Genomic DNA, 72089 nt, shown 5'->3' with positions numbered 1-72089 from the left:
ACAAGAAAAAGGATCCGCACATACAGACACACGGACGTCCAAGACAGAACTTTTTTAAACTGTTTTTTAACTAGTTTAAATAACAAAAATGACATCAAAAATATCATGAACGTTAAAAATAGTGTTTTTTCTTAATATGTGTGTGTATGTATTATCTTACAAGTGCAATGTATGATACATAAAGACATTTTAAGTTTGAAAAATCAGATGTTTTGCGCGAAGTGACAGTAGTACCCACCTCAACGCCGCTTCGCTTATGAGGCGTGCAAAAGCTTCAAACATTTTATCAACCTTTTTTATAACACAAACTGTAAGCTGAACATTTCATTGATAACCGTATTAATAAAGCTTAATTAAGAGCCTAGGTAGCCCAGGCAATTTAACGACTGACTATGCCAGTTGACCACTACATAATATTATTTAAGATAATTTGTTTGTATGGATATATTATAAATGTTAGTGACTTTTCACAAAAACACTATATATATTAAACGGATATCGATGAAATTTGACATTATAATAGATAATGGTACAAGATTACTTTCATCCAAGTAATGGTGCAAGCTGCATGCTTAAACTAGTGTTTTTCAACTAATTAGTTAAAAGCTTTTTCAGTGCACTCGTAGAAAACTAATATAAATTAAAATAGATGCTTTTGTTAATCCAAAGTTAGGACAAGAAGGGATTATTACAGTTTATAATTTGTTTTTTTCATGTAAGAAAACATGTTTAAATATAAAATATTACCAGCAATCTATCTTAGATCAGTAGATAGTCTACAGAAGCTTAATAATATAAGATATTAATATTTGTTAATGATGATGATGATGATAATATGGTCACAATAAATAAAAATATTCTTAAACAAGTTAGAGTTAGATACAAACTAATTATTAATAATCTTATCACATATACGATAGATTACGTCTTATCCTAGATATATATATCATAACTAGCGGCCCGCCCCGGCTTCGCCCGTGGTACATATGAAAAATAGATGTTGGCCGATTCTCAGACTTACCCGATATGCACAGAAAATTTCATGAGAATCGGTCCACCCGTTTCGGAGGAGTATGCAGACTAACATTGTGACACGAGAATTTTATATATAAGATATACTCACATACATTTATATAGCATACATTTTTACACGAAAATTAAACAAAAGCCTGGCTAATTAATTACTCATAAAACGTGGCAAAATCAAACCGGAATTACCAAACAAAAACTTCAAATACACTTAACAAAACCTCTCGTTAAGAAAAGTTCCATTAAAATTTCCCGAGAATCGAGTTACAAGTTCAGTCGATTAGCATATAGTCAAGTTTTAATACTTTTCTACCCACATTAGCAAAGTCGAAGACTTCGTAATTACGGCTCTGACTCTGTACGTCTTTGCTTTGACGGTTATGTTGTATGGTCCAAGTGTAAGCGGTTAGAGATATTATGAATAATCTATTCTTAATATTATAAAACTGAAGAGTTTGTTAATTTGTTTGTTTGAACGCGCTAATCTCAGGAACTACTCAGGTCCGATTTGGAAAATTCTTTCGGTGTTAGATAGCCCATTTATCGAGGAAGGCTATAGGCTATATATCATCGTATTAAGACTAACAGGAGCAGAGCAATGCGGGTAAAACCGCGGGGCACAGCTAATAAGTAAATTGAAATATCCTACAATTTAAAAATGCGCAATTTTACAAGGTCACATAATCGACTCTACATTCTTTATCCGAACCATTAGGGACTGGTACTTGCTGCAGTTTTCGTCGCGGTCTCTCGTCTTCAAGAGTAGAGTGAACGGGTACCTTTTGGGGAGTACGTACCATCGTAGACCACATCTTAGCATCAGGCGAGATAGTCACACACACATTTTGGCGCGTCCCTATTGTCAATAAAAAATATTATAAACTGTAAATAGCTGAATTCACACAGAGCGAGCAGCCTCAACTCAAGACGGCAAGAGTATTATTTTTAACAAAATTTAATTACTATATTTTTGATAGCCATATCACTTCTAACTCACATATTGTATCCCCATACAGCCATTGTATTTTCAAATGTAATTGTTCACACTTAAACAAACAACATAAACATTATGCCATCCCGCTCTTACCTTGCACCATACCCAATGTGTAAATGAGAGAGAGATAAGCCCGCTTCCGTCGTCTTCCGGCGTCACTTCCTTGATACGTTACGTGATTGTATCAAACATTTTTACACCATAATGTATGTATGGATGTTACCTATGTATGGGGTTGAATTTTGTATTGAATGTTATCTATTTGTATGTATGTTTGTTATAATATAAATTTACTAACGTGAATAATTTAAGTGTTTTATTTGTCCGCGTATAAAGTATAGGCTATTAAACTAGCTGATTTGTTTTTTGTTTGTTTGCTTGAACGTGCAAATCTCAGGAACCACGGATTTGGTTTGAAAAATGGTCACCTACAGGCAAAATAATATTATTAATATACATATTATCATCACGCTTAGACCATTATGAGCGGAGTAATGCGGGTAAAACCGCGGGGCGCAGCTAGTAATCCATACTAATATAAATACGATAGCCTTTCTGTCTGTCTCTTACTCTTTCAAGATAACAACGGGATTAATTCAATTTTTTTTTTTTTTAAATAACAGCTGGTGCAACTCGTTTGTCAATTTATTTTTATTTTATTTTAATCCTGTATGGAATTGTTTGAAAAATCATCAAGAGGGTAGTTATTAACGCCAGAATTGTTTTTAAAAAGTCGTTGAACGCGTCTTTGATATTGAGTGTACCAAACTAATACAATTAATACACTTTTATTTAATACTAGCGGTCCGCCCCGGCTTCGCCCGTGGTACATAATATTTACGTTTTTTCTACATATTTAAGAACCATCCTCGTACTTCAAGGAATATAATAAAAAAAGAATTATCGAAATCGGTTCAGCCGTTCTCGAGTTATGCGCTTACCAACACATTTTGCGATTCATTTTTATATATATAGATATTTCTACGATTATTTTGGTACCCGTGAATTTTTGTATCATTCGAAAGTTTAATATAGTGTTCAATGAAATAAAAGTTAATGCTTAAATTTCTTTGTGAATGAATATTATAACGACGTCCACCGTTATTTATGATAAAAGTTTCTCAAGAATCATTACAACGATCAAATTATATTGAATTGGAAACGATTCTATTTCAGAGTTATTTAAAACTTTTCCTTAACCCTTTCTATACACGTGTTACTAAATTAATTACAAAACAAGTCAATAACTGCGTTAAAAACAACCGACTTCAAACTTGCACTTGCAACATTTACAAATACAGACAAAAATGCTCATAAAATAAAAAGTACTGGGCCTATCCGAATAAAATTTTTATTGGACCAATTCGACACCATCCCGCATCGAACAAAAAAAAGAATCACGTAAATCGGTTCAGAAACCACGGAGTAATCGGTGTACATACATAAAAAAAAAAAAAAACATACCGGCCGAATTGATAACCTCCTCCTTTTTTTTGAAGTCGGTTAATAAAATACCCTTAATTACTTCCAAAGTACATAATTACCCATGAAAAGCGAAATTCCCTTCCTTAAGGGAATTCTAACAACTTTATCAACCAATATAACCTGATTTTAAAGATTTTTATTTTTTCAAAACAATTTGTAGCCCATGGGAAATCGGACGAGTCTTTTTATAAATAATGTGTGCCATTTGAAACTCTAAGTGAAGGATATTAGGTATAAAATAAGTTTAATTTGCATTTTGTATTGATAAAATAATAGAAGTGTTCATTCAACATGATTGTATATACATAATATTCAATAAGTACAAAATTAAAATATTTGTAAGTGGGTAGAGTGGAGTTCAAATATTTTGTAAATACATTCATCAAATAAATTATTGGCATAAAACTACCCCTCGTAGACCATAATACGCGAACACAAAACACAAAATGAAACAATAAGTAGATTTATTTCTATTTATTTTTAATCTTGAGTAGTAATTTGTTAAATATTTCGAAGTTTAATCCCTCAGCCCCCGGAATCACAGACACAATAGAAAATCTATTGTGTCGCGGTCTCATTGGGCTGCTCGGTGGTCAAGGGGTTAAAGTATTGCAAAAACCATTAAACCACACGCAAAACCACACAGCAAGCATAGTATAATTATATCCCTAATTTATTCCACTAAAACCATCCAAAGGCAGAAGAACGTTTGAACTCAAAGAGTTAAAGTTATTTTTTTTACTTCAATAAAACCGCCACGTCTTAATTTATATGGTAATTCCCACGCTTTTAGACCAGATATATGACTTTTGAACTAACCTGGCAATGTGGCTTCGTCCATTTTAGTGCACACCTCAGAGAGATGGTGCTCTATTGTCTCCAATTCAATAAGATCTTACATAATTTGGAGCGCGGACAGCGTATACCTATAAAAATGTCGTCTTAGATATTATCTGTACCCAATTTTATTCATTCATTCATATTTGGTATAGATTATACTAGCAACTATGCAGTTTCTTGCCGATTCTTTTCCATAGATACTGCTTTCCAAATCGGTGGTAAATGTTAAAATATGTAATAATGGTTCAAAAGTGAAGAGCAGTCTAATTGAATAAATAAATGTTTGAGTTTGATGTTGATTAGCAGTTGGCTGAAAGGCTGAAAGACACATCCATCCATATATTTTCAAATCTATACTTAATATTATAAAGCTTAAGAGTTCGTTTGTTTGAACGCGCTAATCTCAGGAACTACTGGTCCGATTTGAAAAATTATTTCGGTGTTAGATGGGCTACCATTTATCGAGGAAGGTTGTAGGCTATATATCATCACCCTAAGACTGACAGGAGCGGAGCAATGCGGGTGAAACCATGGGGCAGAGTTAATATATAATAAACTTTTACATGTATATTATAAGTAGGAACCTTGACTAACCTCTTAAGCCCATTTTACATTACGAAATTAATGACTCATATGATTTTGGGCCATTAGTTGTTAACAAATGTGTCAATGTACGTTTTACAAAACATGCATTTCATGATAAATACAGTTTCGTGTTATGTGCAATTTTTTGAACACTTATGTTGCAAAATTAAACTATTTTTAGAAGTCTATTTGCTTAAGTGTTATCTTAACTACATAGTATAAAACAAAGTCGCTTTTTGCAGTCTGTGTGTCTGTATGCATAGATATTTATAATCACGCTACAGATTTTGATGGGGTTTTTTATAGAAATAGTGACTTAACAGAACATAATCAAAAGCAATATTGTTAATATAATGCTTTTGATTTCACCACACTATCATTTTAATAATTTTCAGAATGCAAAAACTTTTATGAAGTTTATTTTTAAATTCGGAAACTCATCATGCTTTCCAAGCCCCATTCTAAAAAAATTGGCACATTAAAAGTAACTCACTTCTTTGAGTACTATTTTAAATTACATTTTTAGCAATACCTTGTATGTTGTTCTTTTTTGTTTACTTTTATTAATTCGTAGTTAATACAATCGTAGTACAGTTTCAAACAAACACTCCAATTGTGTTTATGTTTCTATTATACAACTATAGATAACAAACAAGTGAACTCTAAGTAAAGATAAATAATTAAAATAAATAGTAGTATCCCTGTAGTTTTGTTTTGCTTATGGAGAAAATTAGTTGAAAGGCAAAATCAATATGAATACAGATGTTTTATATTTACGTAGGTTTCTAAACTTTACTGCTTCGTAACAAAATGTTAGAACACAAATATAGTAGTAATATTGAATAAATATTTGCAAGAATAAATATTTATTAGCTTTTCAAATTGGCGTAGAAATAAAGTATATCTACTTTTTAAAGATAAACTTTTTTGACTTTAATTAAAGTACCTACTACTACATTTTTAAATTTTTATCTCGGAGCTTTCATAAAAAACGAATTTTAGAATCCCAAACTCACTTAAATTTTATTAATTCTACACACGATCTATTGCTTTCTAAACCACACATTTTTAACTTCATTTAGACGGACCAAAAGTGAACCAATTGAGATAAAAATTTATTCGAATTTTGGTCTCGAATTCCATTGGTAATTCTCGATAGTTACCGAAAAAACTCACAAATTTCTCTAGAGAACAATTAGTAGGAGCAGTTCAACGTGACAGTGACACTAGCTAAGTTAGTAATGAACATTTAATTTCTTGAAATTCAAGTTATTTTACGGATTTTATTTTTTACTAGCTGTTGCCCGCGACTTCGTCCGCGATTAGGTCGTTTTTCGTCATTCGTCGTTTAAAAAAAATACGTGACACTTTATTTTTGTATGTTCTTAATTATTTTCTCTTATAAAATTTAACTACTTACATTAAAATTGAACACTCTGATAAGAAAATCTTAAAATCTGAAGAAAACATGAATGAATGTGATTTAAATTCTACATTACTTAGTATCAAAATATAATAATCTAAATTAAATGTAGATTAACAGTTTGAGCACACCATTATAGAATATGTACTTAAGTATTAAATTACGTTAGTTAACATAGTAACTTTACTAAAAACACGATGACTTTCTTTCGCGCTCGGTACCACAAACTAAGCATGTTTGTGGTAAGTGGCCCGCGTGACGCGTCACTTGACCCCCCGCGAGTTCCCCTCCGTTGCTATGCGAAAATACATTCGTTGCTCTATTTTAGGAAAAATTTGTAATACTGTGGCCTGGGCGTTATAACACGTCCAGGGAGTTCCTGAGTGCCGATATCACCATCTTGAGGAAAAGCTTCTAATGTCGATTTAAAACTGCATACATACGAATTAACCTGTTCTAAAATTGTGAAATGAGTTCAGTTTTAAATTTGAGAAATACTGATTTCTTGTATTCCACTATTCGTTGTAGTCGAATACAAAATATAGGTATTTAAACAGACTTAGGTTGGCCTACAGGCAAAAGGGATCCTATCAAATGGTAAACTTGACCTTGTATCTTAAAAGTAAGCATGAATGGACCTTCTGATAATTATTGAGCACCAAAGGATCATTTGAAACGCGCTACTATAAGAGCGAATATTGTCTAATAACAGTTTACATTGCACAGTATGTTCCTCTAAAAGTAGTGATTTCAAAGGTTCCGGTGTATCTTCAAATGAAAGCCGACTCCTTACTACACTTTAAAGCATTACAAAAAGAACATACTACGCCTTTACAGAAGATGATCTGTAATCAATTGTGAGGTTATAAGCAAACCCACTTTTATATTTGTCAGACCACACCACCGAATTCGTAGATTGTTTACCTCAAGTCATTAAGACTATGACGAAATCTGTCTGCAGTAAGACCTCTCGCTATTCGTCCGTTTCCAGAGACCGAATAGTTTCAATTCTTAATCTTTCATTAAACAAACTTATTAATCGTTCTTGTCTCATATAATTGTAGAGGTAATATTCGCGTCCCTACTCTAGTCATTGCTTATACTCATGTTCATCTTCAAGAGATCGAATAATATTATGATGCACCCTATCATTTGTCAAACGGTCTTCATATTGAGTAAAGTTTCAGATTCTCGAGATAAAATATGACTGTCGTGCTCAGTAGTGAGACGTAATTCCCTCTCAGTGAGGGTTTCGGTCTCACGGGATAGTACAATATGCCGTTTGCGATCAGCTGTGAGACGTCATACCCTCTCAGTGAAGGTCTCGGTCTCACGGGATAGTAGGGGAGACCGGGTTTGGTTGTCTCACGGGTTGGTTGTCACAGCGGTCTTAACACAAAACTGAACTATCGAATAAGTCTGTTGAACAGCGTGGCAAGAGCGATACAATGACAACGCTGTCCCCACTTCGCGTCAGACCGCCCCGATCTGCCGTGAGGGCCTCACACGTGTTTATTATTGTTTTCGCACAGATTTTTTATGATATGAGGATCGAATATGCTCCTCATAACATCACTTTTTGTGAACGAAACGACAGCGCGGTTTAATTGAATGCCAACACCATTAGAAAAAAGGATTATTATTAATTGTGAAAAAATATCATGATTTACACTATTAACACTCTTTTAACATAAAATATAAGTCTGTGAGTGTGTAAAAATAAATCCAGCTAATTACACATCAAACTTATGTTTATAATTAGGTATACGACATGAAAATATATTAATTACCAAGCAATAATAATACAGATAAGCAGTGGTGGCTCAGTGGTGAGACCTCGGACTTCGAATCGATAAGTCCGGGGTTCGAGACCAGGCGAGCGCGCAGGAAATAAATTGATTTTTCAATTTATCTGCGCATGTTGTAACATCACCACTGCTCGAACGGTGAAGGAAAACATCGTGAGGAAACCGACATGTCGAAGAATTAAAAAGTTCGATGACATGTGTCATCCGCCAACACGCACTTGGTCAGCGTGGTGGATTATGGCCTGTACCCTCATAGGAGGCCCGTGTCCCAGCACGTATATGCTACTACAGCAACGTATATGGGCTGATGATGATGAATAATACAGATAAATACTGAACATAAGTAGGTATAATAGATATTAAGTAGTATTAGTTAAAATATACTTTGACTGTTAGTCAAAGTTTATTTTTACTAACAACATGTAAATGAAGAAGAAATAATAATTACCAACGAACTAACCTTTTCTATAATACTTAACACGGCACATTTTTCAAATTATCTTGCTCAACCCTACTCAAAAATTTGAGGGTTTTGTTGGAACTTTAATATGTCAAAACTATGATATATCTAAACTACGATACAACTTGCTTGCGGAAATGCTCATTACAATTGTGAATCTAAAGAATAACTAACAACATACTATTCAATTTTATTGAGCTGATGAATATCTTTTGCCTGGAAGAAATCACCGTCGCCTAATAAATATACTGTGTTTTCTTATAAAACCGTTACATAATTTATTTTATCTAACTACTTAAATAATGAAAATGATATTATATTTATAAAATATAAAACATATATAAAACATATTATGTAAAATGATTAAAAATAAATAAATAAAGCAACTACGATTCAAAGAAAACATCTTTTTCAGTGTTAAAATGCTCTTAGCAATCCTGGATGATGAACTGTATCATGTACTCTGATCCCAGTACGGTCGGTACCTCGATAGCCATAACGATAAATATTATAATCAGATAACCGCAAAGTCAAAATAAAAACATTACTTGTACAGTTGTGAGTGCAAAATTTACGTTTCATTTGGAATAACATTTTTTTCGGTACTAAAACGTAGTCGTTTGATATGTGGTTGGCTGCCCCTCCTCTCCTTCCTGAAAAATATCCTCCAAAATTTCCCGAGATACTTCCATTGGACGTTGGACATTAACTTCAGTCAAAAATTGACGAAGCGGATGATTACTAATTTCCACTTAATCCTCGCTGCTACTATCTTTACCATCAAATCATCAATTTTCTAGTGGTGTTGTAAAAATATCAGCAGAAATCGTCTTCCAAAGGCGATATAATTTTATGAGCATTGAATCAGTAAATAACAAAATCAAAAGTTAACTGTAAATCTATAAAAAAAGCCACTTACAAATAAAATTTTATCAAAAACTACTGTTCCCAATGCACCTCAAAATAATAAAAGAATTCATCATTTTATTATTTCATTCTAAAAGTGTAATATAATACCTACCAACAAAAAACATGAATTGATAGCAATTCATGTTTTATAATGATAGCATTATAAACAATAAATACCTATAAGTAACAACTTACTTTTTGTGGGAACGCATGATGGTGAAAATTCACAAAACACGAAGATTGCATTTGATATTTTTGGTTTTATGGCATTCAATTGCTTTATAAACATCACTACATAGTATAAAAAAAGTCGATTTCTCTGTCCCTATGTCCCTTTGTATGCTTAAATCTTTAAAACTTCGCAACGGATTTTGATGCGGTTTTTTTAATAGATAGACTGATTCAAGAGGAAGGTTTTAGTATATAATTTATTAGGTTTTAGACAAAGCGGACGAACCCGCGGGCGGTAAGCTAGTAAATTTATAAAATACGAAGATTTTTAAAATTGTAACTAATGAACGCAATCAATATTAGATTAACTGTAGATAATGGTGTCTAGTCATGGTTTTACTTAAAATAATAAACATCTACCCTCACTTTAAAAAAATGTAGTATATTTATTATTTACACGAAATATACCTTATAGGGAAGGGAAGATATGGGCTAAAGAGTTAAATAAATAATATAATTATATTTAAATTATTAATTTCCAACTGTGTATTCAGTAGTGTTAACATCTAAATTGATTTGATTTTTACGAAATCTCATAGATGGCGCTGTTACAAAATTAACATTATACAACTTACATTCTTTAAACTATGTTTCTCTTCCCAAGTTACTTAAATGGCATAATTTTTATAGTGTCAATCTAGATATTGTCAAACAACATTTATATATGCGTCATTTGATTATTAATTTCCAATAGTTAACGTGTGTTTGATTTTTCTAACACTTCATAGATGGCGCTGTTTCAAATTTGTCTTTATACTGCTAAGATTCATTTAACTGTTTCTCTGCCCAAATTACGTAAATGACATAGTTTTTATTTTGTAAAGCTAGATAATAGCATGGCTTACTCGAAACCAACATTTAAACATGAGTCTTTAGATTGTACGCTGTCGTAGTACACGGAATATGTAAAAAAAAATAAAGGTTCACAGCTCCTCCCCCGAAGGTGATATCATGATAATATGTTTAAACTATCCTCACCCGACCTCTTAGGAATATTCATGCAAAATTTGAAGTAAATCTATGCAGTACTTTTCGAGATTAGCTCGGTCAAACATACAGACAAACAGACAAACAGACAAACAGACAAACAGACAAACAGACAAAAATTCTAAAAACTATATTTTTGGCTTCTATATCGATTATAGATCATGGATTATGTATTCTTTTAAAAAAATATTCAATGTACAGTTTTGACTTTCCTACGATTTTATTATATGTATAGATGTTAACTAGATATCTAGTAGCGTTTGATATAAGATACATCTTATATATATAAAAAGCTTCCTGTTGAATAACTCTATCTATTAAAAAACCGTATCAAAATCCGTAGCGTAGTTTTATTTTATTTTATTTATTCAAAGGTTTACCAGTAATTGTTACACAAAATAAACAAGTATACATAAAATTAATCTTAAAACTAAGTGTACAATTTTAGGTAGGTAAACACCACATGCATACATTTATACTTTAAAAGGTTTAATACAATAGCCGAAAACAAAGTGTTTTATAGTCCGGGATACATCGCCCATTTTTGCAAGTGATTACTATCAAGCTAATTTTTCGTGAGTAGCTTTATTTTGATGAGATGCCCAATAATTTCATGTATGAAACTCTCGATTGTGGTAGCTACCAGAGGAAACAAGGATAAAATATTTTGATTTGATGGTTCTCAAATATTAATTACTAACTGAATGTTTTTTTTTGTTCAATCTCAAGATAATTATCTAAATTATTCGAAAAAATATTTGTCCTACAAAATCTATGGTTTAATCAAAGAGTCCCCCTTTCCAATGTGTATCGATAACGAAGTCATCATAAATGATTACTAACAAGCTGATTTTTTTATTTTCACTTATTTAATACTTATATAATTCAACAGACATATTGTCCTACAAATTGCGTAATAAATATTTGAGAACCGTCAAATCAAAAATTTTTATCCTTGTTACCTCTGTTAGCTACCACAATCGAGAGTTTCGTACATGAAATTATTGGGCATCTCATCAAAATAAAGCTACTCACGAAAAGTTAGCTTGATAGTAATCACTTGCAAAAATGGGCGATGTATCCCGGACTATTATATACGTAGTAACTATTTAGTATCACAGATTACTAAATACTTACTACTAGTAGTATACGCACATATATTGTCAATACACAAATACCAACAAAAGGTCATTTTACAATTTGTAACACAAACAGACAGTCCAATAATTAGCTATATATATTTGCAATGATATCTTGATCTTGATTATTAGTCAATGCCTGGTGATGCGTAATGGTTCACTCCACTAACCTAATTAGATTAATCCTTAACAAATTATTAGTAATACATGACATTCGCCACGCTTCGCTCGCGTTTATTTCGCTTTATAGTTTACCATACAAACTGTTTTTAGGACAATATTAAGTAAAAATAGTAATACAAATTCTTTATATAATATACTAGCTGTTGGTCTTAGCGTGATGATATATAGCCTATAATATAGCCTTCCTCGATAAATTAGCTGTCTTACACGGAAATAATATGTCGAATCGGAACAGCAGTTCCTGAGATTAGCACGTTCAAACGAACAAACTCTTCAGCTTTATAATATAAGTATACAGTATAGATATAAAACTAGCTTTCCGCCAGCGGCTTTGCCCGCGTCAATAAAAACCCGAATAGTTCACGTTCCCGTGGGATTCCGGTATAAAAAGTAATCTGTACGTTATTCTGGTTCTTCAGCTACATACGAAATTTCATTGTAATCGGTCCATTAGTATTTGCGTGAAAGAGTAACATCCATCTATCCTCACAAACTTTCGCATTTATAAAATTAGTAGGATATATATGAAGAAAAGAATTAAACACTAACAAAAAGGACCAAGCCCTAAGGACATCTTGAATCCAGATTATAATTGGTTTCCCTTAACCCTCCAATGGTCACGTTCTGAATTACAAGTACGCGTGCCGGCCTTTTGGACCAATGTAAAAAGTTTCGGGTTAAATTATTTTAACGTTCGAAAACATGAATATGAAGTTCTTGTATTGTACGTATTTTTAATGCATTATGAAAGAATTATACTTGAAGTACTAAAGTTCTCAAATTCAAATTCAAATTCAAAATGATTTATTGTGAGTTCTTAACTTTAGAATCTCAATAAGAGGCAGTTTTAAACAAAAAATAAATCATATTTATCATGTTTTACGTATTAAGTACTTACCTACTAATATTTTAATTTTGAAACTTGCTCGTAAGTTATTTCTGCTAAATTGCAAGCTCCGTACATTTACTTTATTTAGCTTAGGTATTTTCTATTACGGCTGTCCTTCAAAAGAATAGACTTAAACATTGTTAATATAACATTAATATTTTAATGTCATTAATATCTTAAACTGACTGACCGGTTGGCTTGGTTGGTAGTGGCCCTGCCTTCCAAGCCAGAGGTCGTGGGTTCGATTCCCACCCGGGGCAAATATTTGTGTGATGAACATAGATGTTTGCTCTGTGTCTGGGTGTTAATCGCTACATAGTATAAAACAAAGTCGCTTTCTCTGTCCCTATGTCCCTATGTATGCTTAAGTCTTTAAAACTACGCAACGGATTTTGATGCGGTTTTTTTTAATAGATAGAGGGATTCAAGAGGAAGGTTTTAGTATATAATTTATTATGTTTTAGACAAAGCGGGCGAAGCCGCGGGCGGAAAGCTAGTTATCTATATAAGTATTTATTTAAAAATTATATATGTATGTTTATGTTTACTACATACTGAAAACACATACATTGAAAATCATACTGTTTAATACTGAAAGAAAGACAGAAAAAAAAGCTTTATATTGCCAACAAAAACTTAGACTATCTTAACTTATGAGGCAATCGGAACAGACTCAGCCATGCTGTGGGCTAACACCCGAACAGCGCTGATTTTCAGTCTGCCCGCGTATTTCCGAGGTCCTACATTTATATAAATACTAATAATAAAATATTGATATCAATAATTATTATTAACAAATATTGCAATACTTTACAATGTCAAATCGAAGTGCTTTATTACATTAACGGTTACGAAAGAATTCCATATCGAAAAAATAAAAGCACAGTAATTGCCTAAGTAAACTAAGTTATAAATATGCCTTGCAGCTATAAGTTTAAGTAAAAGATTTGGAAATCATTATTATGAACAAAGAAATAATGCATGTACCTACTCAAGAAAACATGATTGAAGAAACTAGTAACTTGAAAAATGTGACGTCATGATAAAATTTACTATTTCACTTTATTTATTTATAATGATTAAAAAATTGTGATTAATCAATTATAATACTAATTTGGAACATCTGTACGAATATTATAAAGCAGAAGAGTTTGTTTGTTTGAAAGCGCTAATCTCGGGAACTACTGGTTCGATTTGAAAAATTCTTTCGGTGTTAGATAGCCCATTCATCGAGGAAGGCTATAGGCCTATATTATCATCACGCTAAGACCAACAGGAGTGGAGGCACGCGGGTGACACCGCGGAGCCCAGCTAGTTCTAAATATATCCGTGAAAATCGCATGAAAATCTGTTCTCTAGTTTTTAGTTTTTTCAAAAATACAGAAGTACTACTAATATTATGAATGCTAAAGTTTGTGCGTATGTATGGATGTTAGTATATTACCTATATAATATTAATGTTAGCTTTTCGCCTGCAGCTTCGCCCGCGTAACCAAATAAAACCCGCATATTACCCGATCTGTAGGATTTTCGGGATAAAAAGTATCCTATGTGTTAATCCAAGTTACCCTCTATGTGTGTGCCAATATAATAAAAATCGGTTCAGCAGTTTTTGCGTGAAGGAGTAACAAACAAACTAAAACTTTCGCATTTATAATAGTAGGATTATTATAGGAAAAGTTATCCTCATATACACAGGCTTTATATGTAAGAATTCTTTGACTTAGAATAAACGGCTAAATTACAAGTTTTAATGCAGTTCGCAAGTTATATCCAAGTTGGATAAGTTGTAATCCGGATTACACTTGTCACGAGATGCTCGCATGATAAAAAAACTTAGTTTTACTTAGCACTTTCAAGTTAAGCTTGTGAATATATAACGTGCGTTTAACTATTAAAGTTTGATTCTAGACTAGTATTAAAGTCTAGTTAGGCGTTGCTCGGCACCTGTTTTTTGAAGCTAGTGTTTTTTTTTATATTTGTAAAAAATAGCGATTTAATAAAGTGACTTTTTTGGGTATTGGAGAAAGCATTTCATATCTTATAATGATCGATTTTCTTTACGTTCAAAGTTACTTTTCTCAATATGTTTCGTATTTTTCCAGAAAAAGCAATGATTATTATTTTAAGGTACATATAGGATTATGATATTTTCAAGATATTTTTAAGGACAGTAAGGAGGCTGTTAAAGTGTAGATCTTATATCATAGCGTTGCTTTTTTTTTCAATGATGTTCTATATCACATAGTCAAGCAACAAACAGCCTTAAAAAATAGTTGACCACCTATTCTCAAACCTAAACACAAAAAAGTTTCATTATATTCGGTCAAGCCGTTTCGGAGAAGTTTAGTTACACATAACATACATACATAACCCAATACAGATTAAACATAAGGATGTATTAATCAACATGTCACATTGGGCAATGCGAAATTTTCACATTTATAATGTAGGTTAAAATTATAAAAACTCGTTATGTTACGCTGTGTACACACTAGCGCGCTACCGGAAAATTGGCGCGAATAACATTAGTATGAATGTTGAATATTTTCTGAGTATTCCTCTGTTTCTGGAGACTGCATTAGGTTAAAATGTGTTTTTATAATTGTATTCAAGCGCAAAATTAAAATGGTTTCAGTAAAATAGGTAAATTGTACGTACGAATGTTGTTAGTGACCGGCACAAAAAAGCGGTTTTGTGTTGACACATAGACAATTGACATCTGGATGCGTTTTTAAAGATGTTCGTATAAAATTACACTATTCAAGAATAGCTGTTTTTTTACAATAAGGAATAAACAATTTTGAATCAGCATGTATATGATGACAAAAAATCATTAGCATTTTTTTCCCCCGCACCCGCACACGTTTTCCCGCGCAAGTGTGTTCACACGCTGCAGCTCAATGAAGCAACGGACGTCGACACGCACCAATGCGTTTGTTTGCACTCGTATCGATGACATGCGTTTTTATTACACTCTTCGATAAATAACTTTATTTTTGTGAAGAATAAAGAATAAATAAATTGAAGTCAACATAAAATATTCATGATTACAAGAAAATTGTAAAAATAAAACTTTTTGCAGTAAAACTTCTTTAGGCGTGTTGAGAGTAAAATTTCAAGGTCTTGTCATGACAATACCATCACGTCATGGAGTAAGGCGACGATTTTGGTATATTTTTTTCACTTCTGACACGTGTGCTCACACACGCTCTTTTTTGACAATTAGAATAAATGAATAGAAGTCAGCATTTTATATTAATCATGCCTAAAAATCATTAACACCTTTGCTATTTTTTTACTAAAATTATCGCAAAACACGTTTTCCCGCGCAAGTGTGTTCACACATCGCAGCTCAATGAAGCAACGGACGCGACACGCACCAATGCGTTTGTTTGCACTCGTACCAATGACACGAAACTCTTCGTCGAATTGCTCTTAATTATAATCATTCGTGTATGTGACAATTATTTTGCATACAAAACATTTCATCGTTTATTTATAATGTTCATTTATGTTAACACATAAATTAATCTATCTTCTTTATTATATTATAAAGATTGTTTAAACCTAACCTACTGACTAAAGGATTACTTACCTACATATAATTATCCAACGGTGAAATAATTAAGGTAGAATAGTTCCCGAGATCAGTGCGTTCCAACAAACTAACCAAAAAAACTTCATCTTTATATTAGTACCTATATTGATACCTATAAATAATTAAAAAAATTGGTTGTCTGTAAAGTCGGTTTACCGACGATAGTTGAACGTGACAACGTCCGATTGTGCTTCTTTGTCGCTCGTTCCGCGCTCTCGCTTGCACTTCAAGCCATACATGGAACGCCTCAGAGCGAGGTAACGCCGCATGAGTCATGTTTTTTCGTGCGTGCAGCCGGCGCTATCGAATTATAAGATGTTGTCACGTCAAAAAAATCACATTATACAGGTAAGGAAATAAAAATATGTATACACAATATAATATAATTATAATAGCAACAGTTCAATTTCGGCAGTACTAGAATGAAAACTAAAAAAACTACCTCTATTTTTTTCACCTCGGAATTTCATATAAAAACTACTGGACGCATTTTGATGAAACGTGAAATAAAAGACAAACAATCACGCTTTCACATTTACAATGCATAAAATAATACTAAATCTAGATACTAACCAGTCATTTCAAACAAGAATGTGCAATATGATTACGTTCTTGCGTAGTTGCGATTTATCAATGAACACCGTGACAAATTGATTGGTTTATTTATTAGAGTATGGTGACAGAAGTTACTTAGTATTATAAAATTTAAACTTTTTTAAAATGTCTGTTAAAGCTGTTTTGAAAGAAACAAGTCAATTGCGCATCTTATGGCCGTTCCCAATATTCATACTACGGTTATAGATAGACAGCAGCTATTTTCGATAGCTAGTAAGGTTCTATCTATCGTAAGATAGATACGATATTGGGAACGGCCACTTCACTTTTGTTAATGATAATTCAATGTTAGTCATCTTCTAGATATTATGTTCCGTTTAGCTTATCTGTTAGTAAAGTGGCAAATGTATGAAAATTTTGGTAAAAAAGTGTTAAATAGGCTATCAGCGACACCATCAGTGGTGGAACCGGTCCTTAATCTTAAGCTATAGTTATATTTAAGATAGTGAAATTACTTTCAGTAAGAAAGAAGAAAAAGCCTATACCTCATGTTATTTCAAAAAAATATCGTAGTAGAGTTGCAAGAAAATCCGCCTCTGAAATCAAAGTTAACTTTAAAATATTCGCACACATATAGGCACTGAGCGGTTTCTTATTATTTTTAATGGATCTATCGATGGTTAAGAATGCCGTACAAAAATATATGACCAAAATTTACCGAGTCTACCTGTACTTTTCAATTCTCATCTGCACTCAGTTGGACAGCTTACAAGTGACGGCATAGTGATGAATCTTATTATTTTTTGCTCTTCTTTCGTACTAGATATGTCCCGTGGTGGTTCATTTGACCCATATTTTTTTCATATGCGGGCTTGTAGTCTATTAATTTTTTTAGCTTAGGTATTTTTTATTACGGCTATCCTTCAAAAGAATAGACTTTAAACATTGTTAAATTTTATAACATTAATATTTTAAACTGACTGACCGGTTGGCTTGGTTGGTAGTGGCCCTGCCTTCCAAGCCAGAGGTCGTTGGTTCGATTCCCACCCGGGGCAAATATTTGTGTGATGAACATAGATGTTTGCTCTGTGTCTGGGTGTTAATTAATCTTATATATAAAATTCTCGTGTCACAATGTTAGTCTGCATACTCCTCCGAAACGGGTGGACCGATTCTCATGAAATTTTCTGTGCATATCGGGTAAGTCTGAGAATCGGCCAACATCTATTTTTCATATGTACCACGGGCGAAGCCGGGGCGGACCGCTAGTTATCTATATAAGTATTTATTTAAAAATTATATATGTATGTTTATCAGCTATCTGGTTTCCATAATACAAGCGAAAGCTTAGTATGGGATCAGATTGTGCCGTGTGTGAAAATTGTCCTGAAATATTTATTTATTTAAGAAAACATTTAAAAATATTTTAATACCTAGAAAATCTTAGAAACTTAAATAAAATACGTAGAAATACTTTAATGTACAGATTGCAATTAAAATAGTGTTGGTAGCGCGAAAACTAATTAAAAACTAAAAAGTACTGGAAGATGCCTTTCTGTGTACCTTAGATCGGAATGTAGGAATCTAGTTTCTTTCTCCTACTAGAAGCATTTGAAGAATTTACATCATAGATATATAAAGTTTTTAGAAATTGTATGTGTGTTCTTACCTATATTTGTATAGAATTACTAGCTGTGCTCCGCGGTTTTACCCGCAGTGCTCCGCTCCTGTTGGTCTCAGCGAGATGATATAATTATAGCCTTCCTCAATAAATAGGCTATCTAACACCGAAATAATTTTTTAAATCGGACCAGTAGGTAGTTCCTGAGATTAGCTCGTTCAAACAAACAAAGTCTTCAGCTTCATAATATTAGTATAGATATATACAGTTTTGAAAAATTGTATGTGTATTTGTATAGAATTGTTAAGTAAATAAAATAATAAACATTTGTTATCACAGACTTTACTATTAAAATATGTAGACTAATTGTTCCCAGTAATAAGATGTTTTCACATGAAAAACAATCATATTTTATGTACCTACCTGTGTATAATAATAAATTAAATTAAAAATTAAATAAAATTTCCAATTCATGAGTCAAAATACTGTTACTGTAAACTTCAATTTCAGTTTTACTGTAAGTTTTTTTTAATTAAGTAAACATACTGAAAACACATACATTGAAAATCATACTGTTTAATACTGAAAGAAAGACAGAAACAAAAGCTTTATATTGCCAACAAAAACTTAGACTATCTTAACTTATTAGGCAATCGGAACAGACTCAGCCATGCTGTGGGCTAACACCCGAACAGCGCTGATTTTCAGTCTGCCCGCGTATTTTCCGAAGTCCTACATTTATATAAATACTAATAATAAAATACTGATATCAATTATTATTAACAAATATTACAATACTTTACAATGTCAAATCGAAGTGCTTTATTACATGAACGGATACGAAATAATTCCATATCGAAAAAATAAAAGCACAGTAATTGCCTAAGTAAACTAAGTTATAAATATGCCTTGCAGCTATAAGATTAAGTATCTATTAGATTTGGAAATTATTATTATTAAGGCGTTACCCGGCAATTTCGACTATGTTCAACCTCTATAAAGTCTGGTACAACATAAAGCACAATACCGAAAAAAATATATAAAATAGGATGGTCTTTGATCTTTAATTGCTCGCGAGGACTTTTTTCCAAAGTTAATAGATTTCTAGAAAAAAAATGTGCCGTGGTCATCGATTTTTCCGCAAATACTCTATAAACTTCGTAACCTGCTGACTTAGAGCTCTGAAAATTTTATGTTTAATAAATTATCAGTTACACAACAGTCCCTGACGAGGATTTTTTGTTTCACTGATTAGTATCTTTTTAAATACAAAATGCGAGGAAAAAAGAAGGTGCAGCGGGAGAGGTTTGAGATCCGTCAAGTATGGTCAAGGTTATTAGCGCATGTAAAAGCCTTAACGTAACTAAAAAAGAAAAAATGCATGTACTCAAGAAAACCTTGGTATTTAATTTAACCAAATAATTAATACTGGAATCTTTATAAAATGAGGGATTTAAAAAACAAGTAACTATTTTTCAAGTTAAAAAATCCTGATCAATCAACTAGAAAACTAATTTGCAATATTCTAAATATCGAGGAAAACCGCATGAAAATATTATGTTCCCTAGTTTTTAGTTATTTTTTTCAAAAATACAGACATAATATTATATAATATTAATACTAGCTTTTCGCCCGCAACTTCGCCCGCGTAGCAAAATAAAACACGCATAGTTCCCGATCTGTAGGATTTTCGGGATAAAAAGTATCCTATGTGTTAAACCAAGTTACCCTCTATGTGTGTGCCAATATAATAAAAATCGGTTCAGCAGTTTTTGCGTGAAGGAGTAACAAACAAACTAAAATTTTCGCATTTATAATAGTAGGATTATTATAGGAAAATTTATCCTCATATACACAGGCTTTATAAGTAAGAATTCTTTGACTTAGAATAAACGGTTAAATTACAAGTTTTAATGCAGTTCGCAAGTTATATCCAAGTTGGATAAGTTGTAATCCGGATTACACTTGTCACGAGATGCTCGCATGATAAAAAAACTTAGTTTTACTTAGCACTTTCAAGTTAAGCTTGTAAATATAAAGCGTGCGTTTAACTATTAAAGTTTGATTCTAGACTAGTTTTAAAGTCTAGTTAGGCGTTGCTCGGCACCTGTTTTTTGAAGTTTGGTGTTTTTATTGATATTTGTAGGAAATAGCGATATAATAAAGTGACTTTTTTGAGTATTGGAGAAAGCATTTCATATATTATAATGATCGAATTTCTTTACGTTCAAAGTTACTTTTCTCAATATGTTTAGTATTTTTCCAGAACAAGCAATGATTATTATTTTAAGGTATATAGGATTATGATATTTTTAAGGACAGTAGGGAGGCTGTTAAAGTGTAGATCTTATATCATAGCGTAGCTTTTTTTTCAATGATGTTCTATATCACATAGTCAAGCAACAAACAGCCTTAAAAAATAGTTGACCACCTATTCTCAAACCTAAACACAAAAAAGTTTCATTATATTCGGTCAAGCCGTTTCGGAGAAGTTTAGTTACACATAACATACATACATAACCCAATACAGATTAAACATAAGGATGTATTAATCAACATGTCACATTGGGCAATGCGAAATTTTCACATTTATAATGTAGGTTAAAATTATAAAAACTCGTTATGTTACGCTGTGTACACACTAGCGCGCTACCGGAAAATTGGCGCGAATAACATTAGTATGAATGTTGAATATTTTTCGAGTATTCCTCTGTTTCTGGAGACTGCACTAGGTTAAAATGTGTTTTTATAATTGTATTCAAGCGCAAAATTAAAATGGTTTCAGTAAAATAGGTAAATTGTACGTACGAATGTTGTTAGTGACCGGCATAAAAAAGCGGTTTTGGTAAAAAAGAGAATTGACGTCTCGATACGCACCAATGCGTATTTAAAGATGTTCGTATAAAATTACACTATTCAAGAATAGCTGTTTTTTGTTTGTTACAATAAGGAATAAACAAATTTAAATCAGCATGTATATGATGACAAAATAATCATTAGCATTTTTTAACAACACGTTTTCCCGCGCAAGTGTGTTCACACGCTGCAGCTCAATGAAGCAACGGACGTCGACACGCACCAATGCGTATGTTTGCACTCGTATTAATGACATGCGTTTTTATTACACTCTTCAAAAAATAACTTTATTTTTGTGAAGAATAAAGAATAAATAAATTGAAGTAAGCATTAAATATTAATGATTACAGGAAAATTGTAAAAATAAAACTTTTTGCAGTAAAACTTCTTTAGGCGTGTTGAGAGTAAAATTTTATAGTCTTGTCATGACAATACCATCACGTCATGGAGTAAGGCGACGATTTTGGTATATTTTTTTCACTTCTGACACGTGTGCTCACACACGCTCTTTTTTGACAATTAGAATAAATGAATAGAAGTCATCATTTTATGTCAAAAAATCATTAATACCTTTGCTATTTTTTTACTAAAATTATCGCAAAATACGTTTTCCCGCGCAAGTGTGTTCACACATCGCAGCTCAATGAAGCAACGGACGCGGCACGCACCAATGCGTTTGTTTGCACTCGTACCAATGACACGAAACTCTTCGTCGAATTGCTCTTAATTATAATCATTCGTGTATATGACAATTATTTTGCATACAAAACATTTCATCGTTTATTTATAATGTTCATTTATATTTACACATAAATTAATCTATCTTCTTTTTTATATTATAGATATTGTTTAAACCTAACCTACTGACTAAAGGATTACTTACATATTATCCAACGGTGAAATAATTAAGGTAGAATAGTTCCCGAGATCAGTGCGTTCCAACAAACTAACCAAAATAACTTCATCTTTATATTAGTACCTACATTGATACCTATAGATAATTAAAAAAATTGGTTGTCTGTAAAGTCGGTTTACCGACGCGCGACGATGCGCCTTAATCTTAAGCTATAGTTATATTTAAGACAGTGAAATTACTTTCACTAAGAAAGAAGAAAAAGCCTATACCTCATGTTATTTCAAAAAAATTTAGTAGTAGAGTTGCAAAAAAATCCGCCTCTGAGGTCAAAGTAAACTTAAAAATATTTATTTTTACTTTTTTCACACTGTTTTATGTGCTGCGTCAATCAATTTAAAGGACCATAATGTAAAAAAATCTAGAGAAGATTTTAATTTCAGGCCGTTCTATTAGTAAATGAATTTACAAAAAAAGTCTTTATTTAATCCCCAATTTATTTATATTGCAGCATAATATACTTATAAATTTAAACAATAAACTAGAGAATAACCCTTACTCATTTGAACATTCGTAAAAGTACATAGCTAAAATAGATTGCATAATTCACTCACATCACTATAACCTTAATTTCATAACCATAGACCTTACTTTATTTGTCTAATAAAAATTGCATTTATTTGTCTCTGGTTTCGTAAAATTTTTACTATGATCCTATCCCCGTTTGAATTGCTAGGTTCGCTAGCTTAGTCGTTAGTTCGTGGCAAAATGTGGTGGCTGGCCCTATGTGCTGTGAGTGTTCTCGCCCAAAATGGGACTTATAATATTGGTATGTATTTTATTAATTATCTATACAATATACATAATTATAGTAATATTATAAAATCGTAGTAAAGTGAAAACTGTACATTGATTATTTTTTGTACATTAAATATTTTTTAAAACTTGGGACGTGATCTACAATCGATATCGAAGCCAAAAATATAACGATAGAATTTTTGTCTGTTTGCCTATATGTATGTCGATTGTCGGGGCTAAACTGAAAAAGTACTGCATCATTTAAAATTTTTAATAAATTATAACATGACCTAGTTTTAATAGAATTTAGGAGACAGTAAAATTAATAACTGGATATAATAGTAAAGTCAGTTAAATGTCTAGGAATTGGAATTATAACGGATTTAAACCGAGATTTATTCATTACATTGGTTTTTGTTTAATAAATCGAACGTGACTAGCATTTTATTTTGTTTTATCTGTAATGAAACATGACCTAGTTACCGCGGAATTTAGGAGACGGTCAAATTTAATGTCAATATTTAGGAATTTCAAACTTTAACGGTTTTTTAACTCTATTTATTCCGTATATTTTATTATTTTAACGGCCTCTTGAATGATAAATAAAATACACTGATCTTGGATGTTAGTGGACGAAATAAATCGCGTTTTAAATCCGTTAAAAAGTGTTTAATACGAATATTTTGGGATGAATTTGACCGACTGTACTGTTGCTTCCGAGTTAGTCATATGTCTTTTTCTTGTTTTTCCTTGCTTTTCAAATATATTTATTATCAAGCAAAATATTAAAAACATGCTGCGGTTTCACCCACGTGGCTCCGCTCCTGTTGGTCTTAGCGTGATGATATATTATGTATAGCCTGGAAAAATGTGCTAACTAACACCGTAAGAATTTTTCAAGTCGGACCAGTAATTCCTGAGATTAGCGCGTTCAAACAAACAACAAACTTCAGCTCTATAATATTATGTCTATCGTTACCCCAATTAAAGACACATAACATTATAAAAAGGGACATACATACAAAGTAAATATTGGAAGTTTTAAAGTACTAATGAAAAAACTTTTTCTTTACTCCGGATTCTGGAAATTTCTAACGAGACGAATTGGCGGGAAAATCTCTATGTATTCTTCTCGAAGGTTGCTTTATTATATTTTGTACAATTAAATTTTTGTATAAAATATATATATTACACTAGCTGTTGCCCGCAGCTTCGCCTGCGTGGAAAAGATAAATTTTCATCGCACAAACTTTCATCCCCTATTTTATCCCTTTAGGGGATGAATTTTCTAAAATCCTTTCTTAGGGGACGCCTACGTTATGACATCTACCTGCATGCCAAATTTCAGCCCGATACGTCCAGTGGTTTGGGCTGTGCGTTGATAGATCACTATATCAGTCACCTTTGAGTTTTATATATATATATATAGATTAAAATACATAATATTACTCTTAATTTGGAAGTAATTAATAATATAACGTATCTTAGTTTTGAATTATGAACGGGATTTTTTAGGGCCTTTGGCTAGATATACTTTAATATTATAAAGCTGAAGAGTTTGTTTTTTTGTTTGTTTGAACGCGCTTATCTCAGGAACTACTGGCCCGCTTTGAAAAATTATTTTGGTGTTAGATAGCCTATTTATCGAGGAAGGTAGGCTATATATATCATCACGCTAAGACCAACAGGAGCGGAAAAATGTGGGTGAAAATCCGGGCCACAGCTAGTAGATAATATTTTAAGCTCTTCAAGGCATTTTGAGCCTTTTGATTTAATTTTATATTTTTACTAGTTTAAGGCCCGCGGCTTCGCCCGCTTTGTCTAAAACATAATAAATTATATACTAAAACCTTCCTCTTGAATCACTCTTATCTATTAAAAAAAACCGCATCAAAATCCGTTGCGTAGTTTTAAATATTTAAGCATACAAAGGGACATAGGGACAGAGAAAGCGACTTTGTTTTATACTATGTAGTGATAATATGTTATATGACACATTAATAATGTATTAACATTGGTATTGCACAATTTTATTACATGTAAAGAAAAGTTATTTTAAATCGTGATTTATTTTGTTCCGAAACAGATCCTTCTTTATTCAGTCGAGAAAAACATTAAAGTATTGTTTATTATTTACTAGATTTCCGCCCGCGCGGCTTCGCCCGCGTCTTCAAAGGAAAACCCGCATAGTTCCCGTTCCCGTGGGATTTCCGGGATAAAACCTATCCTATGTGTTAATCCAAGTTACCCTCTATATGTGTGCTAAATTTCATTGTAATCGGTTCAGTAGTTTTTACGTGAAAGAGTAACAAACATCCATACATCCATACATCCATACATCCATACATCCATACAAACTTTCGCCTTTATAATAGTATTAAGATTAAGATTAATTATATAACAATCACACAAAAAGATGAACTGTATGATTGAAAATATGAAGTAAGTAATTTATTTTTATGACGTCATTAATTATTATGTGACCTCCGACAGACAATATAATAATTTATTATATATTAATGATAGGAAATTATAAATTACTTTATAGTAGACTAGCTGCGTGCCCCGGCTCCTTTTGAAATATTCTGTTATATTTTGTTTAATTTTATTTTATAAATACAAACTTTGCCCAATATTTGGCGTTATAATTTAAATAAATCACGTTTAAAATCCGTTAAAAGTCTTTAATTTCTTAATGCTCGCGTAATATCAAACACATGAAGATGAAATGTAACCTAAATAAAAAGAAATAAAAGCCTCAGTCACGCACGAACCATTGTACAGATTAAGATAAAACTTACGCATACTGATAGATGATAACCTAGATTATGGCTTTATCTCAATAAATATATTATTTCTACATAATCCTATCCTATCCTACTAATCTATACTAATATTATGAAAGCTGAAGAGTTTGTTTGTTTGTTTGAACGCGCTAATCTCAGCCACTAGGTACTGGTCCAATTTGAAAAATTATTTCGATGTTAGATAGCCTATTTATCGAGGAAGGCTATAGGCTATATATCATCACGCTAAGACCAACAGGAGCGGAGCAATGCGGGTGAAACCACGAGACACAGCTAGTATTATGTAAATGCGAAAGTTTGTGAGGATGGATGCATGTGTATGTGTACGTATGTTTGTTACTCTTTCACGTAATGAATACTGAACTGATTACAATGAAATTTAGTACACGTATAGCAGGTAACTTGTATTACCGCATAGGATAGGATTTTTCCCGGAAATCCCACGAGACCGGGAACTATGCGGATTTTTCTTTGAAAACGCGAGCGAAGCCGCCGGTGGAAAGCTAGTATTACATAAACTTTTATTAATCATTATAATTTATAATTAAAATTCGATGTTAATCATGAATTTTGTTACATACAAATACAATGCAATATAAACAAAATAAATATTTATATATTGTTGCTTAATTAAAAAAAAGACCTTCTCTAAATATGTAATAACCTTAAATTCCAAAATAATAAAAAACAAAAATAACATTTTAAAAATAACCACTTAATTAAAGCCAAAAATAATTAGGTTTTTGGAATTAAATAATGCATTTGATTATAAATGCTGTATATATATATACTAGCGGCCCGCCCCGGCTTCGCCCGTGGTACATATGAAAAATAGATGTTGGCCGATTCTCAGACTTACCCGATATGCATAGAAAATTTCATGAGAATCGGTCCACCCGTTTCGGAGGAGTATGCAGACTAACATTGTGACACGAGAATTTTATATATAAGATATATATATATATATATATATTAAATAAGCTATTGAGGTATTAAATAATAGGACATTTATACAACGATAAACTACATATTATATAATAACTACATAACTACATACTTAGTATAAAACAAAGTCGCCGTCGCTGTCTGTCCGTCCCTATGTATGATTAGACCTTTAAAACTACGCAACGGATCTCGATGAAGTTTCTAAGCTTTTGAAGTGAAACGCTTAAAGCTAAGTTGAGAGTAAAATTTCAATGTCGCTTCATGGCAATACCGTCATGTCATGGAGTAAGGCAACAATTTAGGTACTTATCTTTGAATCTGCCAAAGAAGTTTCACTTCTGGCGCGTGTGCTCGGCATACACGCTCTGAGAGACAGATTGATTCTTGAGGAAGTTTTCAGCATATAATTTGTTAAGTTTTCTACGAAGCGAGCGAAACTGGGAGCGAAAAGCTAGTGATATTACATATATATCATATAAACAGATATCTCTGCTACATTTGTTCGAAATACTCAAAAACTGTTTCACCAATTTTCATTCTGTTTTCATCAATGGATAGATGAGTTCTCGAAGAAAATTTAAGTATTTGTTAATGTTAAAACAAAGCGGACAAAGCCGAAGGAAAGTTATTACTATGATTTCACACATTGATCGATTACTTGGTAACTATACAGGGTGTCCCAATATTAGTATATTAAGCGCGAAGGGGGTTGTAGGTTTGCATACGCTGAGTACGTAAAAAATACTTATAAAATTCCAGACGCATTTTTTTTTCAAATAGATGAATTCTTAAAACTCTATGTGTACACCCATAACAAGCAACCCGCCCAACTTTGCCACCAGCACGTGAGCGATCGTTGAAGATTATGTTTTCATAGACAAAATGCTCACATTAGAGAAGCGGTATATGCCGGTTGCGCGAAGCTAGAGAAGAAAACATGGATTTTCAGGAAAAATTTAGCAAACAATTTTTGACGTAATTTTGTTGTTTAAGTATTTTTTACGTGATCAGTGTATGCAAAACTACAAGTCCTTTCGCGCTTAGTATACCAATAGTGGGACATCCTGTATAGTTAGGTAACTTGATATCGAAAAAGGCCTGCAGTTACATCATATTTTAGAATCTTGCTTGCAATCCTTTCTAGATTTCAAAAGTGTAACTAACTTGTTTAATCTGGGTTTAACTTAATCTACCGTTAATCTATGATTATGATATCGGCTGATATCAATTTCTAAGTTATGTATTTTGAAATGTTACCTAATACCTACTCTAATTTCTAACGAAAATTGTTTTTAAAAATTTTATTGAAAATTATAAATTGAAAATGACACGTTTTTTTCAATTAACATTCAATAACAATACTAGCTGGGCCCCGCGGTTTTACCCGAATTGTTCCGCTCCGCTTAGTCTTATTGTGATGATAATATAATATAGCCTATTGATAGCCTTCCTCGATAAATGGACTATCTAACAGTAAAATAATTTTTCAAATCAGACATTTGGTTCCTGAGATTAGCACGTACAAACAGACAAACTCTTCACCTCTATATTATTACTTATTAGTATAGATTAGTTTCTCGTTTATTTACAAACAAAACGTTTATAATTTCTAGTTATTTCAAATAACAGGTTTGATCGGAAATGCAACTTGCGTTGCATTGCGATGGTGAAATGGCATGAATGTAAACCTAGGTTAAGTGGTTAAGCGTAGTTTAGTAGTAGGTTTAATCATACTAATATTATAAACCTGACGAGTTTGTTTGTTTGAACGCGCTTATGTCAGGAACAACTGGTCCGATTTGAAAAATTCTTTCGGTGTTATATAGCCCATTTATCGAGGAAGACTATAAGGCTATATAATCATCACGCCATCATCACCAACAAGGGCGGAGCACTGCGGGTTAATCACTGACTTTTCTGATAAGACTTCCTAACCACGAAACTCTTGATTTCTTAAATTTTTAATACTAAAATTAAAAATAAAGTTTAGAACTATTTGTTTTTTAATTCTAAAATAAAAAATAAACATTTCTCCATAGAAACCCGGGATGTATTCGACTACAGTTCCATGCCGGCTCTCTCCGAGTTGGATGACTTCGACAAATGTCTCAAAGATAAAGATGCTGTGTACTGTATAGTTGATATGGAGCTGCTGGAAGATGATACACCACTGTATCAGTATATTAAGGTAATTTTAACGGGTTTAAAACTCGTTTTAAAAAGGAATAAATCGCATTTAAGTTTTTGAAGTGTAACTTCTTTATGCGCATTGAGAGTAAAATTTCAAGGTCATGACAATACCGTCACGTCATGGACTAAGGCGACGATTTTGGTATCTTTCAATCTTGCCAAAGAAGTTTCACTTCTGACACGTGTGCTTGGCTCACACGCTCTTTTTATTTACATGACGGTAGTTTGAATATTTTTAATTTTTATCGATTTCAAAACCCGATTTTATCCAAAAAGGTAATAAGTAGCATTATAAAGATTTGTGTAATATTAAAGACACGAGTTTAGACTGTATACTTATACAGTACTTTGTCTATAGAATATAGGATAAAAATGTGAGACAGAATTGGAACATTTTTTCATTGTTACATTTTGAACTGCAATCGTCTTCACCGATTTTTTTATATTGTCAACATTTACTTAATGTCAAATAATATATATTTGAAGTGAAACTTCTTTATCAGGGTTGGAAAAAAATTAAGTGTAACATTTTTTCGTTACGCGTGACATTTTTCCGATACGCGCCATCTTTTTCTTATCCCTACCACGCGCGATTCGACGTATTTCTGTAAAGTTGCATATAGTAAATTATTTTTGAATAATAAGGTCATAAAGAAGTTTCACTTCTTACGTGTGTACACTAGTACACGCACACATTTTTTTATTGCAGAATTTCTCCTCACAATACTACCATAACTACAAGCACACGAAACTACACAGGGGCGTCTGTGGCACACAGCACTGTGGCATGAACATGTCTCATGCGAATGTGACCGAACTTACTGTTACTGCTTTGAGAGAATGCTTCAACGCTAGTATACATGAGGGGTATGGGTTACAGGTAAGTTTGTTTATTTAATATTATAGGGAAGAGCTTAAAATTAAATTTAATTGTTTTCATAATGTCCTTGTGAGGCTATGTGCCATTAAATAAACGTTTTCTTTTTTTCTTTCAAAATTTAGAATTTTTGTAGACCGAAAAAATAACTATGGAGTGTATTTTTTGTGTCTAGTGTTCTTATATTGAAAGCTATCAATATAATAAAATAAGACGTATTTTTTGCGATTGAAAAGAGTAATTTAAAGAAAAATATTTTACGAAATATATACGGAATATAATTATATTTATTTGTACGGAACCCTTAGTGTCGCGAGTCCAACTTGCATTTTAAAGATTGTTGTTCTTACAAACCTATGTGTGGGGTTTTCTTATATGATCATGATAATATTTTCAAAACACACTTTATAACGACAACGAGTAAGCTCATGTACCTACTAGTATAATATGAAATATTAATTATTACGATGTAACTCAAAATCTACTTGGCCACTTTAAAATTCCTTTTCCCTTGCTTACCTGTACCTACTAATAACGAAAATTATATTTGTTTATTAAGGCTGTTAATCATTTTGTTATCAGGTGGAATCCTTATCAGTACGATATTGTAAGACACAAGAAGATCAATTACCCATAGACACGTTGGATATAATAATTGGATTGTTGATACTGCTGATATTATTCGTCAATCTTGGATGCACTGCGTACTATTTCTTCTGGCCCCCTGAAGATAAGCAGTGTAAGTGTTTATTTATTTTAATTGTAAAATGTTATATTATTTTGTATGTAGTAGATACCTAAACTCAAATTTTAGTAATAAAAGTATCATATTATTATATTAATAATTTAAGTCGAACTAAAAAAATGTCGCCGTCATCTCGTTGAATAACGCTTGTTAAATCAACATTTAGCCTAGTCATTCAATTGAATAATGCCATTATATGAAAGCGTTAGTCATTCAATCAAATAGCAGATTCAACCAGATCACTGCAACATTATTATAATTATAGGTACTCGAAGCACAAAATTTCTCAAAATATCTTCCCATACACAAACTCTTTTCTCAAAATACCTTCACCTAATAATACCAACCCAAAACAGCACTTATCACGTAACAAATCAGTATGTTTGTCTATCCCAAAAATGACAGTCGGTAATTGATGTGTCACTTATATAAAGTTTCACCCAACTCAGGAACATTGAATAATTTAGTGACATGTGGATTTCCACGGCTATTTTCAGTTGTAATTAGTTTATTTATGGGGCCTTCATTTGTAATGTGTTAATAGCTTTGTGTCTAAACTAATTACTACGTAGTTCTTTGACTAGCTGTGCCCCGCGGTTTTATCCGCATTGCTAAGCTATTATTTTTGTTAGAGCAAGAGCATGAAAGAAAGACACATACATACAATTTATTATTATGTAGTTTTTCTCAATGAATTGGCTATGGCTATTATCTAACGGTGAAATTTATATTTTTGGTTTTAAGGCATTCAAATGCTTTATAAATATAAATTTATAAAGAATAGAAAAAATTCGATCACGAGGTGGGACTCTTCTGGGTGGATAAATTTATAACGGTGAAATATTTTTTCAAAACGTACCATTAGTATCTGATATTAGCGCGTTCAAGTTTCAACTTCGAAGATCATAATACAACTTCACAATAAGCAACACTATATTATCCTAATTAAATAAACATTGTGTTAGTTATTATACAATCGGAAAAGCCCGGGCAAATAGCTAATGTAATTAATATGTTTTGGTTTTACTTTGAACAATATCTAAACAACTTTATCAATTTGATTGATTAGATCAACAAATTCATGTTTGTTTTTTACCCAAATATCCTACATTTAGAAATTTAATGTTGACTATTTTTTTTATCCAGGCAACAGATATTTTTTGGCGTTTTGTTTGCAAAAGAATTGGAAAGCTTTAAAATATGGCGGCAGTGCTGATGGAGGCATCTTCAAATGTTTTCAAGCAATGCGGTAAGCATTTCTTGAGTTATTTATTATCACTTTGAGCTTTGTGTTCCGTTGTAACACGAAAAGGCTGAACAGATTTTGATGATATTTAACTTAGATAATATATGAATTAAGTTATCAATCTGGAAATAGGGGGTTGGTTCATACTTGAAAATTGTGACATAATACATTAAAAAAGATTACTTTTCGAATCTCTCTAGAGTGCCCATGCCAGCAAAGTCGAACTAATTTTATATACTAATATTATAAATGCAAAAGTAACTCTGTCTGTCTGTCTGTTACTCAATCACGCCTAAACTACTGAAGCAATTACTATGCGGGTTTTTCTTTGACTGCGCGGGCGAAGCCGGGGGCGGAAAGCTAGTTTTATATATTTCCGAAAGTCCTACATAATCTGAGGTCCGTATAAATCTTTAATCTTCTCACAAACTTTGTCAAAGGACCAGTAAACTAAAACAAAGTTTCTCTAACCTTCGGAATCCCACTGTATAGGTATGTTAAGGTTACAATTAAATATTAATATATAAATTTACTTGGTAATCTATTCTAGAACAATACATTTGATGTTGATTATTCATCTAATGGTATAGAATAATAAATAAACAGAGTAATAAATATATTATACAGGGTGTCCCACTATCGGTATACTAAGCGCGAAGGGACATGTAGTTTTGAATACACTGATCACGTTAAACAACATGATTGCGACAAAAAAATTTGTATACATAAAGTAATAAATTTTTCATCTGCAATTCCTGATGACTCAGCTCAAAAATGGCTCCGCGAAATCTATATTTCGTATTTAATCAGCACGCTTTGCTCGCGTAATATTCGCTATAATATAACTTGTTACAACATAATATAGGCAAGGGAGCGAACGAAGCGAAGCGAAAGCGAAAACGAATAAATATTTATCAAAACTTTGTTTACAGGTTCTATACAATGGTGATGATCCTTGGTCTTCATTCGATGATATTTATCGGTTATGGATACACAGAAAACCCTGATTTCATAGAAAATGTAAGTATTTTAACATATTTTTAGAATTGTATGCGCGAATAGTTCTAGTTATAAATCCTACTTGTTCCTACTAATATAATAAATGCGAAAGCTTGTATGTTTGTTAGTCCTTCAATCAAAAATTTCTGAAACGATTTGCATGATTTGGCACACACGTAGAGAGTAACTCAGATTAACACATAGGATCAGGGAAATGCCACGGGAACGGGAACTATGCGGGATCTTCTTTGAAAACACGGGCGAAGCCGCGGGCATAAAGCTAGTACAGCTAAAAAGCTCTGTTCGTAATTTTCAACACCATAATATATAATTTTCAACATTACAATTCTATTTCTTAAAAATTAATGGAAGATAAATCAGTAATAAATATAATTATGTATTGTGTAACTAAATTGCAAATAGTGTTAAGTGCATTTGACTTGCGTGTTTTATTATCATCGGTATTAATGATCAATTATTATTATTTGATTTTTACTAGTCTTAAATCACGTGTTACCTTGTATAGAAACATTTCAAATCGAGTAATTTAATAGTTTTATGTATAGTTGACCGCTTCCTTGGTACAGTGGTTGACGCGTGAGCGTAAAACCGAGGGGTCCTGGTTCGATTCCCGGTGGAGACGAAGAAAAAAAAATGTCTCGGTCTGGCAGGACACAGAAGGCTGATCACCTACTTGTCTCTAAAGAAATTCGATCAGTGAAACAGATGTATAATGCATCTGCCCCTTACCCCACTAGGGGACATGGGACTTCACTTATGTATATTTGAAAGTTTCATGTATATTTGAAATGTGTTAATTTGAAAAAATAAGTTTAAGTTTAAATAAGTTAATTTAAAATAAAAAAATAATAACGTATCATAAACCATTATCATTAAGGTTTATCGTTAAGGTATATTAAAGTCTAAACCACAAACAATTCTGCACAAGAACAAGGGGTTTGATTATATCATTTATACATTTTGCAAACTGAATACGAAGAAATTCTTAATATTTTTCCGTCAATAATAAGAGTTTTTTGGCACACTTGCATTTTGCACACGCCTTTTATTTACTCACTTATTGTGTAACTAAGGGCCGATTTTTCAATGCTTGGATAAAACTTATCCGTCCAATTTATTAGACGAATAAGTTTTATCCAAGCATTGAAAAATCGGCCCTAAAACAACAATAAATAAATATTAAAATGGAATAGTGTATTCTTATTTAAAATTAAATTAAAAGCATTACTTATATTTAACAGCAATTGCGTTAATGAATAAATTTCCAAAATAATTAACAAATAATCCAATTTTCCTTTTAATTATAAGTCGCCTAAGCTGTAACTTGGCGGATAATTCTTGCAAAACTTAAACTTAATCTAACTTAACAATTGCTTTGTAAACAATCTAATCCTTAGCGGGTGAACGGCCTAATGAATGTCAATGACCTAAGTTAGTACTTAGTAGTTAGTACTAGGCTTTCGTAAGCCTTAGGACCACGTTCACTATTATTATAGTATATTATATTTATATGTCATTATGTTTTATTCCTAAATAAATTATATGTTTATCAGAGTCAATTTCGTTGCCACAAGTCAACATCCTTACTAAACAAATTATTTATAATTATGTATACTTACTTATATGCAGAATAAAAATGAAATTATAAATATATAAAAAAAAAAACTAAAACGCACGCTTGTACTCGTGAAATTATTGTATTGTCAATGATCCTTGATATGTGTACAAAGTTAAATCTGTACGGTCAAACATAATGAAGCAAAACAAAAGCATTTTCTGACATTCAAGATGTCTATACAAAAACATGTTTTGTTCCATAAATAGCTCTACTAAGAAAGATTTTACAGAAGATAATACCTCAATTTCAAATTCATTAATGTTAAGCCCATATTCAAGTTGTCAACGTAGGGAAATTTCTAAGAGACAGCAGTTACCTCTTCACAATAGGCAGCGTTGGGCGAGTAGAGGCAATCACGATAGAGGGCCTCAATGTTTATGATCGGCCGTCATTGTATTCATTCATAATCGCCATAATGGCAAACAACCACGATCATTTGTTGGGCCAACGCTGCCCATTGTGAATAGGATACTTTTCAAACAATAATGTTCGAGGATGTGATGTTAGGAATGTGTTTGGAAATAACCAATCATATCGCTTCATTTAGTTTGAAGTTTTTAGCGTTTGAAGCGATACTATTGGTTATTAAGAAACACATTCCTCACTACACATTCTCGCATATTATTAGTGAAAAAGCACCTTAAGAGACAGCTGTAAGCAAAAGTAGATATTCATGGATATGTATCAGTTTTACAGCCTGCCCCCCTAGACAAGTGGCTTTCTATTAGCGTAAAGTTCAATAGAATAGATTATGAATGTATGAGATTGACGTAATCAATCGTCGTCGTCGTCGTAATCAAACGTCAATCTCATACATTCATAATCTATTCTATTGAACTTTACGCTAATAGAAAGCCACTTGTCTAGGGGGGCTGGTTCTTCAGAAGTTTTTATGTCACGATAGGCGACGCTATAAAACTAGTGACCGTCTGGTCTGATTAAATGCGTAAAAATTTGAAGTGCTTGGATTAAGATAAGTTGGTGCCCTTGCTGAAATAAAAGTTTTATTTTTGTGGGAACGCTTGAAGGTCGATTTAAAAACAAGAAATTGTATACTACAAATATTCGATTGTCTTTCAGTAAAAGCTATAATATTTCATTATTTTTACCTTTTTATGTAAAACATATCAGATATTTAAAAGGAATTTCAAGTATAATTTTAGCTCAAAAATATCACCATTTTTAAAATGTTTTCTTTTATCGTCAATCCATTTTCCATTACCAACAAGTAGGTAATAAATTATTTTTTAATAACTTATTTATCGAATTGAACCCTAAACCTCACCCTACTAGAGCAAGCATTTATCGCACTACCACAAGAAGTAAATTCACTTTCAATTATTATCTTCCTCAATCTATCCTACTACAAAAATACATTAAATTATATATGCAAGAGTCAGTAGATTACTCTATCCTTCCCATTAAAGTCAACTACTTATTTATGCAAGACTAGCTGCTCCGCGCGGTTTCACCCCCGTAGGTCCACTCCTGTTAGACGTAGCGTGATGATATATAGCCTATAACCTTCCTCGATAAATGGGCTATCTAACACCGAAAGAATTTTACAAATCGGAACAGTAGTTCCCGAGATTAGCGCGTTCAAACAAACAAACTCTTCAGCTTTATAATATTAGTATAGATTAAGTAGTTCACTTTCGAAATACTCGACATCTAGAAAACTAAGTCTAGCATTTAGATGTATTTAACTGCATTATTGCACAGTGTTGCAAAATTAGGCCTACCGGTCATTGCGATATGAAATTGCAATGTGCATCGGTCGTAACAACCTTGTGATTGTGACTATCATTTAATGCTGCTAAAAGAAAATGTTTGTTCTTTTAATGTTTTCAATAATGTGGTGTTATACCACAGTTTAGTAATAAGTATAGTATAAAAAGTAGGTGCTGAAGTAAAATTTCCTCTTAGAAATATCAAACAATATTCCTAAGAGAATAAATATTATTAAATTGGAAGTATGAAAAGTTTGTATTGTTGAAAGCGTTTAATCTCATGAAATTTTAATTTCTTAAGGAAAAAATATTTTCGAAACGAATTTGCATACTTTCTTTTCTATCAATTTATGGTCTGTGACTGTAATAGGATTAACTCATTTTTCAAACTCAAACATTTATTTATTCTATTAGACTTCTTATAGAAGCACTTTCGAATCGTTATTACTCATTACATATTTTTAACATTTTCGTGACACATACTTTTATTTATACGTATTTTGGTTCGATTGTAATTGAACTTTGTATGTTATGTCATAATATAAAAAGACAGAAAAAAACAAATAAATCTTTTATTTATTCCACTTACGAGTTTTGCAACTAAACAAACTAAATCAATATCGGTCCATTCATTTTAGTTATGCAATATAGAAGACCTTGGAATAACCTAAAATTAATACACCTTAACTCCAAATACATTTAATGATTATAATTCCGTTCCTAATTGATTACTTTCAAAGTCAGTTAAGTGCAAAATAATGACAAAAGTGTATTATGAAATTGTTACATCCATTATAGATTTAAATCATTCTTATAACAGTAATCTACTTGTATGTTGGCTTCTTTGGACTCGATTTTGACCTACTTTAAACGGACAGATTTGATTCTAACTTGCACACTGATCAATGATCACCGCTCCTACGTTTAAAAACCTAATAATAAAATAATACAATAATTTCATCTTATTAAAGCGTGTTTTTAGGTTTTTGAAGTGAAACTTCTTTATCGGGATTGGAAAAAAATTTAGTGTAACATTTTTCCGTTACGCGCCATCTTTTTCTCATCCCTACCACGCGTGATTCGACGTATTTCTGTAAAGTTGCATATAGTACATTATTTTTTGAAAAATAAGGCCATAAAGAAGTTTCTTACGTGTGTACACTAGTACACGCACACATTTTTTCTAAGCTTTATTAGCTTGCTTATACCTACTTCACCTGTATGCATTGAGTTACTATGTACTACGTACTAGAGAGCAAATCGCTACTACACTTTTTCTAACACGAGTTAGAGTCAATCGTCTCAAACCATTTTTTTTGTTACATTGATTGGTTTTAATTGATAAGTTTATTCATATTTTTTTAATAAGATAAACAATATTTATTTGTTACATTGATTGGTTTTAATTTATAAGAAATAATAGGCAGAATATATTTGCAAATTGTATGACTTACTAGCCGCCCCGCGCCGCCGCGCTTGTCGCACAGATTTTGTTCTGGTGTCCTCTCTATAATATACCTCAATGCCTGTACCGACTCCTTTCTCGATTTGACCCATTTTAAAAGAACAGATTTACCAAATTAATCTTTGTACACTTATAAGATCGGTGTCAATACGATTATTTAAACCCTATGTATTTGTAACGCGTGTTTTTAGTTCAATTACATTTATTTGCTGTTAAATCTCAAAACCATTCAACCATCTGATTATATGCAATGTTTCTCGCCGCAAATCGTAACCTATAAAATAAAATCCTGTATTGCACACCGCAAAGAGGATAAACAATGTTTAATTTTCAACCACAAGCATCCATTTTATTTTGTTAAATGGGAAAAGCATTCGCGCCAAAACCTGAGTGATTTTTTTTTAATTCGCGCGTCGCACGGTCTTTGCTGGTCAATCGAATATTGAATTTCGAATGTTTTCTTTTTAATAATTTTAAATCGCATTGGAATCGTAATTTTTGCTTTTTTTTTGTAGCGAGGAATGTGTTTGTAAATAAATAACCAATCACATTGCTTCATTTAGTTTGAAGTTTGAAGCGTTTAGCGTTTAAAGCGATGCTATTGGTTATTAACACATTCCTCGCACATTATTAGTGGACAAGGGCCCTTACTGTCGATTTTGACCCACTTAAAATGAACAAATTTATGTACCTTATTCAAACTTTTTAGACTTAGTAGTAATGTAATTTATTTATTTATTTATTTTTATTTTTACACTTTATTGTACAATACCAGTAATAAAAAACATATATAATTGAACATGGAGAACATGAATATGGTAAGTGCACAATTGGCGGCCTTATTGCTTAAAGCAATCTCTTCCAGGCAACCGTAAAAATAAAGGACATGTACGATGCTGGTTAAACGCGAAGGCGCAATCATAAAGAAAAAAAAAATAATGTTGTGATGTTTCTTCTATATAGTAATGTTTCTTCCTTCCAGTCCTACGACGATTTCTTCAAGTCCCTGCTGTTCAACGCTCGTATCATAGTGCAAATCTTCTTCGTCATGGGAGGTTTTCTTATGGCCTACAAAATGTTAACGTATGCAGAATCCCATCAGTTTAGTTTGAAGACTATCCCCATGGCTATTGTTAATAGATGGCTTAGGTAAGTTACATTTAATACTAGCTTTTCTCGTGCGGCTTCGCCCGCTTTGATCCGCTCCTGTAGATCTTAGCGTGATGATAATATATAGACCAGTAGGTCTATTCATGAGATTAGCGCGTTCAAACAAACAAACTCTTTAGCTTTATAATTTTAAGTATAGATATAACAATATTAAAGGTACAAAAAATAAAATAAAATTTGTCTACAGGCTGATGCCAGCGGTCCTAGTGGTGATGGGACTCGCCATGACGTGGGTCCCACACATGGGATCCGGCCCCATGTGGGACGCGGTGGTGAAGCGAGAGCGCGACATGTGCAGGATGAACTGGTGGCAGCTGGTCATACTGATGCCGAATGTATTCCCGTTCGAGTATCTGTGCTTGCCGCAGGCGTGGTGAGTGTTTTGAGTTATCTTCCTGGTAAAGTTTTATCAAAATTGGCTGAGATAACACCTATATCGGGAGACCGTTAGATGCAAGCGTGATAAGTTTTTTGAATTATTTTTGGTAAGATATCATAGAAGCTGGTGGCAGCTGTATCTTTAATAGTAAGTAGATGTTTTACGTGTTAAAATTGTATACAATCCATTTAACTATTACAAAGATTGTATGAAACAATCAAAGAAGTAATATAAAATATTTAATTAAGTACACTAGACAAGAATAAAATACGCCTAAATAAAACGAAAAGCAAACATTACGCAGATAAAATATGGCAAGGTCTTTCTGTAAGAACATACACAATAATAATTATACCTTGCCTAAAATATCTGCATATTTAATATAATTCTATAATATACCTACCCACTGACCTAGCACTTAACTGTCATGTCTTAATAATAATAACGTAATACATAAAACTATTTGTTTTAACATCGTACTTATATTGCCTAATAAAAAACGAGTTCTAAGAAAAAACAAATAAAATGACAGTTGTGAAAGGAAACGTGTGAGATTTGAGATTATTATAATAATGCAAGATTACATGTGTTTCTTAGACCTCTTTGGTACAGTGGTTGAGTGGAAAATTATGGTCCTGGGTTCGATTCCCGGTGGAGATAAAAAATTGGGAAAACTTGAATGGAATAAATAGCATTTTACAGTACGGGTTTTCCAAAATATTTCAGTATTTAGAAACATTACATTTCAAGTCGATCAGCGTACATTTTCATTACAATACATTATAACAATAAAGATCCATAAATAATTTATTTTACGTATTATCTATAATCGATATCATATTTTCGGAGATTATTTGTTGCGAACAGACAAACAAAAAAACTTTTTATAATGAGTTTCATAACTTGACAATACAAAAAGTTACTTAATCTATTTATTATTTTAAATTACGGCGTCTCATAAGCTAGATGTAATATGCCACATAGCCACATTTGGCTTATAAGAATTGCAACAAAGATTTTAGCAATATGTTTTTTATAACGTACCTATGCACTTATTAAGGAGGGATTTTTTGTACGAACTCTAATCTGGCTTAACATTGTTCAAAACTTCGTTCAAAATAACAACTGTAGTACTTGTAACTTTCCTTCTATTTTGTAACAAATACTAAAAAAATATATGCATTGTTTGGACACGAAACTTGAATGTTAGTCTGAAATACAATTATAAAAATATGTTTATTCAAATAAAAGTTAGTGTCTCATTATACGTATAGTGTATACATAAATAAATAATCATGAATACCCCATCAAAACTGATTTTAATTTTATGCTTTAAATATGTGAGTATGTTTATATCCATACTTAATATTATAAATACGAAAGTAACTCTGTCTGTCTGTCTGTTACTCAATCACGCCTAAACTACTGAACCAATTTGCATGAAATCTAGTATGGAGATATTTTGATACCCGAGAAAGGACATAGGCTACCTTTTATTGCGAAATATGTACCACGGGCGAAGCCGGGGCGGACCACTAGTGAAAATATAAATGTATATTGTGTATACCTAATACCTAGGTATGTATATCCACTGTATATACGAATGTTTAAATGTATTCATATATTTTTTATTCCAGGTATCTAGGCACAGATACCCAACTATTCCTGATGACGATGGTGATCATGCTCATCATCTGGAGATGGCCACGGTCTGGAGTACCAGTGCTATCGCTGGTGATGGTGATCAGCCTCTTGATTCCCTTCCTACAGAGCTACTTCATGGAACTACTGCCTATACGTGTTAGCATATTCCCTGAGTAAGTTGGAGAGATACAGATTTTCTGTGATATCCTTATTGCTAATATTGTATTATAAATTTTATAATTGCGAAAGTATGTTTGTTTCTTTCATTTCATTACAAGCAATTTTTGTCTAATTTTCATATAACTTCCAGGTCAATAAGAAACATTTTCGGATACAACGACACGTTCTACCACGCGTATGTCTCCGCCCAGGGTAACTGGGCTGGCTACCACCTGGGTGTATTGACTGCCTGGTTCTACCATCGAGCACAGAATAAGAAATGGAATCTGGGAGAATCATGGGTAAGTGTAGTTTGGCGCAATTTCTGTAGTATTTTAACTATATTAAGAAATTTGATTTTTTTATATGTAACGTAAAATTATGAATTTTATACCTGTCGATTAACCTGATTATTTAAAAAGAAATTCAAGAAGATTAAGATAATAATAAAAAATCACGATAATAATTGTTAAGAGCTTGCCATTTTTAAAGATTTAAACGCGGTCGGAAGTTAGAAATAAATAATCATCTAAAAATCGTCATCATTAGGTCAAACAATTTAATTTATAAAATTAATTTATACTTTTATATAGGTATAAAGAAAACAACATTCTCTTCACTATTTCCGCTAATTCATTTATATTTGAAACAGATTAAAATAATATTTACAACCACGAATTGGCAGCACGAAATTGGAAATAACCGAATTATTTTTCTCTAATAATTATCTCAAAGGCAATTCCACCAAGAAACAAAACAGACTATAACCTTTACACATTCCAGCTCCTCAAGGTCCTGTTCATCATTTCAATCCCAATAGCATTTGGGACAGTCCTGATGGGATGGGATCTGCACCATCGAGAGGCGACAGCTTTCGAGTCCGCCATTTTTAATGCGCTGAACCAAAACTTCTTCGCGTTTGCTATGTGCATCTTTATTATTGGATACTTCTATAGATGTAACAGTAAGTAATACATAAGCTATTAATAATTATTATAAAAAACAATATCATTTATTCGATGTAAAAGTAAATAATATTATCACTAATATAATCAATAATCTACAAGTAATCGATGTCAATTGAAGAATTGAAACCTCTTTGAAGCGGTTTTATACATTTTAGGGCATTAATAGGACAACATGACGTGTTTGCTTAAAATCATTTTCCAGATACTTAGTTGAAATGATTATAAAGCAACTATAAAAGCGAAATAAAAACGTAAAAAAAAGAAAACATTTGTTACAAATCTTAAAATCATACATAGTACATTATTTTCCATAGACAAGGTTTTCTGTTATTTATAATCTACCGCCTGACAACTTAACCTCCCCTCCAGTCGGTTAGTGCGTGTTTACACGGGTCGATTTTAGCCGTGCGGCAAGTCACCAGTCGCATCGCCTGTCCTAGCCGAATCGCTACCCGATTTACACGAGTCGATGAAAATCGCGGGTGACTAGTTGGTTGGTGGACTAGGTGCGAGCGCGGAGACAACCAGTCTGACCAAGCGGTCGCCTGCGAATGAGCATTTTCACGGTCGATTTTAGTCACCAGCCGCATGCGGCCGGTCGCCACGCGGCAAAAGTCGGATGCTAGTCTACTTTGGGGCTTGCGATTTTAGTCACTTGCGGCCTAGCTGAATTGCCATTTAGACGGTCGATTTTCGCCGTGCGGCGGAAATCGTGCGGCTTTAGTCACCCGTGTAAACACCGCTTTAGTTGTCAGTCGATCGCTCACATTTTTTGAAGAAACGATCAGCTAGCAATTGATCCTGAACAGCCGACCAGTGCGGTCAACAAGTCAGTGCCTTAGCCGTGCCTCATGCTTGTTTTAGGGTTATTTAAATCTATTATTTAAGATTGTGAAAGATTGCGAATATTATAGTAAAAAGTGAATGTAACAAGGAGGAATATTAAAATATCAATTGTGAAGAAGGCGTTTCATTCCACAACCCAACAGCTTCAGAAGTGGGATAACGATAACAAGGTAATGTGACATTTTTCTTATATATTTTTTTTTTTACCACCGTCTTTTATTAATATATAGTTTACATGGATCATAATTATTATAAAGGATTTTTTTTTTCTTTATGTATTTTAAACTATGCTTGTTAGTTTAATAACAGGCTTGTTATCGTCCATTTGCCCACAAATATGTGAATAAATAAATAATCCTTGTGCGTGTATCGAACGTTGATTGTTATCATTTGGCCGGGTCCACATACCCTCATAATGTTAACAAACGACGCTTTAAGTGATCTACGATCCAGATCGAATCTGGCCAGGGCACTCCCTGGTGATACGACTGTGATTTTAGATTATTTAATCGAATAATTTACAACATTACATGTACGTACGTGAATTGTTAATGCGTGGTCAGGGTACTCCCTGATAGTGTTAGCAAGACACTAGTTGAATAGTTTAGGACCTTGACAATATTTGGCCAGGGCTACTCCCTGGTAATAAGGTTGAGTGACTAAACTATCAGGTGACACGTTTATGATATTATTGTATTGAACATTATATATGTGAGTTGTTAACACGTGGTCAGGGCACTCCCTGATAGTGCTAGCAATACACAGAATTGAATAGTTTGGAATCTTGACAATATTTGACCAGGGCTACACTCTGGTAATAAGGTTGAGTGACTAAACTATCATGTGATACGTTTATGATATTATTGTATAACAATATATATATTATGTGAGTTGTTAACACGTGGTCAGGGCACTCCCTGATAGTGCTAGCAATACACAGAATTGAATAGTTTGGAATCTTGACAATATTTGACCAGGGCTACACTCTGGTAATAAGGTTGAGTGACTAAACTATTTAAAAAACTTTATGATTCGCATTTTACATTAAAACATAAAAGCTAACTCATATATATATTTTTAATAATAATAAATGAACCTGATTCGGATTATTTTTTTTTATCAGATTGGTGATGGGCCGTGATTGGTCAAGGACTCCTTCACGCAGCCGAGACGGCAGTCGTGAGGGCAATGAACAGCGAAGCCGGCGTAGTAGAGAGCGCCGCAGTGAAAAGCGCTCAGACCGCCGCAGTCAGCGCCCAAGCCCGAACCGAAGTGCCAGTCACCGGAGCCGCCCTAACACTGAGCACCACCAAAGGAGTCCCGGTGAGCGACGTTCTAGGCGTAGTATTGAACGTCGCAGCCAACGATCAGGTGAACATCGAAGTCGTAGCCGCAGTCAGCTACGAAATCGCCACGATAGCAGAATTATGAATATTGATCGGGACCGTAGAAGTAGGAAACGTAGTAAGGACTGTTCTATTACAAGACCCCAAAAAGGTGATAAAAGCGATGTAACTAGTACTTTAATAGATTCATTTGTTGATGCGATTAAATCGATGAAATCTAGTTCTAGTGATAAATTTTCGTCTATTCACAATGTAATACCTGATTTTGATCCAATGGCAAAAGAACAGACTGTTAATGCGTGGTTATCGAAGGTTGAGGAATGTAAATTAATTTACGAATGGTCAGAAAAACAAGTCGTGCACTACGCTCTGCCTAAACTCTCGGGAATAGCTAAAACGTGGTACCAAAGTCTCCCCACTTTGCTGTATTCTTGGGAGGAATGGAAAGTTAAATTAATTGAAACTTTTCCATCTACCCAGAATTATGGTGAATTATTAACTGAAATGTTGAATAAAAAACTACGGTTTAGTGAATCTCCCGAATTATATTATTACACTAAAATTAACTTACTAAACCGTTGCAACATATATGGCAAAAATGCAGTTGATTGTCTAATTTATGGAATTGAAGATAGGGGTATTAGACTAGGAGCTCAAGCGGCACAATTTTCTGAACCTGAACAGTTACTCAAATTTTTTAAAACTGTTAAACCAGGCGTTTCTAGGGATACCGAAAGATCAATTCGAGATAGGGATAAACGGCCGGTACCAAATAATTCAAATAGGGTCTTGAATAAGCCGAATAGATTCGAACCGGGTCGGATAACTTGTTTCAATTGTAACGAAGTAGGTCACCCCAGCTATAAATGCAATAAACCGTTATTAAAGTGTAGTCGTTGTAATTTATTAGGTCATTTGTCTAATGCGTGTTCTAAAATGGAACCCGCTCAAAAGCTAGATAAGGAAAAAACCGTTTTGAAAATCTCTAGTCAACAATCGGCGAGTATTTACACTTTTCCTATACGTATTAACGGGGTAAATGTCCAATGTCATTTAGATTTAGGGAGCGAATGTACTCTAATTCGGTTGACGGACGCCCTAAATCTAGGGTTCGATTGGACCACAAATGATTTACCCTTACTAAAAGGCCTAGGCAATATACCGTACCAGCCTATCGGTAAGTCGTTAGTTAATATTGAGGTACAAGGAATTACTGAAAAAGATATAGAAATATTAGTTATTAATGATAACCTCATTAACTATCCAGTGCTTCTAGGGCATTCATTTTCAGAACGGCCGGGTATTAAAATTACTAAAACCGTAGATAAACTGGAGATTTGTAAGACCCAAAACGCTAAAATACACTTGTTATGTAGGGAGCAAACTTATATTAACCCTGAGGCAATACAAACTGTCGCAGTATTAGCAAAACCTGAACTTTCTTGTACTGTATATGTTAGAGGTGGTATGCGGGGACAAAATGGTTCTGAATTCTATTTGTTTCCGGGAGAATATGAATTAAAAGATGGATTAGGCTGTCTTCTTATCTTAAATCCTAGAACTAAGGGTTTAATTCTAGAACGTGAACAGTTGCTGATACGCAGTATGGTAATGAGTAATGATTGTAAATATGTAAATAACGTTAATTTCACTGACAGGAATGATATATCTGAGCCTGTTATAGGGGATAATCTTAGCGAATTAGAAAAACAAATGGTGAAGGACTTGCTCGCAAGATATAGCAGCTGTTTTTCTTCCTGTCTTAAGGATCTCGGATTTACAACTGTATTAGAAATGGATATACAATTAAAGAATGAAGAACCGGTAGTTTACAGGCCTTATAGACTCTCGTATGCAGAAAGAGAAGATGTCAGGCGCATGGTAGCAGAAATGTTAGATTGTGGTATAGTTAAGGAGTCTTCATCACCTTACGCGAGCCCCATTGTATTGGTAAGAAAGAAAAGTGGTGAGAGGCGAATGTGTGTTGACTACAGAGCCTTAAACAGCAGGACTAAGCGAGACCATTATCCTCTCCCTAGGGTAGAAGACCTTCTTGATCAACTAGCGGGCCATAAGATGTTCATATCGCTGGATTTGGCTTCAGGGTACTATCAGATTCCCATCTCGGAGAAGTCTCAAGAGAAGACCGCGTTTGTCACGCCAGATGGACAATATGAATACACCAGAATGCCATTTGGCTTAGCAAACGCTCCTTCGGTTTTCCAAAGAGCCATGCATAAGATTCTTAATAAAGCACGGTTAAGTTATGTAATTGTGTATATGGATGATGTTTTGATACCCGCGCGTTGCTTTGATGAAGCGCTGCAAAGACTAGAAGAAGTTTTGAACTTATTAAAAGAAGGAGGCTTAACACTGAAAATGCAGAAATGTAAATTTATGTTTGATAAATTAGACTTTTTAGGGTTTGAAATAAGTGGTAATGGTATCCAACCAGGCTCTGCGAAAACTGGAGCAGTCTCAAAATTTCCTACTCCCTTAAATCAGCATGACGTTAGACGATTTTTAGGTCTTGCCAGCTTCTTTAGAAGATTTGTCAAGGATTTTGCTCTGATAGTAAAACCATTGACGGGTCTTCTAAAGAAAAATGCGCCTTGGAAATGGGGGGAAGAAGAAGCAACTGCATTTACAGAGATTAAAAAACGATTGACCAGCAGACCAATTCTCGCACTATACGACAAAAATTTAGAAACTCAGTTACACACGGATGCGTGTAGATTCGGCATCGCGGGTATTCTTCTTCAGAAAGACGAGAAAGGTTTATGGAGAGTTGTAGCATACTACAGTCGTCAAACCACGGTAGAAGAGCAGAAACTTCACTCGTTTGAGTTAGAAACTCTAGCTGTGATAGCGTCATTAAACAAGTTTAGGGTCTACTTGTTAGGCCTACGCTTCAAAATACTAACAGATTGTAATTCATTACGCACCACACTTACAAAACGAGATGTGATCCCGAAAATTGCAAGATGGTGGGTGCAGTTACAAGAATATGACTGTGAAATTGAGTATCGACCAGGAGATAAGATGTCACATGTGGATGCCCTGAGTCGAGCTCCATCAGACTCAAAAGTAGACGATTTGCACGTTATTGATATACTTAGTGTTACTGCTGAAGATTGGATTACTACTGTTCAATCTTCAGATGACGATATAAGGCGTATTAAAGAAATATTAAGTGATCCAGAATCCCCCAACATAGTAAGTACATTTCAAAATTACAAATTAAAAAATGGACGTGTATACAGGATCATAGCTGATGATAATATCAAATGGGTAGTGCCTAGAGGCGCACGCTGGCAAATTGTTAAAGCCAATCACGATGACGTAGGCCATTTTGGGTTAGAAAAGACTTTAGATCGTATTCGGGCATTATATTGGTTTCCTAAAATGAGAACCTTTGTCACCAAATATGTTTCAGCATGTTTAGAATGTGCTCACCATAAGATGCCAGGTGGTGCTCGACAAGGTCACCTACATTCCATAGAAAAAGTAGAAATCCCCTTTCACACGGTCCACGTGGACCATGTTGGGCCTTTCATTAAGAGTAAGAAGGGGAACTCATATATCTTAGTAATCATCGATGCCTTTACTAAATTTGTTTCTTTGGCTGCCGTCAAAAGTACCAAAACGTCGGAAACTATAAAAGTAATTAAAAAAAATCTTATTGGGTATTTTGGTACTCCAACACGCCTCATTTCTGATAGAGGTAGCTGTTTTACCAGCAAGAGGTTTAGGAAGTTTATACAGGCCTTAGGCATAAAGCATGTTATGAATGCAGTAGCCACGCCGCGAGCAAATGGTCAAGTAGAAAGGTCAAACCGAACTATATTGGCATCATTGGGAACCATGAACCATGGCAAAGATCCTAGAACATGGGATGATAATCTATCGGATATACAGTTAGGCATTAATACGACAATACACGACGTCACAAAAAAAACTCCTAGTGAATTATTATTTGGGCGTAGAGTTACAAATCCTTCGCAAGGTATATTAAGTGAAGTAATTTCGGATGTAGGACATGGAATAGTAGACGGTAAGATTGACGATATTAGATTAGATGCACGCTGCCTGATGCAACAGCAAGCGAAGGTCAGTGAAGAACGGTATAATAGAAAAAGAAAAGCGGCAAAAGTATATAAAGTAGGTGATCTAGTGCGAATTTTGAGAGCAGTTGCATCTGGTAGCGGGCAGTCTAAAAAGTTGGAACCCAAACTACAGGGACCGTACCGCGTAATTAAAGTTTTACCAAACGACCGTTATGTGGTAGAGGATACCCCTTTATCTCGAAAAGGTAGGCGGTACGAAGCTGTCGTGGCAGCCGACAAAATGCACCCTTGGTTAAATTTTAAATCGATGTCTGATAGCGATAATGACGGTGATGATAGTTGTTCTGATGCCATTGAGAATCAAAATAATTAAATTTTATACATACACATTAGGTAGTTTAAAGTTCTTTATGTATGTTGTAATACACATCCTTCTATAAATGACGAGTCAAGTCTACGTGTTTGGTATGAACGAAGAATGATCGACGTTTATAACAAACACATGGAATTTGAAATAGCTTGCATATTGTGGGCATGCCGGGCACAATATGCCGCCCAACGAGAACCAAAATGCAGTATATGTGTGAACAGTGAGTACCGAGTGATTTTGTATGATTATTATGGGTATGCCGGGCACAATGATGTGCCGCCCAAAACGAATAGCTTACATACTGTGGGCATGCCGGGCATGATGTGCCGCCCAAAGAGTAACAATATGCAGTCTATGTGCAAGCAATGAGTACTGAGTGATTTTTATCACTGTTGAGGGCATGCTGGGTACAATGATGTGCCGCCCAAAGAGTAACAATATGCAGTCTATGTGCAAGCAGTGAGTTCTGAGTGATTTTGATTACTGTTGAGGGCATGCTGGGTACAATGGTGTGCCACCCATAAGAAAGCAACAATTATTATTGTACATTGTTATTTTTGTGATCTAATTATTGTCAAATTTAAATGTATGAGATAGTATTATGTAATTTAAATATAACATTATGATTGTATTGCAATACCTGCATAAGGTCATTAATATGTAAAAATGTATTGGTGAGCAATAAATTATTTGAATTTGAATTAGTCCTAATCAAACGGATAGAGAAGTGAGTTTTTGTTATACAAATGTTTGTAGCGATTGTCGAAGTAGTTCCAATAGAGATATATATATTTATTTATTTTATTTTTTTTTTCGAAATTTGTAAATCTTATTCTAGGCTTGTTTCCTTGTGTAATTTTGATTATTTGTAAAAGCTAATCATACCAATTCAAACTTCGGGAACTAGTTGTAAATACATATTATTATAAGTATTTGTTTCAATTTCATGTAAGTATGGTTGCATTTTGTTTTCCATATTTTAACATTTTATTTTTGTTTAAATTTAATTTAAGCCAACGAAGGCACTCGTTGAAGATCGGATGGCCGAGCTGTTACAAATCTTAAAATCATACATAGTACATTATTTTCCATAGACAAGGTTTTCTGTTATTTATAATCTACCGCCTGACAACTTAACCTCCCCTCCAGTCGGTTAGTTGTCAGTCGATCGCTCACATTTTTTGAAGAAACGATCAGCTAGCAATTGATCCTGAACAGCCGACCAGTGCGGTCAACAAGTCAGTGCCTTAGCCGTGCCTCATGCTTGTTTTAGGGTTATTTAAATCTATTATTTAAGATTGTGAAAGATTGCGAATATTATAGTAAAAAGTGAATGTAACAAGGAGGAATATTAAAATATCAATTGTGAAGAAGGCGTTTCATTCCACAACCCAACACATTATGTTTTCCATTACAACATTTCTTCTACTCCTTCCATCATCGTCGCTCAAAAATTCACACCAATTTTTCTTTTGTGCAATCTCACCACCTTTCCTAGAATAAAGCCATATTGCACGCATCTGATTTTTCAAACTTAAAATGTCTTTATGTATCATACATTGCACTTGTAAGATAATACATACACAGTACACACACATATTAAGAAAAAACACTATTTTTAACGTTCATGATATTTTTGATGTCATTTTTGTTATTTAAACTAGTTAAAAAACAGTTTAAAAAAGTTCTGTCTTGGACGTCCGTGTGTCTGTATGTGCGGATCCTTTTTCTTGTTAACACGATAGCGACCGAAATACTTTACTAATCGAGTCTTTTTTTTTCTCTTACGCTTGAGTATGCTCAGGAATAGAACCCTTTCATTTTTCAGGGTCTGATTCGATGTGGTTTAATTGTTATTAAATAAACAAAAATAATAATTAATAAATATTTATTAAAAAAAATTATGAGGCGTGCACTTTTGGATTTTCCAAATTATTTTTATCTTTACCTGAAAGGAGACTAGTTCCATTCCATAGATATTATTGCATTGTCTCTAGAATTCTATTGCTAAAGGTATGCCATATTAAATCCCTAGAATTCCATCTTGAAACTTGACCTAAAGAATAGACGAACAAATACAGGAGGTTAAATAGTTAAGCTAATATAATAATGTAATATATATAATTTTTGTTATTTAATTTTTAGTTAGTAGTATTAGTTAGAATTAATACTTCTTGTATTTTTACAGTGACGACTCTCACTATTTATCCTTTTAAAGAGGATGTCATTTTACAACACCCGATTTAAATTTTCCTTAATTTTTAGTATTAATTTATTCGTCAATTCACAATCAAAGCTCTAAATTAGATGACTTCTCTACCGTTAGCAGTTTCCTCTGAATTATAGGTATACTCGCACTCTGTGTCAAATATTTTGCTTATCCCTAAAATAACAAGACTATTCTTCCTAGCTCGGTCTGGGTTACCACGAAAAGAGAAAATAAAACATAGGTACTAAAGTAAGAAAAATATAGTCCTAGCTTTCCACCCGCGGCTTCGCCCGCGTTTTCAAAGAAAAACCCGCATAGTTCCCGTGGGATTTCCGGGATAAAACCTATCCTATGTGTTATTCTGATGTATAAGCTATATTGTGGTAAAGTTTCATTCAAATCCATTCAGTAGTTTTTACGTGAAAGAGTAACAAACATCCATACATCCATACTTACAAACTTTCGCCTTTATAATAGTAGTAATATTCTATATTTTGTCAAAGAATTTTCATACTAGTGTTGAATTTTCCATTTGTTTATACCAATCCTATTTCTCTATCTAATATGAATATAGTTTTTGGAGAAACTCAACCCAAACATCAACAATGAACGCTTTCAAAGATCCATTCGCTACCGAATATACCTATTTTTCAAAAACAAATTCCTAAATCCTCTCTCCACTGACATAATACAGCCATTTATATTAGGCCCGAACACGTGTCGTTTAGCATAAGGGTTCGATTCCGTGCAAAAGATAACAGGATTAGGCTTGGATCCGGGATAACAATAAAAATGCGGAGAAAGGATTTTCAGTCTTGCGTTCACTGAATTTAGGCGGTTTGAACACGGGAGTGTTTGACGCTGATGAATTTGTCTTTTTCAATGAGGATATGGTGTGACAGGATTGGAGACTTGGTGACTTGTTATTTCGTAAGGGCTTTCTTGTGACACGTATTTATAACCAAGAATTAAGAAGAATATGACACATTACATTAGATTTCATAGTAATTGCGAAGTTGGATCAGGGAAAAATATTATTCAATAAAGAGATGAAAGTATTTAAGAAGTAATAGGTATCAATAATAGCTTTGAAATTAATTAGATAGATGCAGAATAGTTTTAAAAATATAAGTCATTCAGGTAGACTGTATCAACGCTAAAAAGTTGATCATTTTCTAATTGTTAAAGACAGATGATGTTCCTTTTCACTACCTAATCTTCATACCTTTTTAAGTGAAACTTCTTTAAGCGAAAGTAAAATTTCGTCACGCAATATCGTCACGTCATGGAGTTAGGCGACAATTTTGGTATCTTTGAATCTTGCCAAACAAGTTTCACTTCTGACACGACTCGGCATACTCTTTTCTTCTTTACTTCCTGTTTGATACAAATCGTTGTTACAAAAAAGGCTTTATAAAGGTTGTGACGGTCGAATGTATTCACACGGTCTGCCTCGCTTGTACGTTAACGCGTTTATTCTTTATGCAGGCTTTTTATTTGTTTCATGGAAGCCTACAAGTTTTATTGAAATTGTTTCCCGACTCCTGTCACCTTGAGTTATGTTGGTATTGTGTTAGTTTCAGTTGCTATTTCATCTATACTAATATTATAAAGCTGAAGAGTTTGTTTGTTTGAACGCGCTAATCTCAGAAACTACTGGTCTGATTTGAAAAATTCTTTCGGTGTTAGATAGGCTATATATCATCACGCTAAGACCAACAGGAGCGGAGCAATGCGGGTAAAACCGCGCGGCACAGCTAGTCTGTTATAAAACCTACTTTATAGTTACGTTCTTTAAATGAATTTATAAACAATACATCATCATAATCATAATCGTTTATGTAAGTATTGTGCTAATCAATTTCGGTTTGGAAGATACCGTCAAACTTCTAATTATTAGTTATGCTAGTTTCGTTTCGTTTCAGTTCGTTTGCTGATTGTTATGTAAATAATATAAATAAGATAATGTTCAGATATATTCAAAACTAGGCTTCCGCCTGCGGCTTCGCCCGCGCAGTCAAAGAAAAACCCGCATAGTTCCCGTGGGAATTCCGGGATTGCGTTATTTTCCCGGGATAAAAATTAGCCTATGTCCATTCTCGGGTATCAAAATATCTCCATACCAAATTTCATGAAAATTGGTTCAGTAGTTAAGGCGTGATTGAGTAACAGACAGACAGACAGAGTTACTTTCGCATTTATAATATTAGTATTATAAATGCGAAATTAGTATGGATTTATAAGTTTCCCTTATCAGATAAAACTAAATTTGACGCAAAATTACTTCCATTCTATAAATAAAAGACCAAATAAATTAGACGTTGGATAAGTAGGTAATGTATTTGGAATGAAGAAATAAACTTCCTTAGGCTTAATAGACGTTTCTTCGCAGAAAGAAGATACGAAGAACAAACTTATATAAATATTAATTACTAGGTACTTCTAAGTATTCTGTGAACGATCTACAATACATTTTACAATTTTTTTTTTTTTTATGCAATGGGATAGCAAACGAGCAGACGCGTCGCCTGGTGTTAAGCGAAACGCGCCGCCCATAAGCATCCACTCCACTGGGAAGAGGATGTGTTGCTGTCCTCAAAAAGGAAAGAGAGGGATATCACATATAGCCTATATCTAATACTAGCTGTGCACCTCGGTTTTATCCTTATTTCTCCGCTCCTATTGGTCTTAGCATGATGATATATAACTTATAGCCTTCCTTGATAAATAGGCTATCTAACTCTGAAAAAATTTTTCCAATCGGGGCCGTAATTCATGATATTAGTGCGTTCAAACATACGCCCGCTTTGTCTAAAACCTTCCTCGAGAATCTATTTAAAAAAACTGCATCAAAATCCGTTGCGTAGTTTTAAAGATGCATACATAGGGACATAGGGACAGAGAAAGCGACTTTGTTTTATACTATGTAGTGAAGTATTATAGATACCTTACAAGGAACAATAGATACTTTAAAATATAGATACACCAATATATCGATGAAATTACACTAAATTATATGAAGGAAGTGTAATTGCCAGCTATCTGGCAGTCTACCAAGCCTGTTCATATAGCTCCTAAATCATTTAACTTATTTACTATGAGAAATATATATTTGTATCACAAATGAAAAAGCCAATAGACTGTAATATACCGACAGTTCTGTCGGTTACGCTTTGATTCTATTTATAGTGAAAATATGCAGTTGAAGACTTAAGACCAGGGTAACACATTGGCCACTGTTTTCGAAAATCAATTTCTAAAGTGGGGATAACTTTTTTTGTCATGAGTTTCGTCTGCGGGTAAAACTGCGGGACACAAATAGTCATATAAAATAATATAAAATTAGTATTTTTCGGACCGCTGCTTCACCCACGTGTTTAAAGAAAATTTATACCATCTATTGTAATTTATAGGAAATAAACACAATTTCGTATATATTAGCTTAAGCTAAGCGATAAATGTAGTTAACGCAATGGTAAAAAAACAAAAGTTTTGGAAGATTTACGCTTTCTGTGTTCATGAATAAATGGGTTTCCCTTGTGAGTTGGGAGAAGCTTAATTTTTCTTTTTTGTTAATTCTCATGTGTCCACCTTTTTGGTATCACATGAATATTAAAAATAAGGGGAGATTAATAATAATGGTGGAATTTATAGAGATCACGATTATGATATAACTAATCTAACTTGATAAGAAGATCAATATTACACACCTAATATGTATTATGCTTTGTATTATGTTTGTATGTTACTAAATGAAGAGAATAGTTTGATAAAATTTTCAGTGACTACATGATAGCTAATGTGTTAAGACGGAATAAAAAAAAGACGTGTGGCACTCGGGGACTGCCGCGGTAAAGCTATTGCATAGCATGCCTTCAAGCCACACCTCCGTGTCCATCGGAGTGGGGAGCGTGAGGTTTTTTCGTTACGGAATTTCTCGATTCGGTCCCCGCGCTCAAGGCCCGCGATAGAAGCTATGCAATAGCTTAATAAATGTTACCCATGTCGAGTTTTATAAACCTGCTTCGTGAAAAAATATTAAAATTATTTTTTTTTTATGATAACAACACCTATAAATATTCTGTGTTAGCATAAAACATTTATCGACTGACCGGTTGGCTTGGTTGGTAGTGGCCCTGCCTTCCAAGCCAGAGGTCGTGGGTTCGATTCCCACCCGGGGCAAATATTTGTGTGATGAACATAGATGTTTGCTCTGTGTCTGGGTGTTAATTATCTATATAAGTATTTATTTAAAATTATATATGTATGTTTATCAGCCATCTGGTTTCCATAACACAAGCGAAAGCTTAGTATGGGATCAGATCGTGCCGTGTGTGAAAAATTGGCGTGAAATAGATTTATTTATATTTATGTATTACAACATACCTAATGAAAATAATTTCAAATACATTTACTTAAAGAACTGTATATATATTTATCTGTCTTTTCCCAGAACTCTACGTAGGCTCAGTAGAATGGGGCCCACTACAACCTTTGGGCAGAATGTCTTACTGCGCTATGTTACTTCACGCGACAGTCCTCAGGACGTACGGAGGGCAGATGAGAAGATCCTTCTATGCTACCGATTATACTGCTGTAAGTATTTTAAATTAAACTAGCTTTCCGCCCGCGGCTCCGCCCGCGTTTTCAAAGAAAAACCCGTTCCCGTAGGATTTCCGGGATAAAACCTATCCTATGTCCTTTCTCGGGTATCAAAATATCTCTATACCAAATTTCATGCAAATTGGTTCAGTAGTTAAGGCGTGATTGAGTAACAGACAGACAGACAGAGTTACTTTCGCATTTATAATATTAGTATGGATTATATTTGGCGAACAGTGCATTTACATCAAATGAGCTCATTCTAACCCCATTATATCATATTCTTTAATGCCGGATACTCGTATACCTGCCGCAGGGGCGATATTGGTACAACCTCGGTTGGTCGGTGGTCGGAGCAATTTCAGTTGTTCTCTAAATTGCCCCTGCTTGCCTATACACATCACAATTAAGGGTACAATTCCAATATTGCCCCTGCTGCAGGTATGTGAGTAGCCGGTCGAAGTGTTCAACTGGCGTAGAGCATTCTTTCGTTCTTAGTGCGTTCGAAAAGATTCTATGCAATGTTCTAATACTGAACAACACTGAATACGAGTTTTCGTTTACACTAAAACGTCACGAAAGAATGCCCTTGCTCTAGCTCTAGCTCAATGTTAATTGTTTGATGTAAATGCACGGGAAGTTACAATAAACACGGATTTTTTTAAACATAATAGCAACTAAAGGCAAACCCTATTTCACCTAATAAATTGCTTATAATATAATCTGAACTTTGTCTTAAACTTGAAACTTTTACGATTTCTATAAATTACAATATTTTGTTAATTTCATACCTACTTCATTATAACCTCATCTAAATAGCATACAGAGCAAAAAACTAGTTATAAATTGCCTCTATAAACATTTCAAATCAAAATATAACAAAACTGAACGTACTTAAATCACACTCATTCCAAAAACAATCACAAAAGCAATCCCATCAAAAAATCTCAAACTATGAATTCCAAAACCCCGCTTTCCGACTTGAATGCGGTCCGATAATAGATCTCAAATAATACAAAGTTTAAGCAATACAATACGCAAATAAGATCCGTGAAATCTGTGGAACAGTTCCCGGGGGACTTCATTCAAGATTTCTGATCTCGGAATGAGATTAAGCTCGCTGTATAAACTCCACTTTTGGATACAATGTTCCGTGTTTAAGGTTGCGTCTATTAAAAGATAAACTATAACTAATGATAAACTAAATACTAGCTTTACATCGAAATGCCCGTCGGAATGTGATGTTTCACTGAAAAGTAGCGTATGTTAGCTTCCTCAATATCTCTAGCAACAAAAATAATATAATAAGTGGTAAATGTACTGCTTTGTTAAGTGAAAGAAAGGCAAAAATACTTTCGCCCTCTAACCTAACCTAGACCTACCCAACATTTTAAATTATGCCATAATCGAAGAATACTTATTAGTACTTAATTATTTTTCGATTAATTATATTATCAAATACTTACGTTCAACGCGCGACGTTCATTCCGTCTTATGTCATATTTTCTATAATTTAATAGTTTCACTTCGATTGATTGTAACGTATACTAAAAATAATGCGTTAAATTGTTAGCAGATTTTACAGTATCACAAATTTGCGACATATTACCATCTTTCCAAAAAAATTTCAACTATAAAATGCACTTACTAGCTATAGCATAGTAAACCACTGGTTGGAGAGCATAATTTTAAAATTGTAAGCGTTGAAATGAAACCACTAAAGCGATCTTGTTTAAGATAAATAGAATAAATCTCTCCGTATCTCTATAAATCCTTAGCAAATTAATTAAGAATCAGCTTCCCACTGTAGCTGTGCAATTTAACATTTTGATTAGTGTTAAAAGTTTTAATCTAACTTATAATTGTATTCTGATTTCTTGACGTTTACAAATTAATTTGAGAAGTAGATCCGCGAATTATCTTTCAACATATTTTAGCATTGATTTTTGTTATAATTTACATTGATTTTATTTCTAAAACATTTAGTAATTTCGTCCAAATACGTTCATCTAAAAATCTATTAAAGGGTGCTTTTACACCAATAATGTGTGAGGATGTGTAGAAAGGAATGTTCATTCTAATCCCACTACATAATATGTCAAATTATTTTGGTGTAAACAGGCGTAGAGCATTCTTTCGTTATTCGTGCGATCGAAAAGATTCAATGCAATGTTCTTACATTGAACAACACTGAATACGAGTTATCGTTTACACTTAAAGATCACGAAACAATGCTCTTGCTCTATCTCTAGCTCTATGTTCGTTTAATGAAAATGCGCCCGTCAGAATTAACCTAAAATACGCGCTTTCCTAGAAGGTACTTGTTCACTCTCTTGAATATAATTTATAATGTTTTTTCAGATAATGCTATATGCTGGTATAGTAAGTACAACCTACCTCCTCTCTTTACCTCTTCATCTATTCGTGGAAGCACCAGCCTGCGCCTTGCAGAAGATTTGGTTCGGACCTCGTCGACAACCACGGGAAGAACCCATGAATGTTAAACCGGGAGTGTCTACTGTTTCTGTGTCTACTGTATCTACGCATATATAGTTAATCAGGTAAAGCCGCGTATCCACTAGGTAACATATGTCGCACGACATATTGTACAACATGATGTGCAACATATTGAAACTTGTTGATAAAAATATTTAAACCTTTGTCTTCGCTCTTCTAATATGTAATATCGACAAGTGAAGGACTTTGTAGACATCCAAAGGAATTAATGCTGATTCTAGCCAATAAAAAGCCGAGCGTTATGTTGCACGCTGCTGTGTAACTTTGTAACATAATATGGTCACGTGTTGCGAGCTTAATGTTGCCTAGTGGAAACGCGGCTTAAAGCGTATTCATGATAAACATTAATTGTTGAGCAACAGTTGAATGATGTTGCACTAAACTATGCTTAAATGTTTCTTAGGCATTTCAACTCGCGTTATCTACTCAGACACTCACTAGCAACATATTGACAACAACTGCGGCAAATGTTGATTCAATTTTGTTGCTAAACAAATGTTTACCATTAATGCAGTACTTTGCTTAAAAAACTAACGACCTGAGCCTAGAAAATTTGATAAAAATCGGTCGAGTTGTTTCGGAGTTTGGATACAAATACTGTGATAAGAGAATTTTATATTTAGGTAATTACGCAGTAGTAGTAGAAGTAATAGTAGATATAGCAATGGTGTAAGTAAGCTGCATAAACAGAAAATATCTGAAAAGATTGCTACAGTAAATATACAGCAAGATTTTTGATTAGAAAAAGAAATTTAAAAATAACAATTTTGAATGGCAGTTTTATTAGTATTTTTTTCAGAAAATTATGTACATAGAATATAGTCTTGACTCTATATTAAAATATTGACGGTTTTAACTTACTACATGTAATTAACATGAGAAAGTAAAAATTAAAAATAAATTACTTGTTAATTAATTACTATTAATAATTGCAGCAGGCTTATGCTGGTAGAGATTGTTTTATAAGTTCATGATATTGAAATCAGCTTATAAAAAATTGTTTCATCTAAATAACAGATGAGGGTATATTTTTCTAATCCCGGATCATAGGCCAATTTCAAAAGTGTTGAAAGTATCAAAATATAGAAGTGACGTTAGAGCAATCAAGTTGTTCAGTTTCCACTCAAATTGAATTGCGTCTAATAACAAAGATTTCTTCGAATATCATAACATACTAGAAGTTTGTACTCAAGAAATTAATTCTAGGTTTTCTTCTTTCTATGTTCTTCTATGTTTCTTGAGCGCTTCTTCCTTAGAATTTGAAATTATAAAGTGATAAGTACTATTATAGTTTACTAGCTGTGCCCCGCAGTTTTACCCGCAGTGCTCCACTCCTGTTGGTCTTAGCGTGATGATATATAACCTATAACCTTCCTAGATAAATGGGCTATCTAACACCGAAAGAAATATTCCAGTCGGAACAGTAGTTCCTGAGATTAGCGCATTCAAACAAACTCTTCAGCTTTATAATATTAGTAGAGAATATATTAAAGACCAATGAAGTCAATAATATGGTGGACAAAAGAAAAGTTATCATTTGTATCTTGTAGTAGGTACTGATGTACATTTTTAAATTTATTTTTACTATTATATATTATATAGAAAAAGGAATTTAAATATATATACTACTAGCGGTCCGCCCCGGCTTCGCCCGTGGTACATATTTCGCAATAAAAAGTAGCCTATGTCCTTTCTCGTGTATCAAAATATAGCCATACCAAATTTCATGTAAATTGGTTCAGTAGTTTAGGCGTGATTGAGTAACAGACAGACAGACAGAGTTACTTTCGCATTTATAATATTAGTATGGATTATATTTAAATTCCTTTTTCCAAGATAAACAAGTGTTTTATATCAAATTTGATTTAAAAAGTTATGCAGAATTTGAAATTGTAAATTATTTCACTTTAATAGCTGTTGCCTAAATTACAGGAAACGTGATCTGAAAACAACGTTTGAAACAGTTTAAATATTTGTTTGATATGTAAAGTTAAATATGAAAATATGCTTGTTTGTTTAGAGCTATGATGTAAAAAAGAAATAAAATATTCAATGGATAATCTATAGTAATATTATAAAGCTGAAGAGTTTGTTTGTTTAAACGTGCTAATCTCGGGAACTATTGGTCCGATTTGAAAAATTATTTCGGTATTAGATAGCCCACTTATCGAGGAAGTCTATAGGCTATATTATGTCTCACTGAGACACAGGACACGCTGCGGGTAAAACCGCGGAGCACAGCTAGTGTTTTATATGAATATAAAACATGAAATTATTGGTCGTAGGCCAATTGATTATGCCTACAAGAGATACAAATCTAATAGAACCCATATGTGCAAGCAAATTTACTCCTTATTCCAATACTTTTAAAGTCTAATGGAAGATGACACGACTGGAAAGTGATCAATCGTTAGATCGTCAAGTACACATGCTCTCTAAATTCCGTAGTTCTCGATTCTGGGTTATTTGAATTTATCAATACCAATTTCATTATTCTGTTTCCTACTTAATTTTTATTTTGTACTTCCCAATATGTTAAAAAACTTCCTTTACTACCAAGGAGATGAGTAATGTTAAGAACATATGTAATATGATTTACAAAACTGTTGCGTTGCTACCTACGTTAAAAAAATATAGACAGACGAACGTAGAATCTCCTTTTTTAATGTCACTCAAAAACAAATGACTCCCAAAATTCTGAACTATTTCGTATTGGTGTTCCACAGACTGATTGTGAGTCGTAATTAAAACCGCATCACTTCTATCGAGCCCTCCCCATAATGGGCAGCGTTGGCCGAGTAGAGGCAATCACGATAGTGAAGGGTCTAAATGTCTATGATCGGCCATCATGTATATTCAAAACTCTGATTTTTTTTTTATTGGTAATAGGGAAGCGCTTGACCACAATGTCAAGCTGAGATGTGGTCTAAGATGGAACGCGCTTCCCTAGAAGGTACCTGTTCACTCTACGCTTTAAGACCCGAGTGGCAAACATCGACGATCATTTGTTGGGCCAACGCTGCCCATTGTGAAGAGAGCGAATAACGATCATGTGCGATTAACAAACATTATAAGATTATCAATGTAACTGTTTATTTATCAGATGGTTTACATGTGTAGTATTTACGTAAATTGATAATTTAACTTGACTCTGTTCATTTCTGTTTCAATATAGATACTAGACTATTAGAAGCTTTTTTTGGTTATATACACTACACTACACTACACTTACACTGAGTACTCGTTTGCTTGCTCAATATACGCTATAATTCATCGTCCAATTAATGATAATTGACTGGTTAATTAGAAATGTATGATGTACTAGATGTAAGTTTTTATAATAAAAATGTTTATAGAAATTGTGTTTTATTTTACTACCTACTCTATATTTTCTAAAATCAATAAGACAAGAAATAAAATACGTAACAAGAAAATCAAAATTAAATTAAGCGTAAAACTAGAGACCGGCTGAACCGATTTCGTTAATTCTTTTTTTATAATTTTCCTTGAAGTAGGTACGAGGATGGTTCTTATGGAGAGAAAACGAAAACAAGTAGGAGAGCGGGGATGAAAGTCACATTTTTAGCTTTTTTTATATAACTTCCAAAATACGTTGTTTAGGAATGATATTTGTATACCAAAAGATAGTGTAATTATTCTGTTACAAAAGAAATAAACGTATTTTTGTGTAATATTATCAGTTGTAGAAATATTTTGTATTTTCACTCTTAAGAAAAATGTGACTTATAACCCCGGGTCAGGGATGGTTGTCACAATGCCTAGGGTAGGTAGTCACATACTAAATAACAGGCAATTTATAAATAGAAAGTCACACTTTGGTCTTATAATTTTACGGAATAGTTTTTAATTAAGAACTCTTAACCAAATGAAACCGTTTCTACGGTCTTTATTTCAGTCTGAATATTAATCAATCACAATTTTAGCAAACAATAATAATCGTGAGTCAATATAGAGTCATCAAGGACAGAAGAACTTCCAGTAGGTTTGTTAGGGTGATTTTCCGGTGTTGATTGAAAATTTACGGCTAAAACAAACAACCTCAAAACGCAAATAAAGTCATCTCGTATACAGGGGGCTGGTTGATATGTGACAACCAGCCCCCGAAAATTTGTGACAACGAGCCCCATAACACGTTTTAGGAAAATAAAATTGAAAATAAATTCCGATCAATGAATATCTAAAAAACTATACTACGATATTATAAAACACATTTCATCATCATCAAATGCACTGAAAGATTATTACTGTAAAACAAGAACGTATAATTACGAGGTTCGAAACAGCAGCACAAAAATTTACTTTTGCTGTGCGAAAACAATAAACACGTGTGAGGCCCTCACGGCAGATCGGAGCGGTCTGACGCGAAGTTGGGACAGCGTTTTCACTGTATCGCTCTTGCCACGCTGTTCAACAGACTTATTGGATAGTTCAGTTTTGTGTTAAGACCGCTGTGACAACCAACCCGTGAGACAACCAAACCCGGTCTCCCTACCACGGGCAAAGCTGGGGTATTACCAGGGGTATTACCACTATTTTAAATTAAATAATGCAAAAAAAGGCAACACCTTTTCTTCACTTTCAGACATATTATTACGTAGGACGTTATCAACCCTAATATAATATATCCACAACCTAATAAATAGGTATCTATGATATATCGATATAGATTAACAATACTATGTATTCAATGTATTAGTGTCTAGTGACCTGATTAAAATCCCACTTCTAACTAACTATCCCAATTAAGTAGAGTATTTGAGGCGTAAAACCTAAACGTAAAACCGACTAATCCTAATTTAGGTCCCCTGTGAACATGAACAAAAAAGGGTATATTTACCATCGAGTACATTCTATCTCGATGAGATTTACAAGCATAGTTTAATCACCTGACTTGTCCATCATGAAAATTGATCAGTAAGATATGATAAAACCATTAAAGAATTCGCTTTCTTTTATTTTTAAAGTGTAATTAATTTACGAAATGCCTTCAGGTATTTGATTATTTCGGACTCGGAGTAGCAGTACAACAACAAGTACAACCGACAAAACTCTATTGTGTACTTGAGCCGCTATCAATGACGATGTCGATAAATGTAGTTAGTGAAAAACACACTTTAATACGAAAAATCCATGCCATCGTTGTATTTCCTATTTACCTATCCTTGATTAGTGTATTATTAGGTGATTTCCAGTGTAGGAAGTGATAGCACTATAAGATAGGTCTAATTTCACTGGAAGTAATATTATTTTAAGACAGCATTGTGCTGATATAAGCGTGTTATTAAACAGTATTTGAATGACCTCATTGCCTCCTATGCAATAACCTAGAAAGAATCAACGAGCTAAAATGATCAGTTCGCTTATTGCGTAGTTGGCAAGTTCCCAGTGGTCCGGGTCACTTTGGTTTATACCCTTATTTGGCGTGACTATGCCTGTGTTAGTAAATAGTAAAAAACTATTACTAATAAAGTTTTAAGATCCCTGCCAAATTGCAAACTGTATTGTTATCGAGTTTAATTTATTCTTTGGAGCCAAATGTCGTTGATTTTGTTGCATACCAATCTATGTTATAAAATTAACACTGCAGATAAATTGAAAATTTGTATTAAATTTATTACCTAACTAGCGGTCCGCCCCGGCTTCGCCCGTGGTACATATTTACGTTTTCTCTACATAAAAACCATCCTCGTACTTCAAGGAATATATTAAAAAAAGAATTATCGAAATCGGTTCAGCCGTTCTCGAGTTATGCGCTTACCAACACATTTTGCGATTCATTTTTATATTACCTAATATTACCTACCTTGTAATTTACTACTCTGTGAAATAAACTTCAAATTCTTAAAATCATCAGGAAGATGTACCAAAGAAGAATATAGCATATCACAGCCTCAAATACAGTAGATTTTAAAGTAAAGTGATATCTGCTTTATGTTTAGGCAGGATAATTATACGTTTTTCTTATACTAGTAGAATGAAGTGATACATGAAGTGATATCTACTTTAGGCAGGATAATTCGTTTTCCTTAGGAGTATGTTTGTATATTATGTACATTTGTAAAAATAAACATGTTTTATTTCATATATTTTCAAACAGAGTTCAGAAACAGAATACTATATTGTTAGTAGAGGACCCAAATTTTCTAATGCTTTGCAAATAAGTTTTATTCTATTTTTTGCGTCTAAACGAAATGGGCACTGACCCGACAGACGTTGTCCAATTTTCCGGCCAGCTGTTCCAATTTTTTCTTTCTCTAAAACCTCATTCGGACTATGAATATATTATTAGAAAAATCCTATTTTCAATGGATTTATAAAATATAGCTATTATTTTCAATTTATTTCCAATTTACAGAGTTTAAATTAAATTGGCAAGAACTGACATAATCAAATGAATATAATTAAATACAGGTAATCTTATATATAAAAATGAATCGCAAAATGTGTTGGTAAGCGCATAACTCGAGAACGGCTGAACCGATTTCGATAATTCTTTTTTTATTATATTCCTTGAAGTACGAGGATGGTTCTTATGTACGAGAAAACGTAATTATGTACCACGGGCGAAGCCGGGGCGGACCGCTAGTTATTACATACAAATACATAATATTTTAAGGTAAAAAGTAGTGAAGGATTTTTAATGATAAAATAAAAAACAAGTTTCTTTTTATAATTCAAATTTATTATAAAAAGATTTATTAATTATAATATATTTATTAAAGAAATTTATTGCACGCCTCATAAGCGAAGCGTTGAGGTGGGTACTACTGTCACTTCGCGCAAAACATCTGATTTTTCAAACTTAAAATGTCTTTATGTATCATACATTGCACTCTTAAGATAATACATACACACACATATTAAGAAAAAACACTATTTTTAACATTCATGATATTTTTGATGTCATTTTTGTTATTTAAACTAGTTAAAACAAAAATAATAATTAATAAATAATTATTTAAAAAAAATTATGAGGCGTGCACTTTTGGATTTTCCAAATTATTTATTATTTAGCAAGAATGGAAGATACCAAAATCGACGGTATTGCCATGATGCAACCTTGAAATTTTACTCTCAACGCGCCTATAGAAGTTTCACTTCAAACACTCAAAACTCTCTTTCTAACTTCAATATTCCACATTTATATCCAGTCAGCCTTTCTAAATTCGTTCCACATAATATTATTATCTAATCCATTCACTATAATTATACTTCTTTTAAATGTACCACATGTTTTCCAATCCTTTTTTTTTTTGTCTTCAATATTTATACACATACATACATAACATTTATATACAGCCAGTCTAACTTCGTTCCAAATGTCTTATAATCCACTCTACACATTTGCTCTGTTGCGGCCTCTTGCTTAAATTCTGTTACTTCGCAACATCTTTAAGATTTCAAATGTTTTCTAATCCACCCACCGTACTTAGCTACATCTGTGAACACCACATACATATATGGATCACATACAGGAGCGTCACTTCGTTTAGCGCTGAGCGATACAATGCCCCTCACGTACCAGGCTCCGTTTGTAGAACTGTCCTTCGGTATATCTGGAACGAAGACTGAGAAACCGCCGCCGCTGTCACCGTTGCAGGCTGATGTTCCTATAATTAATTAATTGGTATTGTTAATCTATACTAATATTATAAAGCTGAAGAGTTTGTTTGTTTGAACGCACTAATTTCAGGAACTACTGGTCCGATTTGAAAAAATTCTTTCGGTGTTAGATAGCCCATTTATCGAGGAATTCTATAGACTGTTTATATCATCACGCTAAGACCAACAGGAGCGGAGTACTGCGGGTGAAACCGCAGGGCACAGCTACTATTGAATATAGAGCAGTTATACTATGGTACAAAACTTATACCAAATAAAGAAAATAGAACAGTTATTATAGATGGTTCAGAAATAATGTTAAACATGTGCTCTATCTTTGATAATATTGGATAATATAGAGGATTTATCTTTTATATTAGTTAATTACACTAGACTTCGTTTTTAAATATAACATTATGATTGTATTACAATACCTGCCTGCATAAGTTCACTTATATGTAAAAATGTATTGGTAAGCAATAAATTATTTGAATTTGAATTTTTGAATTTCCTACCACTTGAATGGTTAAGTGGAAGCATTACACGAAAAGAACCAATAAAAATTGTAATTAACTTAAATTTTAAAGATTAATTATGATGATCTTGCCTACATTCCGACAAAAACATATGTGTATAAGTACTTTAAATAAAGTTTTCATCAACCTTCGTTTTTGTAATTTCAAATTAACTGTAAGGTGATTTTTTTTAATTAAATAAAAAATCCAACTTACCATTATTTAATCCAGCGCAGAATTTCTTATCATTCAACACAGTAGCATAGAAGACGGGATTCCTCTTTATACACTTACTTTCCGATACTTTTGGCATTGTAGCGCTCTTTAGTTGCGTGGAAAGATGGTCTGTGTTATCAAAACCCCAGCCTACAACCTGAAAAATAAACACATAGGACTTATAATAAACATTTGTGATGATAAGTCTTTTCTTAAGGACTTATCATCACAAAACATATTTTTCAATTCGAACTAAGTAGTAGAGTAATATTATATTCTATGCTTGCAGTTAGTGTGTTCAAACAAACAAGAATTAATTTCATTCATGTGTAAACAGGCATAGAGCATTCTTTCGTTATTCTTAGTGCGTTCGAAAAGATACTATGCAATTTTCTATTACTGAACAACACTTATTACGAGTTTTCGTTTACCCTAAAAGATCACGAAAGAATGCACTTGATCTAGCTCTAGTTTAGCTCTATTTTCATTTGATGAAAATGCACCGTAATACAAACAAGAATATTTGATTAGACTTTATTTTTAAAATTTTCAAAACATTGAAAAGCTAAACAATATTTATTGGCTTCTTGGCTAAAACTTAGCAAATCTAAAAATTAAAATGTTAAGTATATTTTGCAAACAGGAAATTAAACGCCTTCTTACAGTTCCATAAACTCGATTAGTAGGTAGTCTTTCATAAGCAGACGCCTCCCAGATACATGCTGGTTGGATGTAGTCATTGTAAGTAACTTCTGTCTTCAGTTTTAATAGCGCTATATCGTTGTTTAGGTTTTTAAGTGCGAAGTCTTCGTGAACTATTATTGAGTGGACCTGGAAGGTAGAAAAAAATATTTATTTGTTAATCATCTACATACATAATATGACAACTTAAGTATTATTATTTCACACGCATTAAGATTTATATTTTGTTTTGACAGAATGTAAACTATGTCCGTTTCCAGCGCTTAGCCTATCTCTCTTTTAAATTACTTTAAAATCGTGAGAAGTAGAATGAGAGATAGTATCTGCATATCTTTCGAACTTATATTAGCTTTTATTAATGTATGAATGAATGAATGTTTTTTTTTATAAATAAAACTTCAACTCTACTTAACAGAATAACAATAAAATTATGTTATCGAGCGTTTGTAACCTGAAGACAAAATTTACTCTATTATGTATGTATGTACCTCTCGTTCCTCAGATTCAGCATCACCTCCTATCAGATTATATTTGCCCAACACCACACTTAGTATTTCAGGTAATACGGCAGCACCACGAATTGTTGTACAATGTGCAGCTAAAACAAGGACAATTAGGAAAACATTAGGAATTTCTAGAAAAAATCTCGAAGTATCTACTTTTACTGTACTATATTGCATACTGCAACGATTATGAGAACGACTGTAATAAATTAACGAAACAACAGCAGTTAGTTATATAAATGTCAGTCCTCTGTTTCTTTTCTGTGTATAATTCCGTGTTTGCTCTATTCAATACAATTTATTTACCTGTCAAAACAAAGCTCTTCGATATCAAAGTCCCCCCACATATATACTTAACGACAGTTTTATCCAGTCTGTATATAGCAACGTGCCAGGGCCAGTCCCCTGGCTGCGTGGTAGCTCCGTTCACAATCAGTTCTGTGTATTTAATTTTACGCCTGCCACAGGACTGATCGAGTAACTTCTTTTTGGTTTCCGCGTGGTCTTTATAACCCTCTATGTATTGATCTAGGTAGCCCTGTGAAAGAATTAAAGAAAAAGAGCGTGTGTGCCGAGCACACGTGTCAGAAGTGAAACTTCTTTCGCAAGATTCAAAGATACCAAAATCGTCGCCTGTTAAAAATTTGTTTTCACTAGTTCTGCAGTATTTATAATTTTAATCATGTTATATTTTATTAACTAGGCATAAAACGCCAAATCATTAAAAATATATGTATATTGTAGGGACACACATATGCAATATGCTGATCAAAGCTTTTTTATATGTATTCGTCCACATTGTTTCACCAACGCTTTTTACTGTATAATAAATTATATTTTATTCAGTAGCGCTTAACCGTTAGCCTAAGTCAGTCGTTTGTGAAAACGATTAACGGTATAATGAAATAAGTGAAATAATTTGAAGACCCTGGACCAAGAAGTGTTATACATATATCAAAATACTTACAACTTTTGCATTCTGACAGTAATTTGCACTATTTATTTCCAAATAAGTCAAATACGGTACAACATGACTGTTCACAGGTCCCTTTATATCAAATATTATACCTTGATGTGATTTGAAAAACCTCACGTTAAAATCATCGTTGTCGTCTACGGATAATCTTGCGTACGATTTTTCAGTCTGAAAAAATATTTCTCCCATTAAAATAATAAAAAGAAATAAAACCCAAATGGTTTGTAAGTATGAAAATAAGTGAAACATCCAGTTTCTTTAACCCTGTTTCTGACAGGGGAATTACGATGAAGTCTTCTTGAAATTATACTGCTTTAAGGTATCATGGTAGCCCCCGGGTTTCTATGATCTATTCTCATTCATTTTTAAAGTGAAACTTTTATTACATGTGTATCTGCCCTTATTGATATGATATATGATATGGATATAATGAATAGAAGTGTCTTCATTTATGACGGGAACCTGGAAGAGAAGTTATAGAACAAATTAACTAAACAATAGATTTTTAAATCGTTTTTTTTTTTTTGGAAATATTTAAATACTTTTTAGTGCAAAGTTTTTAGTATAATAGTTTTTTTTACAAAGAAACATTATTCTTAAATATTTCCTAAAAGGTTGAAATTACAATACTGAGTTTTATTGTTAATTGTTATTATTAATGAATCGACTAGTCGCACTGTAGTTGTTTATGTCTCAGAAAAAAGATATCTAAATATTTTGCAATATTATGTATATTTGCATATTGTTTTATACAACTGTCGTAACACATTATTTATGTGACTAATGTTAATAAGTCAAGGACAATGCGAATCCCCTCAAAAACTTTTAAGTTCAAGTACCTCGGTAAACACTACATCTACTTCCATTAAAAAAAGAGGTTTTAGTATATATATATATTATAGAATTATGAATGAATTCATAGATTTTACGGTATATTGTACTTTTAATCCACCTTTACTTTAAATAATTAATTAATTATGTATTACTATACTCTGTCCATTATATTATGTATTTGCTTTTTGACAGCTTCACGTCTATGTAGGATTGTATTGTCTATGTTAAAATGTCATACAAATAATTATCGTACTACATGGACAGGTCCCGCCCACTTAGTGATGTCTACACAGAATTATTCAATGATGGGTCGATAGATTAAAATAATCGATAGAAATACTCTGTAAAATATATCCGACACAGAAAAACTGTTCTATTATGTTATATAATTTAAACGTAAAGACAACCAAATTGTAAGATAGAAACCAATCAATAATAAAATATTAGTTTAGTTTAGTTTTAACATACAATGCATAGATATGTGGTCTTATTTTTACATATCTTATTAGTACGTTTACGTTGTAATTATTATTTACGTACCTGATTCGATTTATGATAATATTTTGAATTTATAATTGAAATGGTATCACAATCGATAATCTTTTGAACATCACTTCTGGTATCACCCGTCGAGCTGTCAAAAAGCAATTCTTATAGTGGACAGACTATAGTAATCTCAAATACTTACTTCACGGATACACAACACTTAAAATATTAATTTACTTGTACTGTAAAACATTTAAACGTGAATAGTGCTCAAGTTATAAACAAACACTGAGGTATGTATGAAGATTGTGATGTTACAGGCATAATGAGGAGAACTGGCAAATTGGAATAACCCGTATTTGTAGGTATAAAATCTGTGCTAATATTCTGGAGTTGAAGATATTATTGTAATATCAGATTATTGTAAACTATTGTTTCGAATTGTATACTATTAATTTTATAAAGTCTGTATACAATTTTAGTGTAGTAATTGATTGTTGAACAATGAATGAATGAATGAATGGAAATTCTGTATTGCTATAGAAACAAAAAATTGGTTGTCTGTAAAGTCTGTTTACTGACGATAGTTGAACGTGACAACGTCCGATTGTGCTTCTTTGTCGCTCGTTCCGCGCTCTCGCTTGCACTTCAAGCCTTACATGGAACGCCTCAGAGCGAGGTAACGCCGCATGAGTCATGTTTTTTCGTGCGTGCTCTATCGAATTATAAGATGTTGTCACGTCAAAAATATAAAAGAAAACAATTAATATGCATCGAGGGAAGGTACTATTCCTATTTCCTCTTTGGTCAATAATGAATAAATTTAGTATATTACAGACACTTATAAATCCGCTACATTTACAACATGCACCGTAACATCCCTCAAAAACCAGATATTCGCGTCTATTAATATCTGACCAGTCAATACAAAGCGCCATCTTTAATTCGTTAATTGTTATGTCTGATTGCGATTTATTATCTACTTTTGTTATTCTTTTTGTATCATCCCGGATGCATATTATTAATTATAAAAATTAATGATAGATAATGAGCCATAAAATAAACTCAAACTCAAACTCAAAAATATTTATATTTTATTTATTCAATTAGACTTCTTCTAGAAGCACTTTCGAATCGTCATTACATATTTTTTACATTTACCACCGATGATAACCGAATAATTCCTAAAAATTGTTTATTCAATTTAGAAAATAATTTTAAGTAATTCTGTAATATTGACTTGATCAATAATGTATATTTACGGAGATCACACGGAATTATTCAAAATAATATTAATAAAAAGCGCTCAGTAGCAGACAACATCACTACAAGTACATAGTATAAAACAAAGTCGCTTTCTCTGTCCCTATGTCCCTATGTATGCTTAAATCTTTAAAACTACGCAACAACGCTGGTTTTTTTAATAGATAGAGTGGTTCTCGAGGAAGGTTTTAGTATATAATTTATTAGGTTTTAGACAAATCGGGCGAAGCCGCAGGCAGAAAGCTAGTAATATTATATCCAAGAACTTTTAAGCTTGAATTTTTCATTGTTCGTAAAATATTTCAATAAATAGCTGAGACACTAAAACATGAAAACAAAATACATGTAAATTCGCAGTTTCTTTTCCAAGTCACGAATCGACAAAAACATTCAATATTATAATTTAAATAATATTCTGGCAACCCTACAAACATAAAACTCAACGTTATGACTGCCCTGTCACGACCAAGAGGGCAATCCTTCCCTTTTCTTTTTTAGAAATCTTTTTCTTTTGTTTTTAACCCCTAAAGAAAGCCAGGGGTGAATAAGTGTATCTGTGTATTTGCCTTTAGGTTGCAAAAGTATATAATTTTGCATAAGTATGCGATACAAATAATTAACTAAGTATATTATAACTAACTAGCTCTGCCTCGTGGTTTGACCCGCAGTGCTCCGCTCCTTTTGGTCTTAGCGTGATAATTATATTATAAGCCTTTCTCGATAAATGGGCTATCTAACACCGAAAAACTTTTTAAAATCGGACCAGTAGTTCCTGTCCTGAGATAAGCGCGGTCAATCAAACAAA

The 72089-nt window shown here is 33.1% G+C and overlaps 2 protein-coding genes across 3 annotated transcripts; one reads left to right on the top strand and one right to left on the bottom strand.

The window, feature by feature from the left end:
- Positions 1-23144: 23144 nt before the first annotated feature.
- On the top strand, positions 23145-61375 carry LOC149478514 (nose resistant to fluoxetine protein 6-like). Of its 2 annotated transcripts, XM_089709312.1 has the most exons (14): positions 23145-23277; positions 29038-29186; positions 29898-30068; positions 30648-30804; positions 31957-32059; positions 32989-33076; positions 38872-39038; positions 39247-39432; positions 41076-41255; positions 41393-41543; positions 42025-42205; positions 55501-55643; positions 58011-58220; positions 61056-61375. In XM_089709312.1, the coding sequence occupies exons 1-13, from the start codon at positions 23217-23219 to the stop codon at positions 58200-58202; spliced, it is 1929 nt and encodes a 642-aa protein (XP_089565438.1). In that variant the 5' UTR covers positions 23145-23216; the 3' UTR covers positions 58203-58220; positions 61056-61375. The 2 variants fall into 2 exon arrangements, with proteins under 2 accessions (XP_089565438.1, XP_089565437.1); XM_089709311.1 differs by lacking the exon at positions 61056-61375 and having other exon boundaries at positions 58011-58534.
- A 3824-nt stretch (positions 61376-65199) lies between these two features.
- On the bottom strand, positions 65200-68890 carry LOC149478513 (elastase-1-like). Its single transcript, XM_089709168.1, has 6 exons — positions 68693-68890; positions 68032-68263; positions 67711-67820; positions 67184-67351; positions 66521-66677; positions 65200-65797 (listed from the first exon to the last, which is right to left on the bottom strand). Exons 1-6 carry the CDS (start codon positions 68888-68890, stop codon positions 65580-65582), a joined length of 1083 nt encoding a protein of 360 aa, XP_089565294.1. The 3' UTR covers positions 65200-65579.
- Between the last annotated feature and the right edge of the window lie 3199 nt (positions 68891-72089).

Source organism: Colias philodice, chromosome 22 (assembly GCF_061535455.1).
Source record: "Colias philodice isolate Cphi_HAF_F1 chromosome 22, ilColPhil1 Martin Lab GWU primary, whole genome shotgun sequence".
NCBI classification, from domain to species: Eukaryota; Metazoa; Arthropoda; class Insecta; order Lepidoptera; family Pieridae; genus Colias; species Colias philodice.
This window is presented reverse-complemented; position numbering and strand designations above follow the sequence as displayed.

Bases quoted from the DNA above. Each gene is read 5' to 3' on its own strand.
- LOC149478514 (XM_089709312.1), top strand. From the start codon at position 23,217: ATGTGGTGGCTGGCCCTATGTGCTGTGAGTGTTCTCGCCCAAAATGGG. The intron at 29,187-29,897 runs GTAATTTTAACG...TTTTTATTGCAG, and splicing joins CACTGTATCAGTATATTAAG to AATTTCTCCTCACAATACTA. The intron at 55,644-58,010 runs GTAAGTATTTTA...ATGTTTTTTCAG, and splicing joins ATGCTACCGATTATACTGCT to ATAATGCTATATGCTGGTAT.
- LOC149478513 (XM_089709168.1), bottom strand. From the start codon at position 68,890: ATGGGAGAAATATTTTTTCAGACTGAAAAATCGTACGCAAGATTATCC. The intron at 68,264-68,692 runs GTAAGTATTTTG...ATTCTTTCACAG, and splicing joins ACTGTCAGAATGCAAAAGTT to GGCTACCTAGATCAATACAT. The intron at 67,352-67,710 runs GTACATACATAC...TCTACCTTCCAG, and splicing joins CTGAATCTGAGGAACGAGAG to GTCCACTCAATAATAGTTCA.